We start from the raw sequence: 72,089 nt of genomic DNA, 5'->3' as shown, positions 1-72,089 counted from the left end.
CTGAGTTCTCTTTATCTACTTTTAGGACTTGTGTGAAAATCTGATGACGTTTTAGGTCATATTTATGCAGAAACATAGACAATTCTAAAGGGTTCACAAACTTTCAAGCACTATTGTAAATGGTACTGGTTTGAGTATTGCAGAATCTACTGATCTCCTGTGATTTTCATATGTAACAGTTTCTAAAGTTTACACAGACAGGTGAGAAGAACCAGAACCACTCTTTACAACTGTGGTGATCAGAAAAAGCATTGTAGAATGCACAACACACCAAACCCTGATGTGAAAGGGCTACAACAGCAAAACAGGACAGCAAAAGATTTAAAAAAAAAAAAAAGGCCAGGTTATGTTTTCAACTGTCTAGCTTTAGTAATGCAATATTGCCTCTGATTCCTATTTTAACCCAATGTGATCTTATGCTTTTGTAGCCCATCTGCCTCAGGATTCGACTTGTGCATTCTGAGAAGCCTTTTTACTGGCCACAGATGGCCATTCTCTGACTGCTCCAATCAACAAGGTGTTGCTGCCTGCAAAACTACTGTTCACTGTTTTTGTTTGTTTGTTGCACCATTCTTTATAAAGTCTTGAGACTGCTGAATGTGAAAACCAGCCCTACCAGCAACATCCTCATCATGGTCAAAGTCACTGAGAACATATTTTTCCCCCCATTCTGATGTTTGATGTTAAAATTACCACAAGCTCTTGACCTGCATCTGCATGATTTTAAGCATTGCACTGCTGCCACATGTTTGACTGTTTAAATAATAGCATTAGTTCTGTAGGTGAATGAGCAGGTGTACAGTTTTTCATATTAAAGTGGCTGTTTAATATACAGTCCTGTATATAGTCCAGGGAATTCTGCATATATAGGTAGATGTGCTCAGAAATGTACATACATTAACATGTATGTCATGGCAATATTGGGCTTTCAGTGATTTCTTTGAACTGTTCTTCTGTGACACTTTCAATGATTGATCACGTGTACAAATTTGGGCAGTGGCTAGACTTTGCTTAGAGCCAGTCTAGAATGGAGAAGTAACGCAACTCCTTCCCTCCACCATTCTGGGTGCACACCTTTGGCAAGTGTCAGTACGCCCTAAGCCTCCCTGAACCAGGGAAATAGTTATAAACACGACGTTGGCAGCAGGACGTTGTTAATGTCTGTGGCAGATGAACTTTTAAAAGTCAATGGTACAGGCATTAGATGGCATACAAGCTAACTACACAGTTAGTTAATGCATGGCATCACCCGGCAAGTTAGTTGTCACTGCAAGGCAACCTCTTTTATCCACTGAGTCTGTTACACATTCTGTGTACCACTCAGGCAATGGATTCTGAGGTCCAGAGAGACAGACAGTGGGGGCACGACGCTGTCTGGTCTTTGTTATCGTGCATGGCGTGTTGTTGTGAAAACAGTCATCATTGTAACAATGGACTGCCGAATAGAATATATATATACACATACATTATCGAGTCAGTACAAAAACCTTCTAGAGTTACAAATGTTTGTTTTCCAGCACAAAATTAAATGTTGCAGAAAAAAAGTTTGTATCTGAGCAGCATATTACATTAGAGACCACTTTTCAGATTAAAAAAGAAAACATGAAGGCTGCTGGGTTTTGTTGCAAAATTAAGAAGCGAGTGTGACAGTCAAAGTGTCTCAAAGAACTGTGGCTGGTTCTGCAAGATACTCAGTAAAATCTACAGCTCATTTCCTTATAAAACTGCACTCATTGTACCTGAGACTACGATTGTTTTTTTAAGGCAAAGGGTCGTCTTACACCAAATACTGACTTTGTTTCATTTATTACAGCTTACTGTTTTTTTGTAGTATTTTTTTTAATGTTGAAACATTTCATTATTTTTTTAAGCCATGTTTGGTCTACAGCATTTGCACAGTACTGTGCATATACCGTATATATAAAAGGCCCATAACCATGAGATAGCAGAATGTCTTAAATGTATATTATGTGTTGATGGAAACAGATGACATGCACTGAATAATATATGATTGACAAGCCGGAACCAAACTGATTTCTTTTCTACTCTTTTAAATGAATGCTGCAATCGCTATGTCTTTGTTCACATCCAGGAACATTTTGGATTAGTGAAGGAGCACTGATGATTGCTGTAATGAATATTTGATATAGACTATGTTAAAAAGGAAAAAGTGTGAGGAAGATGAGTCATCAGGAAAGAGTGCCAGCTAATTAGAAACAGTTTGTATACATTTTGGCAGCGTAAAAGGTGTCAAACTCACATCACTACAGCCCACAGGCTTATATGGCCCATTAAGCCATTCAAAATTTATTAGGCTCCCTTGAAAAATGATCTTCTGATCGTGTTGAATGCCTCTGGTCTGATTACTGAAATTTGTTTGTGTCCACCAAAATATTTTAAGGCATCGCTATTGGATATACACTTGCACACATGATCAATCAGTGAAAACATCTAGTTGTACTTTGTATCTAGTAGGACATTTACAGGCTGTTCCATAATGTTCACTAACAGTTAAGATTTTAAGCAAAGAAAAAAATACTGAATAAAGTGGAGAAACATGCTGATTAGATATCTGTTAAACATGTGAAGACGTCTTTTTTCCCCCCAGGATCAGAATGTACCAGTGGACTTTCTCATTTGTGTTACTCAGTGAGGTCAACACTTTGCTTCCATAAATAATACACTTTTTTTTTTTGTAAATGTCTGACATGTCATACTATCCCTAAGCTGTGTGTATCTGCTGACCTGTCAGTCACTCATGTGGGAGCGCCGTCTCAGGTTGCCTGAGCTATGATTAGTCATTTCATGACTATTTGTTCTGCTTCTGCAATATTCATGCCCTCTGTAATAGATATATCATAACAGTGTGTTTTGTTCCGTGTGAATGTGTGAGGGAATCCCATTCTGGTCATCCTGAGAGAATGTCTATTACCTCAGTAAGAAAGCCCTTGAAATTTTAATTATTCAACCACTGGTTCATGTATATTTCAGCAGAATCAGTAGTAATAGATGGAACTCTTCTCTTGAATAGACCAGCAAATGAAATGGTATAGAAAGTCCAAGACCATGCGCTTTGTACATCTTTGCTAAATACTGCCTTCTCTTAAACAGTGCTCTCCTGCACATGACTGAGAACATTTTTGTGCTAAATTATTTAGAGAACTTTTATGTCAAAGGAGGGAACTGTAACATTTTAGTAGATTTAGTCATATTTTTGCATTTCTACTTAAACACTAAACATGCAAGTTCAGTTCAGGAGATTACTTGAAAGTTTCACAAACACATAATCGCCCTTACTTTCTTGGTACTATCTTATCTTTAGTGGCTGTGGTAAAATATCATGTTCATACTGTATCACTGACAAGGAGAACTGTGTCATCCTTGCCTTCAACCTGCCAGTGGTAGCTCTTAAGCAGACTTGTTTTCAAGGCCAAATCCCTCCCTAATTAGTTTACAAATAGACATATTAGCATTCCTGGGGGATTGATAATTGCAGTACAAGAAGCGTAATCCTTTTTTAATCCTGCCAAAGCAAACGTCTGTGTGTAAGTCAGAAAGTTTCCTTGACACATTCGGAAAACAAACCTGGCCAGAGCCATTTCCCAGTGTTTCAGGCTTTGATATGTCGTTTATTGAAACATTAGTTAACAAGGAAATACACTGGCAGGGTTTCAGGGGAAATCTCCTAAAAGCAAAAACAATTCTTCTAATTCTTTCACAGGGAATTGCCTATTTGAAATGTTTCCCGTTCTGCTACAACAATACACCAGTCAACTGCAGAGATTTTCCTAACGTGAACTGTGTTTTTGACCTTCAGGATTTACACCCACAGAAACACACAAATATCTGTATTTTCCCTCCATCATCAATAACTATCAGAAGAAAAAAACACGTCTGTTCTTATTAGTGAGACAAGTGAGCCATAAGAGTCTGCACTCGGACTGGCCCAAGAGCCAAAACATTTCAGCACATTCACTATTTATAGTGCCTCAGGTTAGACAGGATCAACCCAAACAAGGATCTCTTCTGCCTCTATGTAAATGACATCCAGTTCTTTCCAATTCTGAACCTGAACTATCTGCATTTTAGTTTAGATTGATGAGGAGTCAGAGTCAGAGGTGTGTGCAAGTTTCTCTAAAGTGAATTAGGTCAGAATGAGTTTCTACACAGTCAGCAGAGATATTGATTTCATCGTGATCAATCACAATTCACTGATAGCCAGCTTTTACAGCAAGACTATTGTTATCTTATTATCAAGATTCATCTTTATAAACACAAATAAAAAATATAAATACAAATACAAAGCTTGTACATATTATGTGTATACAATGTTATTGAATAAGATTTTGTCCAATTCTTAGAAAATATCTGTAATAATGACAGAAACATACAGGGATATCAAGTAGAACTTAATCTTGATTTATGATAAAGATTTCATAACCATATTTTTGCAGAAGCATTCTCATAACCAAATCCACTCACAGAACACTATGACATTTAGCGAGAGTTTTATGGAAACAAATATCTTACATGGCATCCTAGCTCTCTTCCTAGTGAAGAGTGTAGGTTTCTCTGTTCACCACCCCCACATACACATACACACTTACACCTTGAATATAGGTGTCCACTTTTCAGGGCATGATTGATAGCAGCACTTCAAGTGAATAGTAGCCAGTTTGAACTTTCATTCTTAATGCCAGGGCCAACAGTGCATCTCTACTTCCCGACCTGTCACTTTAGCCCTGAGGAGACACCTAACCAGATTCCAGTCCCACTGCTTATAAACAGTGTAATCTCTCAGCTTCTGACACAGCAAATAAACACAGCACACAGGTAAAACCCAGCAACTCAATATCCTACTTCCTTCCTTTGTGTGTAGCTGACAGGTTTTAGTACGGCTCAGCCGAAAAAGAAATAAAAGAGAGCCTACTTTATAGGTAACAGGACAAAAGTGTCTGCTTTGTGGAGACATCACACAGGTTAAGTGCACAGAGTCGTGTCTCTGACAAAGAAATTGAAGAAAAATGCCAAAATCTACATGAAGTATTTCATTTGACATTTGATTTTCAGTATGATTTTCACACTACCAGAGTCTTCCTAATATTTACTCTCATATCAACATCTAACAGTCATATATATCGTTTATATACAGGTATCACTACAAGGAATGTAGGTAGGTAGGTAAATAAATAAATAAATAAATGCAACATTATAATTATACATATTATTTATATTTATTTAGGTATATGTAAAATATAAACATAAATACATACAATGCAACATATATAACTATAAAATTATACAATTGAAAGTCTATATATAAAGGTCTTAATCAGAAGATATGATAATGTTTGTAAACCGAGGGACATAAAAATATCGAGGGATATCTTCAATAATTTTAACACATACCTTAACACATTTACAATATTAAGCATATGTATAACATGCTATATTTCTATTTAATAGCATTTATTATGTTTTTATAATTGTCACATTTCAGTCATTAATGCTGGTTTTATAGATGAAGATTTAACAAGGCAACCTCCTGATGGCAGTGTTTGCTGGAAAATTAAAACACGAATCCTTTTAAACAACTTTTGAATTCAATGACTAAAAACTCTCGTCCTCCACAACATTTCAAACAAAATGAGAAAAATGTTAATGAATTAACAACTTATTAACATTCACCACATTTTTTACCTCTGCCAACTTTGTTGCAGGAGGTTATGTTTTCGCCTCCGTTAATTTGTCTCTTCTCAATGTAACTCAAAAAGTAGTGAACAGACTTTGATAAAAATTTCAGGGAAAGGTGGGCCATGGGCCAAGGAACAACTGATTAGATTTTGATGCAAATCTGGATATGTATGTGGATCCAGGTTATTCTAATATGTGGCTTGGCAGAGGTTTGCACTCTATTGAGTGCTGTTCTAATTTCATTATTGTACCTATAAAATTTGCTTTTTTTTTTAAATCTTGTCACTGGCTGGTTTGTGTTGAATAAATATTGATCAGTTCATCCCAAAAACAGTTCCCAGGATGCTGTGTGTTGAAGCTTTTTGTTGAGTGGAAAAGTGTGTGGGTCAGGGGACGTGCACTCTGACTCTTCTCCACACCCCTGTGGGGCAGCAGAAGACTGTGCAATGAGGTCTGTGCTTTCCACCCTGCACTTCTCCTCAACCATTCCCATTCAAGTCATGGTGTACTGATCATTCACCTGGTTTCTCTCCAGATTACAGTAACAGTAGAGAGTTATACTCGTGGTTGGTGTTTTGGGCTTGGTTAATGCCACATGCTTGAGGGTAGATGTTGAAGATTTTATTTTATTACATTGAATATGCAAACTGGGTGTAATATTGCATACATCTCATAGTGTGTATATGCCATGAAAACAACGCTACAAACTATTCGCAAAATTCTGTGACTTTGCCCTTGTATTTGATTATTACTGTAAACTTTAACCTGTAAAGATTGTCTGATTATGCAGAAGTATTTTTATTTATCTGATTTGTGTCATATCCTGTGATTATGTTTGAAGTCACAAGTCTATGATGAAAGAAAGAAAGAAAGAAAGAAAGAAAGAAAGAAAGAAAGAAAGAAAGAAAGAAAGAAAGAAAGAAAGACTGTAGATTTTTTTTTAATTGTACAGACATAATTAGTCCAATTCAGGCAGTTTACACCATGACAAAAGTTGAAGTCTTAATAATAATAATAATAATAATAATATACTTGCACACACATACATACGCATGAATGTACACTTAGAAACTACTACATATCAACAGCAGAGACTTTCCCATTCTTTCAGCAAACTCGATTAAGTGAAAGAGGACAGATATGGGTTAGTGTGTGTGTGGGCTCTATACAAAGGCACAAAGACATGCTCTAGTTCAAGGCTATCATGTGAATTGTTGTTCATATAAAAAAAATGGAAAGAGTCAGAAGTTTTGTGATAAGTGACAAAGCGGGCACTGCCTCGAATTCCACTGTGGGATGCAACACAATTTAATAAAGAGAGGAGGTCTTGAGAGAAAAAGTGTGACGTGAAGGTTAGCTGGAGGTCTCCCTCTAGATGAAAGTGGGAACTCTCTCTCCCATTGCTGTCAGCACTTTTTAATGTGAACTTTGCGATTGATTGGCGGCTCTGGCCAGGTTTTCCCTAAACTTTCCCAGCCTGCATGTCAGCTACACCCTTCCACCCATCCAGCACTCTCACTATGCTAATACTCCCCTTCCAAATGGAGGCTTTCACACCAAATTTTACCACCACACACTGAAAGGGCAATATGAAATTAGACTGAGTGACATATGTATCAAGAATTATTACAACCTAATGCAATCAATTTAAAATATAAAACAAAAATAAAGTAAAAATACATATAAAATAATAATAATAATACAATACAAGGGAACAAAATTAAACACTTAATTCCAGAACAAATGATGCTGAATTCAGAAACTAACTAACTAACTAACTAACTAACTAACTAACTAACTAACTAACTAACTAACTAACTAAATAAATAAATAAATAAATAAATAATTTCTTATTCTGTATACCTTTTAGAATTGATTGCTCTCTAGACCTCATTTCCTCAAGTAATTATTAAAACTCCTAGAGAATTTGTGCAGTCCACCCTTAGCCTTCACATTGTGTATGGAGTTTAAGTTGCGACCTTTGTCTACACAGCAATATAAAAAATGTCAGAACAAAAATTGAAAGACGCACATGCTCATTTCACATAAAGGTCAAAAATTCAATCACACTGCTCTAAAGTATTTCACTAATAAAGTATGTACAAGCAACTCAGTTTCTGACTTTATAATGATTCGCTGAATTCCTCTGCAAACTAGTTTTGTTATTGATTAAACCAGATACTTGTAAGTGTGAGAAACGGTTTATTTATTATTTTTTTATTAAACTTTATAAATATTTTATGAATGTATTTATTTATTTATTTATTTGGCTAAAAACATTAAATGATATGCTAAGATAAAATATTAACTTTATTGGCATTAAAGCTTTATGTAACTTAACTCCAGATGCTATAACTCACACACTATTTGACAGAAAGCCTAAAAGGCAACAGTTTAGTTTTCACAAAGATGGGCATTGAAACTTTACTGATAGCTGTGCACAGATCTTTAAGGAAGTACTAACCATAACCTGTAGTATATTTTGTTCAATGTGTTTGAAGGTGCTCCACAATATAAAACCTAAAATCTAGTAAACTATAAAGCTTTACAGTATATCCTGCTCGCCTAGACTCTTAAATGTACAGCAGTTTCCAGTTGTTACTGTTTTAGTTGACTGATATCGACTGCTTGTAAATTAAATGCTGCATAAATGGAGTTTTAAATAGCACCAGGGAAGTGAAGAGGAAGAAAAATAATATGCAAACACAGAGTTGGCTGAGGCAAGAGTAAAAAGAGGAAAAGAAAAAAAAGAACCAAACTTGAGCTGAAACAAACGGCCTCGTTAATGCACTGTCACAGATTTCATTAGCCAGTCTGACCATGGTGGCGGAGCTATAAATCAGAGAATGAGAGAGAGAGTGAGACAGAGAGAGAGAGAGAGAGAGAGAGAGAGATGCTCTTTGTGGACTCTTGTAAAAAGTGAATAATATGTGTGAAAATATAAATACAAATGCAATACCAAAATAAAGAATGCAGTAAGTTAGTATGCTAATTCTTAAGGCTAAGGGTTCCAGGAGGTTCACCCTATTTCAGAGACAGCAAGAGTCCTACCTGCCTGTATGTGTGCTGGAGGCAGGAGTCGGTAAGTGGATCAGAAGATTTAAGAAGAAGGCTTACACTACACACACACACAGACACATACAGACACACACACACACACGCATCACAATCCAGCGGTCAGGAGCAGTAGGCAGCCTGGTAGAACTCCCGGGGCTTGTGAATCCAAGCTGAACTTTGGAGCAGCCTCTTAACAGATGGCATGAGTGGCTAAACTCGCTGACTGGTCCTGCACAAGCATTCTGCTGTATAGAGACTGCAGCTTCATAGTCAGATTAAATCTTTTCATTGTTATGGTCAGTATCTCCTCGAAAATCGAACTCCTGGGTACCCTGGTGCACTTCACTGTGTCTCAGCTTATTACTACATATAAATGAAAGTCATTTACCCCTGTTAATGCTGCCAATTTTACTGATAAATGTAATTAGAGACAACCAAATTTGTTGTGCTGTTAACTTCACGGAGAGCCTCTTGTTTTGTGAGTAGGTATTGTTTAAACTCTAGTATTTGTGGCTAAAAGAGGCACTCCATATTCACATGCCCTGGAGACATTATTTCTGCCCTGAACTCTAATTGATCTGAGATGTAGTCCTGAGGGACTGGGTTAAATCTCTGAGCCTCAGGGATAAAGCCTATTAAAACTACATGTCTATCACTATGTCAAGCCAACTGCATGACCACAAACACTCTCATAAGTGCTTTCACGACCAAAAAGAAAAAAAAAATGAAATGGTCATAAACTGACAACAAATATTTGCGTGCCAAGTGCCAAAGCCTCTTCTGTATTTCCCAAATGGATGTGGCTCATCACAAAACTGGTATTTATAATGCTCTGTAAGATTCAATGTGCAATTTAAACTTCTGACACGAAATCTAGAGGAACAATGAAAAACAGCCAGGTTTCTACTGGATAGGACCCATTACTGTGGCTTGATGTTAGCAACTCAAAGTCTGAGAAATTCATACTTCAGAAAGCACAGAGCAGTTTGTTTCTAAATGAGGAAACGTCACTCTTGCTGGTTTGTTAGTATGCTCAAAACTAATGCAATAGGGAATTTTAAACTTTTTGCATCCGTTACCCTCTCCTATATAAATACTGTACCTAGTGCTGGAAACATTTGTCAACTTATGTGCTTGGGTGAACAAAATTTAATATAAGAACCTGAATGAGACACATTGCACTCACAAATAGTACAATGTAAGCTGGGAATCTCCACAGACATAACATTTTTACAAAAGGAAAAGCTTAATGGTTCAAACACTGAAAAAGTACATGCTTGCTATGAATAGATGTAACTTTCACTGAAAGCCAAATGTAGCAATCAGTTGCTGAAGACCTTCATGCTCAATATAAAAATAATAAAAAATTTGAAAAATAAGCTGGGTACAGTACTTAGAACATAATAATACACACATTATACCTTTGGCAGTCTAGCTAATGTAAAACCAAAAGGAAATTGACTCAAGTTATCAAGAAACTCTAGACAACTATACTTGCAATTACTTACATGGACATAATTAATTCTGTGAACATTAATCCCAACTATGACCACTGCAAAACAATACATGGCCTGACTCACATTTGCTAAAGGACTGTATTATGGCTTCATGTTACAGGTCAGCAAACAGAACTGTGGACAGTTAAGTCTGCAAGGATACATACTCACACTGCTTTAATGCCTGATTAAAGAAAACAATAAAAATAGCATTTATTCATTTCCTGACGTTGACATGCTGACACATTTAAGATGTTATCATTACGTCGGGAAGGTTCACACAAATGTTCAACACTGTTAACTACATATAATCTAACTGGATAGATACTAAGTCATACTAACACATTGTCTGTTTAGAAGGAGTTTTACGTATTGGGTAAAAGGAAATTTCATTATATGATCCCCATATTATGTGCTAACACGTACAAGTGACAAATTAAAGGACAAACCTGGTGTCTTTGTGATGCTGTTGGGGAATTTTTGTGGAGTAGTTTGGGTCCACTTGTCTCTTTAGAGAAAAATGTCATTGTAAAATTATTTAAATCACATGCTATGGCTTTCAAGTCATTTGAACACCTATGAGAGATTTTGGAACAATGCACTCTCCACCATCACCAAAACAACCCATATAGTTTCAAAGTCTTATAGTATTGATACCAAGCTGTTCTGGTGGCTTGTGGTGTCCCAACACCTTACTAAAACATTTTATGTTTTTTTTTTAATTTCCCTTAATTTGTCACCCGTCTGTATATTACCATATTCCTAATTATTTTCTTCACTTCATCATTATTCAGCAACAATTAACATTCATCATGACTTGGGGCTGAATTAATCTAAACTTTGACACTGTTTTGTACTTTGTATTGTGTGTGGAGCAACTATCAAATGCACAAAATCATTTTGAATGTTTTAAGGCTATAATTACGAACGTCAATTATAAAACATTGAAAGCAATTTAATTCGAGCACTGATTGTTTGTGAAGCTTGATGGAAAAAATATTAAAAAATTCAGACTAATTAAACAAAACTGTGAAATACAAGGATGGAAAATGATGTTAGGAATGGGGTCTTGAGGCATAGAGAAACAGTCAACAGTCTACACTTTAGTTTATTCATTGGACTCTTGAAATTACACAAAATATTTTTACACAAAAACTTTATGTTTAGGTTTAAACAAAAGGAGGAGAGGTAATTATATATACATACTCTTTGAAACTATGGCACCATATGTTAGATGGCATATCTGACACAGTACACTTAGTCATTTCACAATACCATGTGGCTAATTTGTTGGATATGTGTGGCACAAATATGGACATTCTTCAATTCTATATCTGCTAAAACCCTGATCAAGACAAATATCAAGGTTAACTTACATTACAGTGTGATTTGAGAGAAATCTAATTTCTTATTTGCCTTGAGCAGGGTTGGAGCAAAGAGAACACTAAAGATCACCAGACAGCCTATACAAGAGTGAAACATTAATTAATCACTCTACTTCTGCAATATCTAAGCCACTGGCCAGCAGAGTGTATAAAAAATGGTGGGGTTGAGGGTAAGGAAAGCAATCACTACATGCAGTTGTGCTGTGATGGTCCTTTCTTGGCCCCTGTGGAAAGCACTGTGCAAACAGCAGAAAGTTGCTGCTTGTGAAGGGTAATGGGACATTGAATGCCAGAGGACACAGGAGGAAGTGGGTGCACAGAGAAAGATGAAGTAATCTCGGAAGCAACTAGACACACTCCACTTGGAATTTTGCCCCAAACAAGATTTAAGTGAAGTTATTCTACATGAGTATGGCAGGGATATCAATCTTCTGCTCAGAAACGGAGGCGGAAAAAACACAAGCACACAACAAAAGTCACTTGGCAGGTCTTTGTGCTTGTATCTGTAGTTGTACTGTGGTGTTCTTCATGCTCCCTTTGGAATAATATGCCCTCTGTCAAACATTAAATTCTGTTAAAATATCAATCTCAAGGCAAATAAGCGAAAACAAAAATACCTCTATATGAAAATAATTATACATTTTCAGGGTGATTCCATGTTTGTGGGGCCATTGAGCCCTCTTAAAAATTTAACTTTATTTAAAATAATTTTTCAACAGTGATTCTAAAAAAACATACATTTAACCGTTCAAAATGTATTAGGGGTGGCATGGTGGTGTAGTGGTTAGCGCTGTCGCCTCACAGCAAGAAGGTCCGGGTTCGAGCCCTGTGGCCAGCGGGGGCCTTTCTGTGCGGAGTTTGCATGTTCTCCCTGTGTCCGCGTGGGTTTCCTCCAGGTGCTCCAGTTTCCCCCACAGTCCAAAAACATGCAGGTTAGGTTAACTGGTGACTCTAAAGTGAGTGTGAATGGTTGTCTGTGTCTATGTGTCAGCCCTGTGATGACCTGGCAACTTGTCCAGGGTGTACCCCGCCTTTTGCCTGTAGTCAGCTGGGATAGGCTCCAGCTTGCCTGCGACCCAGTAGAACAGGATAAAGCAGCTAGAGATGATGAGATGAGATGCTCGTTTTTAATTTAATACCAACAACACATTTCAAAAAATTGGGACAGGGCAACGAAATACTTGAAATGTTGTGCAACGCAAAAAAACAACCCTCTAATTAGGTTCATTGGCAACAGGTCAGTAACATGATTGTGTAAAATAATAATTTTTTAAAAAAAGCATCCCAGAATGGCTGAGTATCTTAGAAGTAAAGATGGGGAGGGATTCACTACTCTGTAAAAGACTGTGTGGGCAAACAGTGCAACAATTTAAGAACAACATGCCTTAATGTAAAATTGTATAGAATTTGGAGATCACATCATCTATGGTACATAATATCATTAAATGATTTGGAGAATCCGGAGAAATCTCAAAGGACAAGGCTGTAAACCAGTAATGGATGCTGTTGATCTTTGGGCCCTCAGGAGACACTGCATTAAAAACAGACACAATTCTGTAGTGGAAATGACTGTTCGGGCTCAGAAACACTTCCAAAAACCATTGTCTGTGGACACAGTTCATCACTGTATCCACAAATACAAGTGAAAATCATATATAAACAATATCAAGAAACACCACCACCTTCTCTGGGCCTGAGCTCATTTATGATGGACTGAGGCAAAGTGGAAAATTGTCCTGTAGTCTGACGAACTGAAATTTGAAATTATTTTGGAAATCATCTGACACTGTGTCCTCCAGGCAAAGAAGGAGAGGGACCAACCTGCTTGTTATCAGTGCACAGTTCAAAAGCCAGCATCTGTGATGGTATGAGAGTGCATTAGTGCATATGGCATGAGTAGCTTGCACATCTGGGAAGGCAGCATTAATGCTGAATGATATATACAGGTTCTGGAGCAAATACTGCCATCTCGGAAAGCCTTCCTTCTTTCAGCAAGATAATGCCAAACTGCTTTCTGCACATATTAAAATTACATGGCTCTGTAGTAAAAGAGTCTGGGTGCTAAACTGGCCTGCCTGGAGTATAGACCTGTCTCCCATTGAAATCATTTGATTTCATATTAAATGAAAAATGTGACAAAAGAGGCCCCAAACTGTTGAGCAGCTGAAATCCTATATCAGACAAGAATGGGAAAAAAATTCACTTGCAGAACTACAGCAATTGGACTCCTCAGTTCCCAAACATTTACAGAGTGTTGTTAAAAGTAGAGGTGATGCAACACAGTGGTAAACATGCCCCTGTCCCAACTTTTTTTGAAACGTGTTGCTGACATCCAATTCAAAATGAGCATATATGCTTCAAATAACAATACAATTTCTGTGATTCAACATTTGACATGTTGTCTTTGTACTATTTTCAGTAAAATATAGGGCTTCCATAATTTGTAAATCATCACATTCTGTTTTTATTTACATTTTGCACAGCATCCCAACTTTTTTGGAAATGGGTTTGTACTTTTAAACAGTTTTACAGAGTTTTCCTTTCAAAGTGACGTAATCAGTCACAACATCACTGAAAAAAAAATAATAACGAGAGAACTTGCTTTACTTTTTCCCATGATCTTCAGAAAATTTGGATGATGCACCTTCCTGTTGAGCATGTGACTTGTGGAATATCCCAAATATTGAATGGAGGTGAATATGCTCCAGTAACAGGGTTGAGTGAATGTTGTGAGACAATTAAACTGTAAATATTTTTGCAATGGATAATGGATGACTCATGGAAAAAGATGGTTTAAGCATTAGATGTTAAATAAAATTGATTTTTGAAGTTTTCTAATAATTATAGTTCAAAATATAGTTATAGTGTGCTGAAACAGTCATATAGCCAATGCTGTTTTCTATAAATGCCTTAGCTATTAGTGACTTCAGCTTGGGTAATGGACGAGTCCACCTCTGAGTCATTAGCCTCCGCTTTCTCAATGGAAGATGTGACGGTGGGATTGAGGAGATCCTCGAAGTATTCCTTCCACTGCCCAACAATATCCCCAGTCGAGGTCAACAGCTCCCTACGCGCACTGTAAACAGTGTTGGCAGAGTACTGCTTCCGCCTCCTGAGGCGCCGGACAGTTTGCCAGAATTTCTTTGAGGCCGACCGATAGTCCTCCTCCATGGCCCCACCGAACTCCTCCCAGTTCCGAGTTTTTGCCTCCGCAAACTGCCTGAGCTGCGGCACGCCTGGCCTGCCGATACCCGTCAACTGCCTCAGGAGTCCCGGAGGCCAACATGGCCCGATAGGACTCCTTCTTCAGCCAATATTATTTAATTATTATACATACAGGCCACTTTTTTCCATGGAATAAAAACATGTATTCTATTCCCTTCTAGTGGGTTTATTGATAGCATGCAATATTGTTGTCATATTGCTTATCCTCCATGTATTACACCACTCTCCCCAATGAAGAATGAGCGTGCCTATTATTACAATGTTGCATGTTTTCAAGACATCACATCAGAGCTCATGAGAATATTCAATGACAAAACTTTTCTGCTGTGCGTGTGTAGAATCATTTCTTTGTCAGCCAGGAAAGACAGAACATGAGGCTAATCCAGTGCTACTGCTAGGATTAGCTATGCTATAATTAATCACTAAATAAATAAACTAAAAACTGAAACCAAAGACACACTGAACACGCGAAAGGCTACCAAAACTTCATTATATATTCTTCACGCATATTTACAAGAGAAAAACATACCAATGGACATTGGAAAACTAGAAAAGAGACACAGCAGAGATGTAAAACTTCTGCACTAGTGAGTGACTGTGACAATTTGTAAACAAATATGGCTGCAAAGTTTGCTTCATTAAAAGGGGAAGATTTTGAGAGAATTTTGGATGCCAGGTTGCTCCATTGTGTGTAGTTGTGGATGTTGATTTTAAAAGTAACCAAGTAAATTACACAGAGGAAAAAAATGATAATATTCGGCTTGACTCCACTAGCACTGGCCTTCGCTAACACTACACTGGCAAGAAGGTAACTGGACTGCTGCACTAACAGCACCGAGTCGCAGGTAAGCTTGTGTTGGCCTTCACTAAACCTAATGATGAATGCTACACTGGCTAGAAGGTAACCGGACTGCTGCACTGACAGCACCGAGTCACGGGTAAGCTCGTGTTGGCCTTCGAGAATGCTGATATGAAGTGTGTGCATGTATGTATAATAATAATAATAATAATAATAATAATGGCTTTTTTCATGGTCTATCAGATATATTCCATTCAGCTAGCATGATATTGAACTCGTCTTCGACTTGCTCAATATCATGGTACCTGAATGGAATATATATGATATACCACTCAATGCCAGCCAATATTATTTAAATATGTCACTCAGGTCTGCTGTGCATTTTGTATGAAAAATACAAGTTTTTCAACATGAGAAAATAGATTTCATATCTTCAAGCCAATGGTTGATTTTATTTTTATTATATAAACACATTCACAAACAGAAAGTACACAAATGTATCAAAACAATTCATCAATTTCCTCATGAATGACATAGAGATTTACGTCATGGTTTTGGTTCTCCATGTCCTGGATGTAGTTCATATGTTAAATACGAGTGGCATATTTCCCAGTAAAACACTCATGTCCATACATAGAGGGTGTTTCAAAAAATTTGATATCATTTCACAATCTAATAACTTTGCCAATTCTTAATCAACTGACCTCAAATTTTAACAGCATGTGTGGAAAAAGGTCAAAATTTAATGTTTTTAGTTTTTATCTTTTTAGGTACAGAAATGCCATTTACTGGAAAAGAAAAGATGATTTTTTTTTGTGTTACAGTACGCTCAAACACAGTTCAACAAGACTGTACAGCGTGCATTTATGAGAGAATTCTCTAAAAATGCACCAACTGCAATGCAGATTTGGAAATGGCACAAAAAGTTCAAAGAGGAAAGCTGTCTGTGTGTCTCAGGCAGCGCGCATATTGAAAATTTGTGAAATCGTTCATGGAATCCACATACCTTTGAATTTGACATTTAAATTTTGAGGAATAAATCTTATATTGCTCAAAATTAAGCCTGTTCAGGTCCAATTGCCTAGACTATATAGTTTCTGGGACATTTACATCTCAAATAATATCAAATGTTTTGAAACACTATATATATATATATATATATATATATAAAACAAAGCTATCTCTCTACATATACTCCATTTAAGTCTAAACACTTCTGCAAGTGACATATATCACTTGCAGAAGTGTTTAGACTTAAATGGCGTATATGTAGAGAAATAGCTTTGTATATATATATATATATATATATATATATATATATATATATATATATATATATATATATATATATATACACACACACAACCCCGATTCCAAAAAAGTTGGGACAAAGTACAAATTGTAAATAAAAACGGAATGCAATGATGTGAAAGTTTCAAAATTCCATATTTTATTCAGAATAGAACATAGATGACATATCAAATGTTTAAACTGAGAAAATGTATCATTTAAAGAGAAAAATTAGGTGATTTTAAATTTCATGACAACAACACATATCTCAAAAAAGTTGGGACAAGGCCATGTTTACCACTGTGAGACATCCCCTTTTCTCTTTACAACAGTCTGTAAATGTCTGGGGACTGAGGAGACAAGTTGCTCAAGTTTAGGGATAGGAATGTTAACCCATTCTTGTCTAATGTAGGATTCTAGTTGCTCAACTGTCTTAGGTCTTTTTTGTCGTATCTTCCATTTTATGATGCGCCAAATGTTTTCTATGGGTGAAAGATCTGGACTGCAGGCTGGCCAGTTCAGTACCCGGACCCTTCTTCTACGCAGCCATGATGCTGTAATTGATGCAGTATGTGGTTTGGCATTGTCATGTTGGAAAATGCAAGGTCTTCCCTGAAAGAGACGTCATCTGGATGGGAGCATATGTTGCTCTAGAACCTGGATATACCTTTCAGCATTGATGATGTCTTTCCAGATGTGTAAGTTGCCCATGCCACACGCACTAATGCAACCCCATACCATCAGAGATGCAGGCTTCTGAACTGAGCGCTGATAACAACTTGGGTCGTCCTTCTCCTCTTTAGTCCGAATGGCACGGCGTCCCTGATTTCCATAAAGAACTTCAAATTTTGATTCGTCTGACCACAGAACAGTTTTCCACTTTGCCACAGTCCATTTTAAATGTGCCTTGGCCCAGAGAAGACGTCTGCGCTTCTGGATCATGTTTAGATATGGCTTCTTCTTTGAACTATAGAGTTTTAGCTGGCAATGGTGGATGGCACGGTGAATTGTGTTCACAGATAATGTTCTCTGGAAATATTCCTGAGCCCATTTTGTGATTTCCAATATGGAAGCACGCCTGTATGTGATGCAGTGCCGTCTAAGGGCCCGAAGATCACAGGCACCCAGTATGGTTTTCCGGCCTTGACCCTTACGCACAGAGATTCTTCCAGATTCTCTGAATCTTTTGATGATATTATGCACTGTAGATGATAATATGTTCAAACTCTTTGCAATTTTACACTGTCGAACTCCTTTCTGATATTGCTCCACTATTTGTCGGCGCAGAAGTAGGGGGATTGGTGATCCTCTTCCCATCTTTACTTCTGAGAGCCATTGCCACTCCAAGATGCTCTTTTTATACCCAGTCATGTTAATGACCTATTGCCAATTGACCTAATGAGTTGCAATTTGGTCCTCCAGCTGTTCCTTTTTTGTACCTTTAACTTTTCCAGCCACTTATTGCACCTGTCCCAAGTTTTTTGAGATGTGTTGCTGTCATGAAATTTCAAATGAGCCAATATTTGGCATGAAATTTCAAAATGTCTCACTTTCGACATTTGATATGTTGTCTTTGTTCTATTGTGAATACAATATCAGTTTTTGAGATTTGTAAATTACTGCATTCCGTTTTTATTTACAATTTGTACTTTGTCCCAACTTTTTTGGAATCGGGGTTTTGTGTGTGTGTGTGTATATATATATATATATATATATATATATATATATATAAACTGTGCAGGGAGACACGGTGATGTAATGGTTAGCACTGTCGCCTCGCAGCAAGAAGGTCCGGGTTCGAGCCCCGTGGCTGGCGAGGGCCTTTCTGTGCGGAGTTTGCATGTTGTCCTTGTGGGTTTCCTCCGGGTGCTCCGGTTTCCCCCACAGTCCAAAGACATGCAAGTTAGGTTAACTGGTGACACTAAATTGACCGTAGGTGTGAATGTGAGTGTGAATGGTTGTCTGTGTCTATGCCCATGTTTAAATTAGACCGTATCAGCGGATCATCAGATTAACGTTTTTAAAACGATTAGTGTGCACACAGCAACACCAATACACGATTCGCATGCACACAACAATACCAATACGCGGATACGCTCGGCTCCGCAGGCATCCTGCGCTCCAAATCACTCCGCCCTGAACAGCGAGTGCCCTCTGGAGGGTGCGCACTCTGGCCCTGCGCAGCTCACAGAGTGCGCGAGTGAAGCACACTAGCAGTGTTTTCGGGACTGAGCCGCTGTGTGTGTGATCCCAGCGCATATCACTTAACACTTGCAAGTGGAAGGATGGCAAGCCTAAAGACAATCATAACTACACAATGGGCAGTATTTGCATCAGTATTTGCAGTATTTTCATACTTTTATACTCTTTAATGAAAGGTGATACAAGGCGGAAGTCCGTGCCGTTTAGCAGTCGCGTCACATGACCAACGCCAGCGAATCAGGAAGGTGGATGTCACAGTGACGTTGTCCAATGAGGACGCTAGCTAGAGCTCAGCACAGCGTATTCGCGTATCTCAATGTTTACACAGCACCGGACCAGATACGATCTAGATTGAATACGTGGACGCTGTCGGATTCCCGTTTCCCAGCGTTTCCAGGTGGTTTAATGTAAACGGACAGTGTATCCGCGAAGGAAACGAGACAGATACGGTCTAATGTAAACGTAGCCTATGTGTCAGCCCTGTGATGACCTGGCGACTTATCCAGGGTGTACCCCCGCCTTTCGCCCGTAGTCAGCTGGGATAGGCTCCAGCTTGCCTGCAACCCTGTAGAACAGGATAAAGCGGCTAGATGAGATGAGATAAACTGTGCAAAAGTCACCCTATTTTTCTTCATACAAACTTTGTTTATGACTTCTACATTACTGAGTCAGTACAAAAACATTTTAGAGTTCCAAATGTTCGTTTTCCAGCACAAAATAAATGTTACAGACAAAAAAAGTTTGTATCTGAGCAGACCACATAAGAGAGCACTTTTCACATTAAAAAAGAAAACGTAATGAAAGCTGCTGGGTTTTGCTGCAAAATTAAGAAGCAAGTGTGACAGTCAAAGTGTCCAGAAGAACTGTGGCTGGTTCTGTAAGATGCTCAGTAAAACTTACAGCTCATTTCCTTATAAAACTGCGCTCATTGTACCTGAGACTACTATTTCTTTCTTTTTTTCCCTTTTTTTTTTAAAGCAAAGGGTCGTCTCACACCAAATACTGACATAGTTTCATTTATTATGGCTTACTGCTGTTTAGAGTTTGTTTTTTTAAGGTTGAAACACTTCATTTCATTATTTTTAAGGCATTTTTGGTCTTGTATTATATGAGGGTAAGTCAAAAAGTTCTAAGACAGATGTTATAATTTCAAATGGAATTCAAATGAATTAAAAAAAAGGAATACAAAGAAGGAATTCTCCAATGGAAACATCGCTTGCAGAAGTGTTTAGAATTAAATGGAGTATATGTAGAGAAATAGCTTTGTTATTTTCATCAATAAAGATTTTTTCAGGGCGGCACGGTGGTGTAGTGGTTAGCGCTGTCGCCTCACAGCAAGAAGGTCCTGGGTTCGAGCCCCGGGGTCGGCGAGGGCCTTTCTGTGTGGAGTTTGCATGTTCTCCCCGTGTCCGCGTGGGTTTCCTCCGGGTGCTCCGGTTTCCCCCACAGTCCAAAGACATGCAGGTTAGGTTAACTGGTGACTCTAAATTGACCGTGAATGTGAGTGTGAATGGTTGTCTGTGTCTATGTGTCAGCCCTGTGATGACCTGGCGACTTGTCCAGGGTGTACCCCGCCTTTCGCCCGTAGTCAGCTGGGATAGGCTCCAGCTTGCCTGCGACCCTGTAGAAGGATAAAGCGGCTAGAGATAATGAGATGAGATGAGAAGATTTTTTCAATTTGTCTTAGAACTTTTTGACTTACCTCGTGTGTGTGTGTGTGTATATATATATATATATATATATATATATATATATATATATATTACCTTATACCTACTTTTGCAGCCCCCTGTGTATGTATGTGTGTGTATAGATAGATAGATAGATAGATAGAGTAGATGACCATAAGCATATTATTAGTGAGTCACAAATGACACCACAGCTGTGCATTCATCCATCAGGAAAGTTATTTAGAAATGTGATGTTAACACACTGAACATTGTGTTGAATTGTAGAAGAAAATTCTGGTAGCTACTGTATTATACAATGTAGAAACTCTAATGCAATTGTATACAAAGTTATTTTAGTTCATTTTATTTATTTCAGTTACTACAATTAAAACTGTTTGGGCTGCTCAAATTATATTTCTAGTCTTACACAAATAATAACTATAAAGTTTTCCATTAACTGACCTCCCCACTGATGACTGGTGGAGAATGTGAATAGCTGAACCTTGCCAGGCCTACTGTGGTGAGTCAAGCCCGGGAACTCAAAAGACATCTGCCCTAGCTATTTAAAAATTCAACACCATTAAACCCATTAAATGAGGATAACACAGAGTTTTTGTTTCAGACCTGTTGCATAAAGGATCCCCTCCCTGCTCCCTAAAGCCCTACTGAGTGAGACAGCCTTTTAACGAGGGGGGGATAATCCGGCAAAACTCCCCCACTAATGAGCTATCATCATGCAAAAATGCCAGCTTGATACACATTAATTGGATTCCCACTTTTTTTAACCAATTAATTGACCTGCATTGTCATGTTGCCTGGCTGCAGTGGGTTTCTAAGAGAGATCCCTTGTTTAGATTCAGAGACTCCAGTGGCCAGAGGAGTGGTGAATAGAAGTGGGGTTTAGTGAGATCAGCTCTCTCATTAAAGGCTTATGACATTTGTTAGAGTCAATCCCTTTGTTGAGAAAACATTTTGTGCTGCTCAGTTGAAGCCTTCATAGTGGGCTGCTTGCTTGTGCTGACGTTCAGCTTTTACCTGATCTGAAACTTGTGCACTTCAAGGCATTTCTGGTAGCTAAGATAAAGTACTACCAAGAGCTTGTTTAACAAGCCTAAATAGCAGTGACATTCTTTAGACCTGTTGTTTTTCATACAACCTGTTATTTTTGTATAGTATCATAGAAGAGTACATTTTATTACGTGTATGGGCACAGAAACCAATGCACATTTCATCTTTCAAAGAAATGTAGTATAAAGCATTATTTTTACTTACTATAGAAAAAATACCATAAAAAATAAATGCCACAAAAACATTCATCAGTAAAATAAATAACTGACAGTTGCTTCAAACAGGAAAATCATACAAACAGGTAAAACTGTTTAGCTTTGGGAGGCCATAACCTCAGAAAATGATTTACATACAGTGAATGGAATGCAGTCTGTTCCCTTTAGTCAATGATCCCCTAAAAGAAACAATATTTTGAAGACAGCTCCTACTTGCCAATGTAAATTAAAGCACATAGATTAAACATTAACCATGAAAACAAGTTCACAAAGAACAGAATACTGGTCATTTAAATGAAATTCCCAAGATGATAGTGAAAGCCATAAAAATAATACCTGACGTAAATTTTCATTAGGCACTTTGTGATCTAGTTTTGGATCTTCCAGACCACAATAAGTGAACCGAGAACAACTGGACACAGTACGCGCTATCTGGACAGGCAGTTTATAAATGTGGATGTTGTGTCTCCATTAATTGGGCCAGAAGAAGTTGATGATGGTTAACTCTGAGCCATTGATTTAGGGAGTATTGAACAGGTTGGGATGAACAGCAGCATAGATCTGCATGTAAGAAACTGATCTATAATCTACCAAGAGTCACACAGAACCAAACCAATGGCAGGAAGAGGGTAGAGGCTAATTATTTTTTGATTTATTAAACAGTTTAAACCAAATAAAACAGAGCCACTGGATGGGTTTTTTTATTTATTTATTTCAAGTATACATCAGCTATCACTGAAACTATTATTTGTTTCAGGAATAATAAAATAAGGAGGAACCTGAACAGAGAAAAGACAATATAGTATATGACCTCATATACATTAATGCCAATGCATTGGAAAACCAAGACCTATGTACGATTCAAATCTACTTCAATCCATCACTGTGAGTGTAGTGGTAATAGCAGACATTAGTAGAAGATCATTACCTCTCGTGGTGTATTCACTTAACTATAGATAGTGGTTAGCATGGAAGGTGTGCAAATGGAACAGCAGATGTTGTTTACTGGACTGTTGAATGAGAAAGTAAGGGCTTAAGAAGTCAATGCTATAGAAGTCAGAGGATTTATATGTTTACCACTATAATTTACATCTGCCATGTCTTGTCATGCCATGTTTTAAATTTGTCATGCCATGCCTTTTCCTTTGATATGTTACAATGATTAAATTGTATGTTAATCTATTTTGTATATTTCATATTGCTTAACAAATAGCACATAACGAATAAGCATTTCTTGGATTGCTAAGTGCTTGAACACTTCTTCAAACACAGTTTCTGTTCAGACTGTGTGAACCTAGCTAATCGTTATGAACCTGAAATTAAACAAAGTAACCTTATAAACTCGTACCATAAAGCGGTCACACTGCCTATTAAATCAATCTCTGAATGATTGCCTTTGCTTTAAGTGAGTGTCAGAGGGGAAAAGGTCAAACCATGAGATCTCTTATAGTTTAATTATCACAGGTGGAAACATTGCGTTTAATTACTGCACAGATTAGTAGAGTAGGAGAGTATAAATAAAACTAAACCATGATTAGTTCACTTAATTGTGGACATTTCAATTATTTACGTATTAGTGCCACTGAGGTATATGAAGTAAAAAAAAAAAAAGAAAAAGCTGTTTGATGTTATCTATGTGTAATCAAGCATACTTTCATTAATACACATAATTAATTGAGCACAAATTGTTGTCATCATAATGCTACCTTTACTTTTCAGCTCTGACAGATGTGCTTGGCGATAATTCCTGTCTGATCTTTTTTGGGGTCAGAAATTAATCTACATGCCCTCATGGCTGTCACAAACTAATAAACATACAACTAATTGACTTTGCATGCCCCCCCCCCCCCTTTACACACACACACACACACACACACACACACACACACACAGAGAGTTGAGCAGGTGTTTTCTGTGTTTTTTTTTAACACACACACACACACACACCACACTTTTATTTTATAGCTTTTAAAAAAAAACCTTTACTTTATTGGGACTATCTTGCTGTCCTTTCTTAACCCCATTCTTTCTGGTTTTGCTACATAGTCAGGACTCTCTCTCTCTCTCTCTCTCTCTCTGTCTCTCTCTCTCTCACTACCTCCAAACCCTATCCTCATGCCATGGCTGATCAAAGGAACATTTTACACTAAATCGTACTTTCCATATAAGTCTCAACAGTAACTGAAATACAAAAATCTGACTAAACTAAATACATACAAAATGAATACAATAAAACATATACTATGTAAGTCTACAGACATAAATGCATACATTAAAAACAAAAAAATGCACGAAAAAAATGGAAAAAAAATTGAACACCTCAGGTTTAACACACAGTAATGCTAACTTTCTGGATCATGAAAGAAGAAATGTGAGAGATTTATGTATTTATGAAAAAACCAGATCTTATCATTGAACTTCACACACTGGGGTCCTTTGTTAAGTAGAGAGAATGAAAGCCTTCTCTCAGCCTGAGGACGGTCACAATACAGTCACGTTCAAGAGTAATGTCAATCATATGGTTAGAAAATCACATGAGAAACCTGACAACAAAATTGAAATCTCAACTAGGCTCCTTGTTCTTCAGACAACAAAGCATAATGAAGACTGCTGGGTTTTGCTGCAAAAATAAAAAGCAAATGTGACAGTCAAAGTCTCCAGAAGAACTGTGGCTGGTTCTGCAAGATGCTTTGTAAAACTTAGCAGGTAATTTCCTCAAAAAACTGTACTAATTGTGCCTGAGACTACTAATTTTTTTAAAGCAAATATTCATCACACCAAATATTGACTTTGTTTCATTTATTACTGTATACTGCTCTTTATAGTTTTTTTAAAGATAGAAAAATTTAATTTGACTAAATTGCCCACAGGTTTGAATGTGAGTGAAACTGGTTGTTCGTCTCTACGTTAGACCCATGATAGATTGGTGACCTGCCCAGGGTGTACCCTGCTTCTCGCCTGCAGCCAGTTGGGATTGGCTCCACTTTCCCCCACGACCCTGATGGATAAGTGGTATAGATAATGGATGGATGGATGGATACATATTTAGGCCGATATTGTGCATGCACACACACACACTTTCAAATAATCTAATTCCAACCTTCACCTCAGTATCTAAAATGAAAAGAAAAATATATTTTAAATATGAAGCTGCAGTTTATGTAAAAAGCAGCTTTTCTTGTGGGGATCAGGTCAAAACTCACATACACCCTTTCCACCAACATGAACCAGGTGCTAGTTCTGGACTGGTGCTAGTGCTGGTTTGGAGCTGGTTCAACTTGCAAACCATTAGTTATGGCATATAGGCACTGCTATCCCACCATGCTTGTACTGCTTGTGCCAAGAACAACAACAACAATGGCAGACTACTTTGTCTCTTCTACTTCTTTGAATTTGTCAAACTGGATACAACACTAGGGATTTTTTATTTGTTTGTTTGTTTGTTTGTTTGTTGTTGTTTTTTTAAATGGTGGTCTGAAGTTTTACATTTTTAGCAGGGCTAGTTAGTCATAATGATCCTACTCCTAGCCCCTGACATAAGTGGTTCTTGGTTCTAGACCAGCAAAGAGTTGGCGCTGATATGGAACCAGTTTTCTTTGTTAAGAGCCTGTTCTTTGGCTGTCCTGAAGAACTAGTTCATGAAGAAACACAAAGAACTAGTTTGAGACTCGGAACTGGCCCTGAACTGCCTTGGTGGAAAAGGTATACCAGATGTTTCTATCATCATTGGACCATTTGGTGCCCCAGCAAGATATAAATACAAGTCTATACACACATATTTTTAAAGATAGGATTATATATGTATATATGCTGCATGTAATGTGTATATTGTATAAATAACTATGTACAGTACCAGTCAAAAGTTTGGACACCCCTACTCATTTATAGGTTTTTCTGTATTTTGACTATTTTCTGCATTGTAGAACAATACTTAAGGCATCAAAACTATGAAATAACATCTGGAACATATGGAACTATGTGGTAAACAAAAAAAGTTAAAAAATAAAATATATTTCATATTTTAGATTCTTCAAAATAGCCAGCGTTTACCTTGATGACGCTTTGCACACTATTGGCATTATCTTAACCAGCTTCATGAAGAAGTCACCTGGAACGCTTTTCAATTAACAGTTGTGCCTTGTCAAAAGTTAATTAGTGCAATTTCTTGCCTCAAACAATAAACAGTAAATAATAAAAATACAGTAAATAACCCTATTCCACAACCGTAGTAATCCATATTATGCCAAGAACCGCTCAACTAAGTAGAGAAACAGCATCCATCATTACTTTAAGACACGAAGGGTCTTTTAATTCATAAAAATAAAGAAAAAATATTGAATTAGAAGGTGTTTCCAAACTTTTGACTGGTATTGTATGTGAGAAGAATTCTCTACATTGAAACCTAAACCTAACCCTATCCTTAACCTCGGTAATGACAAAAAAAAAAAAAAAAAGATTTCTAAAAAACAAAACTTATAGCTTTTATTAAAAAAAGACAAAAAAAAAACATTTTACTTTTTGGGACTATCTTGCTGCCCTTTCTTAACCCTATTCTTTCTGGTTTTGCTACATAGTCAGGACACACACACACACACACCACAACACCACATAACACCTTGCCGAACCCCTTCAAAGCTCTTGGCCTTATTTGCTGGTAGTTAATGAACAGATTAGCGGCAAGGGTTCAGCTCAGAGGAGAGTTCAGCACTAAATCCCTTAACAGGACCGACAGTCAGTGTCAGGTGGGTCCACACTTCTCCCATCATGCCTCTGAAATACGCCAAGACTTGACTTGTGTCTGCATGATTGCCCCTACCCCCACCTTCTTCCCCATGACCCTCAACCTCTTCTCAGCCACCTGAGTAAGGAGAAGGAGGCTTGAAGAGTTAGCATGTTTTAAGGGCTAAATTGGATACTTGTTGGCAATGTGCCTTCTCTTTGTTCATATTGTCCACAGCCATATTTACAAAACGGCATGGCAGGATCTTCTGAAGCACATCGTGCTGAATGGGACTCCCTCAGAAGAGTGGAGGAGACTTTCTAGTGCAGGTATACAATGAGAACTGAGGAGCTGAATGTCTGAGGGGGAGGCCGAGGGTCTGCAGTTTGCGCCTGTTTTCATTCATTTCTTTAATATTCCACAGAAGGTTCTGCTTCAGAGAGATGCCCATTGTGCAATGCTGAATGGGAGACTGAATGGGTGTCTCTGCTTTCATTAATTAGGGCTCACTGCTGTTTCCGCTTCCCAAGAGAGCACCTCATTATGATTTCCTCACATTCTTTAACACAACTTAACCCCATTCCTCAGCTCTAGCACCAAAGAAGTACACAATATGCAACACGCCTCAGACTGGCCTGGTTTTAAATGGTTTGCTGCTGTCACCTAATATGAGCCAAGATGTCTTTTCTGGAAAAAAAAAATCTGAAAATAAAATAATTAACTCTGCAAATCTTTCTAGGACACATTCCAGAAGGCCATCCCTCTCAGATCCAGGATGGCAAGAAAAATCTGATTTGAACATTTAATATCATGACAGAAGGACATAGTGGGTAACTCATACCAAGTGACAATAAAGTTGTATGTTAAGGTCTGACACACTGTTGACATGAGGAGCATTTGTTGATCAGATACTGAAAATAAACCAAGACATCATCACAAAACAAGACTTTTTCTATCGTGTTGACTGCAGCTTAATGTAGGTTTATGCAAAGATGGACCTAAAGAATCAATGAACGCATTCAAGAGATAAATTCTGATTACGAACTGATCACACAGTAATGTATGACACAACCGAAATGACCTAGAAATAAAGAACCCACTCTATCAATTTCATCTTGCATGCACACAAATGCACACAGTCCCATTCCTGATTGCTGAAAAATAATGACAATTCGTGACCTTGGGATCACATAATGACACTCTGTCGAAATAGTTATTAATGTGATGTTCCAAGTGTCACTTCCCTTGCAAAGCCCAGTGATACAAGGCTAATACTGTTTACAAAAGGCTAAGTGTTACATTACATCCAATGGGAAAAATCAATAACTGCCCTTTCTTTGTTATAGCATCTTTTTGAAAATCGATGACGCACACTACAAAGACATTTTTGAGATGCTAGTGGGATACACTTCATTGGAAATTGAATATACAATACATAGAGAAAGATTTTTTTTTCAAAGGGATGCAATAGCATGAACACGTGACATGCTGGAAAAAATTGGAAAGAGTACGACTGAGACATGTTGGAGGAAAGCTGATACAGCAAGCTTAATTTCACTCATTTAAAGAAAGCAGATAGGAAAAAAAACAAATAGACAAAATCACAGGAGTTTCCTGGAGCAGCTTATTTCTGAAGCTATAATAGCCTTTTTCATCATGGTACATTCTTTCACATGAGGATAAAGGATTTTTTTTCTCAGATAAGATTGCTTGTATGAAATGATGGTTCTGAACGAATGAGACTATTTTGCTTAAATTTGATTAAAAACAGAAAGAAATCACTCAAGCCTAATGTACATAGCACATAATGAAGTTCTTTGTCACCATAGGAGAATCTTTTTTTATTTTGTAGAAATTGCCTCATATACTCCACTTGAGGCTTTAAGTTGAATATGCAGTGCAGGAAACATGAGGTAGGTCAGGTACAATATGAAGCCAGGAATCATTAGATTCTCGTGCAGATTCTTCTTACTGCAGACGCATTAAATTCCTTTTCTTGCAGTTTAGGGAAATGCTGAGCATAGAGCCAGCTTTACTTTTATCAGCGATAACGTCACATGTTAATAAACTTAGGATGTATTCCATAACATCACCCAAGCTTCCATATGCTGTGGATTTTTGCTTTGCCCAATTAAATATACACTTTCTGAATTTTAACAATGCATTGCTTGAGTCCTGCCAACAGGAACCTTCCCTCTGTTGATCCTATGCCTAGCCACAAGCATGGTTTGAGAGAAACAGGGCTTTTCTTCTCCCCCCTTTACTCCTCTACTAACTGGTTTAAGACTTGTAATTATCTCTTGCTGGGGGTGGCTGTAAATTGGATTAAAGTGGTGAGTTACAGCTGAGTGAATTACCTCCATCTCCCCACTTGGTGGGCCAGGCTTGATAAACGTGCAGAGGAAATGGATTTGGATTCATGTCTTCCACATGGAAAGAAATGAAAATTTCCAACAGAAGGAGATGATGTGCTAGTGGTATCTGTACGCGCCATGTTTCATCTGCTCCTGCTCTTCCAGAAATGCAATTACCTCTGTTATCGGCAGCTAAATGGTCAGAACCCGGCAAAGAAACCCACCTACCTGCCCAGGCCACCTGAGTGCGCTATTTTACATGGCACAGTGGCATGCTCGGTAAGACATACTATCAGCTTACTCCAGCAGCAGAGGCCTGAATTTTTCCTTTTCAGTGCAATACTTTTCCACTTTTTATGTAAACTAAATTGCATGTCACCTGGTTAGTTTCACTAGTTTTGTTTTTACCTTAGAAACCCGTCTTTGGATTAACTCATCTGGTATACAAGACTAAGGATAAGACCAGAACTGAACTGAAAGACCAAATTCTGATACTAAAAGCAACTATTGTGCAGATTTAATACTTCAAAATCCATATTTTATAGCATAACAAAGTACTCCTCTATTCCACAGATTTATTTTTATTTTATTATTTATTTTATTTTATTGTATTTTAATGTAATTATTAATTTTTAATTTGTAATTATTTTTATTTTATTTATATTTTTATTTATATTTATTTATATATTTTTTTCCTATTCCACAGATTAATTTTTTTTATAACCCCAACAGATATTTTACAGTCTAGATGGTCATACAGTTAGAAAGGAAAACAAGCAGAAGAGTGTGACTTTTTAATTTATCATTTTCTTGGACATAGTAACAATTGAGATGCAGAAAATTGGTGATATCTTTAGAACAGTTACAATAAATGTATTAAAATCAACACAAAATACATAATCTTGAGGGATTTCATTTAAAAGAAAGAACAGAGTGATTTAACGAGAGCACCAGGGAACTGTGAGTGACTGATAGGTCACTCCGAATGTAAAATTGTAATCCTGGAGTGAAATACTTTTCAGTCTTTAAGGACAGCATGGACTCTGGAGCGTGAAATAGTAAATCTATGTTTCTAAGTGCTGAGAACCACCTCTGCCATGACCGCAAAAGTCACATTCATCTACAAGCGCCTTCATTTACATGGAATAGCTTCTCCTGGTCAAATGGTACAAAATGAAACAATATATGATATATACTTCTTTAGATTGATTACTTTTTTCATTTATTTTATTATACTATATAACAGCACACTACTTTCAAGATGAACTTATATATTGTTATTGCTTTAGTCGGGAAGTTTCCATGTAGACCAATTTAATGTATTCATATAATATATAGTGCAAATAAAATGATTTTACTTAGTTATGTCTGAATGTAAACTACACATATAATATGAATTACTTTTAGACTGTATATGAATGTAATTGCACCCATTGACCTATAAATTCTGAACACTCACATAGATGTCATTCATATTTTTTTTCCATTGTGGACCATATTTAAATGCTATTTGAAAAGTAACATTTGTATAATTGAATAAATTGCAACAAATCCATAACATGCATATTGTGTGTGTGTGTGTGTGTGTGTGTGTGTGTGTGTGTGTGTGTGTGTGTGTGTGTGTGTGTTTAGATTTTGCCAAAAAAGCCCAAGTGTTTCAGGTTGGTTTTTCATGGTAGACTGGAAGATAAGCGTTGCTCCAGGGTATACACCTGTATCTTCAGTTTGCACTTACAGCCTTGCAAGGTCAAGAGACTCATATACACACCAAACTGAATGAAATGAAATTTACCCATTCCACATACAAAGCATAATAATAATAATAATAATAATAATAATAATAATGGTGTGAATGTGAGTGTGAATGGTTGTCTGTGTCTATGTGTCAGCCCTGTGATGACCTGGCGACTTGTCCAGGGTGTACCCCGCCTTTCGCCCGTAGTCAGCTGGGATAGGCTCCAGCTTGCCTGCGACCCTGTAGAACAGGATAAAGAGGCTACAGATAATGAGATGAGATAATAATAATAATACATAGGGCCAAATTACTCAGTTCTGATTGGTCAATCAAGGAGGGCTTTTTTCCTGAACACAGGGCCGTATTTCTGAAATGCTATTGGCTAGTTCATTGCTTGGTTACGGTTATATAAATTAGCAAATTTTGTCAACAAAATGTCTTTTGTAAAGAAGTTCCAATAAAATTTTGTGAACCACTTTCAAAATCCTCGTGTTGTGTCGCTGTGTCATGATGAAAGACGCTTTAGAAACTGATTCAAACGTGCAAGATAGTCTTGCGCCCTGATTGGTTCAGAAAACGTGAATGACAAATGTTGTGAACTTGAATGGCTTCCGAAGTATGAATTTGGCCCTATATATTATAAACAAGTAATCATATGGTTCCTTGTAAAATTAAGGATCAATTTCACTCGTGATTTCAAAGTTTTGAAATTGCCCTCGTCGCTTTGTGACTCGGGCAATTTTCAAAACTTCGAAATCACTCATGAAATTAATCCTTAATTTTACAAGGAACCATATGATTACCTATACTAATAATGCAAATTAGAAAAGTTGGGATGGTATGGAAAATGCAAATAAAAAAAGCAGTGATTTCTAAATTTACTTTGACTTGTATTTCATTACAGACAGAATGAACCCAAGATATTTCATGTTTTTCTGGTCAGCTTCATTTAATTTGTTAATATACATCCATTCCTGCATTTCAGGGCTCCAACACGTTCCAAAAAAGTTGGGACAGGGGCAATTTAAGGCTAGTAATGATGTAAAACAGTTAAATAATGATGTGATTAGAAATAGGTGATGTCACCAGGTGACTGTAATCATGATGTGGTACAAATCAGTATCCAGGAAAGGCCTAGTCTTTGAGGAGCAAAGATGGGCTGAGGATCTCAAGTTTGTGAACAAATGCATGAGAAAATAATTGAGATCTTTAAAAACAGTGTTCCTCAAAAAAAAAAAAAATAGGACGGGATTTGGATATTTCACCCGCTGCGGTGCATAATATCACTAAACAATTCAAGGAATCTGTTGGAATTTCAGTGTATCAAGGGCAAGGGTGCTAGCCAAAACTGAACACCTCTGATCTCAGATCCCTCAGACAGCACTGCATCAAGAACCATAATTCCTCTATAGCTGATGTAACCACATGGGCTCAGGATTACTTTGGCAAACCTTTGTCAAGCACTACAATACGGAGTTATATCCACAAATGCCAGTTAAAACTTTACTGCACTGTTGACTTCTCTGGGCTTGGAGGCAACTGGGATGGACCATCACACAGTGGAAACATGTATTGTGGTCAGGTGAATCAGTATTGCAGATATTTATTTTGTAAGAAATGGACACAGTGTGCTCTGGACCAAAGACAAATAGGACCATCCAGACTGTTACCAGCAACGAGTCCAAAAGCCAGGGTCTGTCATGGTATGGGGTAGTGTCAGTGCCCCCGGTAAAGTAACTTACACTTGTGTGATGGCAGCATTAATGCAAAAAAGTACAGTGATTTGGAGCAACATATGCTGCCTTCAGGATGACATCTTTTCCAGGGATATTTCAACAAGACAATGCAAAACCACATTCTGTACGCATTACAAAGGCATGGCTGTGGAAGAAGAGGGTGCCTGTTCCCTCTGTCCCCAACAGAGAATGTGTGGCGACTTTGGAAACAAAAAAATATGATGTACTGTTGCACACCTTAAGACATGTTTGCAGGAAGAATGGGACAAAATAACACTTGAAACGCTTCATGACTTGGTGTCTTCAGTGAGAAGGAATGGCAACATAACAGAGTGGTAAATACTTTACCATGTTGCAAGAATCAACATTCAAATTAAGTGTTTATTTTTAATAAACAATCACATTAATGAGGTAAAATATCAAATAATGTGCTGTTGTGTTGTTCTGAGGACCATACAGGTCAAAGATTATTTACAAATCATTTCTTTTTTTATTTCTACATACTGTCCCCAACGTCTTCTGATTTGGGGTTGTAAAATTAGATGCCATAGTATATTATATTAAACGTTTAGATAAAATGCCATTTGGAAGGATGTAGTCTATGGAACATATGTAATTGACATAACTTTAAATTGCTAATCAGAGACACAGTCTCACATTATTACCATTTAAACAAACAAACAAACAATGGTTGTCCTCAATTTACTGATGTATTGCAGTTAACTGTTTATATCTTTTAAAGTAACAGTTGGTCACCTCACCTATTCACAAGTTTGCTTTTTCTGGTGAGATTAATTAAAGGCATTGGATGACCTAGAGGTTGAGGAGGTTGGGCTGCTCTTCTTTTGATGTAGGCCGGCAGTCTGGTTGCTCTCTTTTCGCTCTCAAACACAAAATATGGTAGGGAGTGTTAATTGAGGGAGATTCTTTGCCACAGTGGGGGTTGTGCTCTGTCATTCAACGTGTTTATATAAGATACCAACTATTTGGAGACCTCCTCAACACTAATTCATTTAATATTACCCTCAAGAAATATGACCAAGGAAAAATGTGAGGGTTTCTCTGAACACCATGCCAGAGATTATTCATTTGTTTAGAGCAATGAGCAGAATAAATCAGGCAGATCCACAATGAAGAAGCGAATTTTAATCAAACAATATGGCAATGTATATCTTTATAATTCACGTTTGAAACTGTTGATCAACCTTCATGTTCAGAGATTTATTTTTAATTTAAACTGAGATATCCTCTCATCACTATCATCTCATCAAGTAAGAATTTATTATTGAACATCCATGCTATTATGCATTATTGTATTTAGCATAAAACAGACTAACAGCTTTATAGTTGTTTAACAAATCGTTCAGTTAAAACTTTCACTTAATGTATGTAAGCATGGCCAGAGGCATTTCATTACTTTGAAATAAAGTGGATATAGAGCAGGCTAAAATCCCTATAGGAGTCGTACACAGCCTGAAAATGAGTCTGTGTGCTCCTGCTGTTTATTAGACAGTAGTCGCAGAGCTCTTTCATCTTTAATTTCCTGCTGTGTCATCTAGAGAGACAGATCAAACAGGGGACAAAGTGGCCCTCCATGCTCCCCCATTACAGATAATGACCCCCCTCCCCCTACTCTTATCTCCTCACTTCCTCTCCCTTTACCCCCCGCCTCAGGACCCTCCCGCAAGGTGAAAGGAAAAAAAAGTTGATGAAAGATAATTAAATTTCCCCTCCTGCACACAAACATTTAGGAAGGTCTGTCAATAGCAAACAGTTGGGGTTTATTTCCAGCACAAGAAAGCCAATTTGCACCCCACCTCACTTCACCTCCCAGTCTCCAAAAACAACATGAAAATCTACTGACAGGCTACGAAAAGATACATGTTAGGATACAGACTGGTGTGGAAAGTACAGGTAACCAGGCGTGCCGTTAGGGGGGAAAAGTTAAGATAATTCTAAGGGCCCAGCATTGACAGAGGGCCCTCAGAGGACAATATTAACATTATTACCATCCATCCATCTGTCCATCCAGCCATTATCTGTAGCCACTTATTCTGTTCTACAGGGTCGCGGGCAAGCTGGAGCCTATCCCAGCTGACTATGGGCGAAAGGCAGGGTACACCCTGGACAAGTCGCCAGGTCATCGCAGGGCTGACGCATAGACACAAACAACCATTTACACTCACATTCACACCTACGGTCAATTTAGAGCCACAAATTAGCCTAACCTGCATGCCTTTGGACGGTGGGGGAAACCGGAGCACCCGGAAGAAACCCATGCAGACATGGGGAGAACATGCAAACTCCACACAGAAAGGCTTGGCTTGCTGTGAGGCAACAGTGCTAACCACTACACCACCGTGCCGCCCATTATTACCATGTGTAAGTTAAATTAATGTAAAGAAAAAAATAATTTTGTCTCTTAAAATGAGCAAATACAACAACCTTCTGGTTTGGTTTTCCATTTTCCACAAAATTATTAGAATAGATAGTCTTTATATTTCACCCCTCTCCTTATTCATTACATGGTACAGTCTTGCGTAGGCAGAGACAGAGCACGACACTGCATTAAGTTTGTTGCTTTCCAATCCAGCACTAATGTTAGCTGCGTACGGTAGAAGCAGAATTGATGGTGAACCATCAGTAGATTGACACCGTCATGAAGAAGTTGGGTTACCAGAAACGTAAGGGGGGGCAATGTTGTATTCTTTCATAGGGCCCAAAATTTCTAGCGGCACCCCTGCAGGTAACATACAGAAGAAATGGCTCTGCTGGATAGAAAAGTGCTTAATGAAAACCTAGAATGAAGTGATGATTAATAAAGTGTGTAGAATGAATAATATCGCTCTATACTCTCTCTCAGTCACTCTAAACCACTTTGTCCCAGACTGTCACATGGCTGTCCTCCCTCTCTAGTTGATTTTGATCTTGAAATGCTTGTAAATGTAATGACAACAAATTAAGGATGAAGGTGAGTGATCACAATCTGTCCAGCCCTCCCCAGCTGGCCCTTGCACACACCTAATATGATATGTCTTCCTGACTTATTTCATAGGTCCTAATGAACTACAGTGGAGAAGAGGATGCACTGACGGACAGTGCTGGAGGTCACAAGTCATACAGGTTACAGAAATGTCTTCTCACCTGTATTTAATTAGTATAGTAATTGGTTGTTCTTTTTAGGTTAAAAAAATACTTCAAATATTTCATATTAAAAAATGATCGTCAAGTTATCTTATATCATGTCACAAGTAATTTTGAAAAACATTCAAAGAAAAAAAATGGACAGTATTATGTTTCATTAATACAGATGAAAAGATTTGATGAAATGCTCACAACGATAGTGTAAAACTGAATTCAATGTTAAATTGACACACTGTGGTCTCTCAGAACATCCTCACATAATGCCTAAATAGACAGAAATGCTAAGACAGCAGAAAAAAGTGTTAAAAATAGAGTTGATTAGCAGACCCTTCCCAGCATGCCGTGCAATGACAGGTGATTGACTTGGAACAATATATAAGGCGATCAGGATAAAGCACCGGCCATTTCAAGGCTCAGCAAAATTCAAATTCTAATTAGACTTTGCACCACATTCCAAATAAAAATTGTTCCCTTGGTATTTTACCCTATCAGGTATCTCTCCCTGAGCACTGAAACAAAACGAATAAAGAAAATGATTAAAGTGATAACAAAGGCATAAAATTTAAATGATTGCGGCGTCACATCTGGGATCTGTATGTGACTGCACTGCCATTTTAGCCCCCCTCACCCAAATCTCTGTTCTTTCTGCATGAGGGCAACTGGCGAACGGAGCAAAGGAAAGAAGAGAGGGAGCAGAAAGAGGGAAAAAAGAGTATGAAATTAAAAGGTAGAAAGCGAGAACGCAAATAGGCTTTCAGCTTTAGCGTTATTAATGACTCTTCAAAAATCTCCGGCTTTTCCAATCTTTGTGAGAAGCGCTTGAAGGAGCTTGCAGATGAAGCTGACCTTCAAAATGTTCTTTGGTCTTTAGTTAAGAAATTCACTCACCATTATGGTGTCATTAGGGAAACAAGGATAAAATTACTCCATGGTTAATGACCTATAGGATCCCCCACCAAAATTTGTTTCAGATCTAATAAAACTGCACTTAACACAGTCGAATGAATTATGAAGACTGTTACGTGGGGTATTAAAATGTGGAAAATAGATTTTCTGAAGCTAGGAGGACTGGACTTTTCAAATCAGATAGTAGAATGGAATTTTCTGGGCAATAAATTCTACCATGTCTCAATTTCATTTTTTCCACCCAGAATTTCTGAGGCAGTGATTGAATCTGTGAATGGTGTGGTCTCTAAAATTCATTGGCAACTGCAATCCATTCCTATGAGGGGATGAGTGATAAATGCACCACTAAACAAGTATTGTATGTGTGTTTGTAGCTAGTGATAACTAATGGTGTGCAATATATAATTATGAATGAGTATACATATAAAAAGCAATTGTGGTGAATGAACATTGCAGGTGCCTTTAATGAATTTAGCAATCCAGCTGGGATGTGGGATCTTTTAGTGAAAAATAACTATTTTATATATATATGGAAAAAACGTGCACAGTTTAATTAAGAGAATATGGGTTATTGAGCTTGATAATTTACCATGAAGTCCTTTTATTAAATTGAATTTGTATGTGCATTTACTCAGCATGCTGGCCAGATTAACGAATGCCAAGATACTAATTAGCAAAACCTGTCCTCGAAGTGAAAAAGCATGCAAAAAGCTGTTAGGAAGAAAAAAATCAGCTGCAGGCTATTGGACGTGGACACACACTCACAGATAGGAGGTATTCTTTTATTCTCTGCAGTCTTAATGTCAACTGATTTTGAGGAAAGGGAGGAGAAGCAGCAGGTTTGGTTTACTGAGAGCTGGTTATAGCCATGGAGAGGTGGTTTGTGTGGTAATGGCATTTGCTCTCTTTAAACTTTAATCTTTCCTATTAATTCCCTGCAACTGGAGAATGTGCAAGAGTTAATGTTCCATGAACGTGTTGCTCACTCTGCAATCTCTTCAAGCTAATTACCTTCAGGTGCTAAATGGAGGAAAATTGCAATCCATTTGGATGAGAGAAATTTCACCTCCCTGTCCCCTGTGCAGGATTTTTGGGTGCTTTATTGAAAGCAAATAAAGATAGGGGGTTGGAAAGAAATTAAGTTTAAGTAGTCTGGCCTTCTCGATGATCTATTTTCATAAGTAAACAGTTTAGGACTGTCCGTCTTGGGAGCCTTGAGAAGACACGCTGTTTCACCATGCTCACCTATGGAGGTCACACAAAGGTCAACAGGTGCTGATGGTAACACGTGGATAGCTTCACAGATGTTTGATTGACATGAATCATTTTGATGGCCCATTAAAATTTTGCGATGGGAGAGGATTGATTCCATGATCGTTTGGAAGGGTAAACAGTAGAAGGACTGCAAAGGTGAAGAGATTCTCTGGTAGTGTCTGATTGACCCATAAACTTCACATTATTCAAAAATTTTTGAGTCTTGTTTTCGCTTGCTTTTAGGCAAGGCAAGGCAAGTTTATTTATATAGCGCATTTCATACACACTGGCAGTTCAATGTGCTTTACAGAGGTAAAGGCAAAACAGTAAACAATAGAAAATAAAATTACATAAAATAAAGGGGGAAGAAGAGAGAAAAATAATATAAGAATTAAACAATAGTAGAAATAAAGTAATAAAATGAAGTAAAAGTTCAGTAAAAAAACAGCAGAATAAAATGGAATAAAAGTTAAGTAAAGTTTAAAACATGTAAAGATTATATTTATCAGTTAGCAGAAAGCATCTGAGAACAGCTTGGTCTTTAGTCTAGATTTGAAGCTGCCAACAGCAGGAGCATTTTTGATGTCCTCTGGCAGTTGGTTCCATAGCTGTACTGCATAGTAGCTAAAAGCTGCTTTACCACACTTTGTTTTAACAACAGGTTTTACCAGTAAATTTTGCTGCTGCGATCTGGTAGATCTGATTGGGTTAGGCCGCATTTTACTGTTTGTAAGTAAAAAAAAAAGGCACCCTTCATTCATATATTTATGAACTACTATTGGTCTCAAAACTATTTTAGTATAATAATGAAGATATTGGCACTATGAAATAACATGACCTTGAACAAGAAATGTATTTAAAAAACTCAAATTCTTGTAAACTTCTCAACCGACTTCATGAGGAAACCAGTGTTAGGTTTCGGATAAGCACAGTTGGTTCTTTTAAGTTGTAAATGTAAACTAATTGTTGAAGAAAACAATTTAATTTTCAGTAAAAACTTACTTTTTGATTCACACAAGGGCTTTGTCTTCAGTATTTACTTTTTGTCTTCAAAACAGAAACCATAAATGACCATCAAAGTGCCTTTAAGACAACAAAAAATATATACTCGGTCTAGCTTGTCCAAACTTTTGATTGGTAGCGTAAATCAAATGTCAACATCTATTTACAATCCCAAATTATGCATCTCAAATATTACAGAATATAAAATCTATACAGTAATGGACACAAATGAAAAATGACTTGATTATGAAGAAGGATCCTCTTCATCAGCCCATATGTACATATGAATTCTAAAATAATCTTGTCTCATATTTATAAGTATATTTTTAAACTATGTTATTTCACTTTGCTAGTCTTACATAAAAATATTATACAAGTAAGCCACTTTGCCAGCTACCAACACGACACAGATGTATTGATCTCTAATCAATAGGTACTGCATCTAGAATCCACCAAAAAAGTCTCACCAGCATATCTATCTATCTATCTATCTATCTATCTATCTATCTATCTATCTATCTATCTATCTTACAGTGCCTTGAAAAAAAAGTATTCATACCCCTTGAACTTTTTCACATTTTTCCACCTTATAACCACAAACTTAAAAGTTTTTTTATTGAGATTTTATGTGATAGACCAACACAGAGTAGCACATCATTTTGAAGTGAAATGAAAATGATAAATGGTCTTCAAAATTTTAAACAAATAAAAATCTGAAAAATGTGGTGTGCATTAGTATTCAGCCCCCCTGCGTCAATACTTTGGAGAGCCACCTTTTGCTGCAATTACAGCTGCAAGTCTTTTGTGGTATGTCTCTACTAGCTTTGCACATCTAGACACTGAAATTTTTGCCCATTCTTCTTTGCAAAATAGCTCAAGCTCAGCCAGATTGGATGGAGAGTGTCTGTGAACAGCAATTTTCAAGTCTTGCCACATGATGCTCAATGGGATTTAGGTCTGGACTTTGACTGGGCCATTCTAACACATGAATATTCTTTGATCTAAACTATTCCATTGTAGCTCTGGCTGTATGTTTAGGGTCATTGTCTTGCTGGAAGATGAATCTCCTTCCCAGTCTCAAGTCTTTTGCAGCCTCCAACAGGTTTTCTTCCAGGATTGCCCTGTATTTAGTTCCATCCATCTTCCCATCAACTCTGACCAGCTTCCCTGTCCCTGCTGAAGAAAAGCATCCCCATAGCATGATGCTGCCACCACCATGTTTCACAGTGGGGATGGTGTGTGCAGGGTGATGAGCAGTGTTAGTTTTCCGCCACACATAGCGCTTTGCATTTAGGCCAGAAAGTTCAACTTTGGTCTCATCTGACCAAAGCACCTTCTTCCACATGTTTGCTGTGTCCACTACATGGCTTCTGGCAAACTGCAAACGGGACTTCTTATGCCTGTCTTTCAACAATGGCTTTCTTCTTGCCACTCTTCCAAAAAGGCCAGATTTGTGGAGTGTACGACTTATAGTTGTCCTGTGCACAGATTCTCCCACCTGAGCTGTGGATTTCTGCAGCTCCTCCAGAGTGATCATGAGCCTCTTGGCTGCTTCTCTGGCCAGTGCTCTCCTTGCTCGCTCGGTCAGTTTAGGTGGATGGCCATGTCTTGGTAGGTTTGCAGTTGTGCCATACTTTTTCCATTTTTGAATGATGGATTGAACAGTGCTTCTTGAGATGTTCAGAGCTTGGGATTTTTTTTATAACCTAACCCTGCTTTAAACTTCTCCAGAACTTTATCCCTGACCTGTCTGGTGAGTTCTTTGGTCTTCATGATGCTATTTGTTCTTCAGTGTTCTCTAAGAAACCACTGAGGCCTTCACAGAACAAGTGTATTTATGCTGAGAGTAAATTACACACAATAGGACTCTATTAACTAATTAGATGACTTCTGAAGGCAATTGATTGCACTGGATTGTATTTAGAGGTATCAGAGTACGGGGGCTGAATACTAATGCAAACCACATTTTTCAGATTTTTATTTGTTTAAAATTTTGAAGACCATTTATCATTTTCGTTTCACTTCAAAATGATGTGCTACTCTGTGTTGGTCTATCACATAAAATCTCAATAAAAAACTTTTAAGTTCGTGGTTGTAAGGTGGAAAAATGTGAAAAAGTTCAAGGGGTATGAATACTTTTTCAAGGCACTCTATCTATCTATCTATCTATCTATCTATCTATCTATCTATCTATCTATCTATCTATCTATCTATCTATCTATCTATCTATAAAACAAATTCAAAGACGCATTGAATATTATACCATCAATATACCTTCTAAAAACTAAGAAAGTTATTCTAGAACTTGCTTCTAAAAGGAATTTTAATACAACCCCGATTCCAAAAAAGTTGGGACAAAGTACAAATTGTAAATAAAAACGGAATGCAGTAATTTACAAATCTCAAAAACTGATATTGTATTCACAATAGAACATAGACAACATATCAAATGTCGAAAGTGAGACATTTTGAAATTTCATGCCAAATATTGGCTCATTTGAAATTTCATGACAGCAACACATCTCAAAAAAGTTGGGACAGGGGCAATAAGCCCATGTTTACATTAGACCGTATCAGTGGATCATCAGATTAACGTTTTTAAAACGATTAGTGTGCACACAGCAACACCAATACACGATTTGCGTGCACACAGCAATACCAATACACGGATACGCTCAGCTCCGCAGGCATCCTGCGCTCCAAATCACTCCGCCCTGAACAGCGAGTGCCCTCTGGAGGGTGCGCACTCTGGCCTTGCGCAGCTCACAGAGCACGCGAGTGAAGTGAACAAGCTGTGATTCGGGACTGAGCCGCTGTGTGTGTGTGATCCCAGCGCATATCACTTACCATTTGCAAGTGGAAGGATGGCAAGCCTAAAGACAATCATAACTACACAATGGGCAGTATTTGCATCAGTATTTGCAGTATTTTCGTACTTTTATACTCTTTAATGAAAGGTGATACAAGGCAGAAGTCCGCGCCGTTTTTCAGCAGTCGCGTCACATGACCAACGCCAGCGAATCAGGAAGGTGGATGTCACAGTGACATTGTCCAATGAGATGCCAGCTAGAGCTCAGCACAGCGTATCCGCGTATTCTGAATGTTTACACAGCACCGGACCTGACACGATCTGGATTGAATACGTGGACCCTGGCGGATTCCCGTTTCCTGGCGTTTCCAGGCGGTTTAATGTAAACGGACAGTGCATCCGCAAAGAAAACGAGACAGATACTGTAAACGTAGCCTAAGAGGCTGGAAAAGTTAAAGGTACAAAAAAGGAACAGCTGGAGGACCAAATTGCAACTCATTAGGTCAATTGGCAATAGGTCATTAACATGACTGGGTATAAAAAGAGCATCTTGGAGTGGCAGCGGCTCTCAGAAGTAAAAATGGGAAGAGGATCACAAATCCCCCTAATTCTGCGCCGACAAATAGTGGAGCAATATCAGAAAGGAGTTCGACAGTGTAAAATTGCAAAGAGTTTGAACATATCATCATCTACAGTGCATAATATCATCAAAAGATTCAGAGAATCTGGAAGAATCTCTGTGTGTAAGGGTCAAGGGTCATACTGGGTGCCTGTGATCTTCGGGCCCTTAGACAGCACTGCATCACATACAGGCATGCTTCTGTATTGGAAATCACAAAATGGGCTCAGGAATATTTCCAGAGAACATTATCTGTGAACACAATTCACCGTGCCATCCACCGTTGCCAGCTAAAACTCTATAGTTCAAAGAAGAAGCCGTATCTAAACATGATCCAGAAGCGCAGACGTCTTCTCTGGGCCAAGGCTCATTTAAAATGGACTGTGGCAAAGTGGAAAACTGTTCTGTGGTCAGACGAATCAAAATTTGAAGTTCTTTATGGAAATCAGGGACACCGTGTCATTCGGACTAAAGAGGAGAAGGACGACCCAAGTTGTTATCAGTGCTCAGTTCAGAAGCCTGCATCTCTGATGGTATGGGGTTGCATTAGTGCGTGTGGCATGGGCAGCTTACACATCTGGAAAGACACCATTAATGCTGAAAGGTATATCCAGGTTCTAGAGCAACATATGCTCCCATCCAGACGACGTCTCTTTCAGGGAAGACCTTGCATTTTCCAACATGACAATGCCAAACCACATACTGCATCAATTACAGCATCATGGCTGCATAGAAGAAGGGTCCGGGTACTGAACTGGCCAGCCTGCAGTCCAGATCTTTCACCGATAGAAAACATTTGGCGCATCATAAAACGGAAGCTACGACAAAAAAGACCTAAGACAGTTGAGCAACTAGAATCCTACATTAGACAAGAATGGGTTAACATTCCTATCCCTAAACTTGAGCAACTTGTCTCCTCAGTCCCCAGACGTTTACAGACTGTTGTAAAGAGAAAAGGGGATGTCTCACAGTGGTAAACATGGCCTTGTCCCAACTTTTTTGAGACGTGTTGTTGTCATGAAATTTAAAATCACCTAATTTTTCTCTTTAAATGATACATTTTCTCAGTTTAAACATTTGATATGTCATCTGTGTTCTATTCTGAATAAAATATGGAATTTTGAAACTTCCACATAATTGCATTCCGTTTTTATTTACAATTTGTACTTTGTCCCAACTTTTTTGGAATCGGGGTTGTAAGTCTAGAGCTGAATAAAATTATATATAATTTTATAACAACAAAGTTATATATAAACTTTGTTGTTTCATTTCTAAAACCTACAATCAATGTCTTTTCAAGGTTTATTAATTTATTAGTATAAATATGGAGGTGATTATTTAAAATTGTGTGCTCTGATTGGTCAAGAAATTCAGACTATTTCTCAATAATCACCTCAAGTGACTCGGCAAAATGGCTGCCAATCACTTCATCATCGTAAGTGAGGAAGAATTACAAATTATGAAAGAAAATGCTGTTCCTAAAAGCCACGGGCGCAGATAGAGGGGGGGATGGGGGGATTCGTCCCACCCAGATTTAAATTCACCTCGTTCGGTCCCCCCCACTTATAGGGAGGAAAAAACGTCTATGCTGTCTTTCTTTGCATAAGGCAAACCTCACGGAAAAATCAAAAGACTAATTACTATTCGGTTTATTGAGGTGCACAGCAGTACAGACATAGTTGCAACTGCGCAGACTGCACAGGTTGCGAGCTCGAGCTTGGTTGCTATGGTTACCCACAACAAGTTTGACAGGCATATCGGGGACAGCTCCTCCTAGTTCAGGACCCCAACACGGCATGATGAAGGGTGCCAAAAGGCAGAAAACGATTGCATCGTTTTTTCAAAAAAAAAAAACGACTGTAAGTAAACTGTGCCTTACTTTATCATATCACCTTGCAATTTTTTGATAGTCTGTTCAAAGTAATGTCGTAGTGAAAGTAAAATCGTACGGAGTAGAGATGCCTTTCTGGTAGCCTCCTTCTTTCGGTGGCAGCCTGTAGATACAGTGCTCAGAAGGCAGTTTTAATGTTTAATCTGGCGTTCCCTGCCATAATTTCAGCGAGCATATTGTTTCATAAGGAAACTTTGCGAAGAGTTGTTGACTGACTGCCGCTCACGCAACACACAGGCATAGTTAGAAAGTCAGGATGCACTGGTTTACACTTTACACACACACACGTAGCCCAGCCTCTCGATATGTTTAACAGTTGGAACTTAGTGGTTTTAAAACTAGTTTTGCAGTTTTGCAATTTCTGTGCGTGATGATAATGTGTAAACTTTGGATTTCCATAGGCTATGTTAAAATGTTATCATTGTCCTGGCCTGCAGGTAGTTCCTGGTGATGGCAGTGAGGGAGGTGAAATAACATGTATACACACTACCGTTCAAAAGTTTGGGGTCACCCAGACAATTTTGTGTTTTCCATGAAAAGTCACACTTTTATTTACCACCATAAGTTGTAAAATGCATAGAAAATATAGTCAAGACATTTTTCTGGCCATTTTGAGCATTTAATCGACCCCACAAATGTGATGCTCCAGAAACTCAATCTGCTCAAAGGAAGGTCAGTTTTATAGCTTCTCTAAAGAGCTCAACTGTTTTCAGCTGTGCTAACATGATTGTACAAGGGTTTTCTAATCATCCATTAGCCTTCTGAGGCAATGAGCAAACACATTGTACCATTAGAACACTGGAGTGAGAGTTGCTGGAAATGGGCCTCTATACACCTACGGAGATATTGCACCAAAAACCAGACATTTGCAGCTAGAATAGTCATTTACCACATTAGCAATGTATAGAGTGGATTTCTGATTAGTTTAAAGTGATCTTCATTGAAAAGAACAGTGCTTTTCTTTCAAAAATAAGGACATTTCAAAGTGACCCCAAACTTTTGAACGGTAGTGTGTGTGTGTGTGTGTGTATATATATATATATATATATATATATATATATATATATATATATATATATATATATATATATACACACATATATACACAAAATGGAATAATTTGCTGACAGCTCAGTCCCCCCCAGTTCAAAAATCCTATCTGCGCCCCTGCTAAAAGCACTAAAGATGCTACAAAGTTTGGTCTAAAACTATTCAAAGGTAATTTATTCAATCGATTTATTTTATCGATTTCAAAACAAAGTATTTTATGTGATTCGGCGTAGATAAATGGCACAAGTCCGTGCCGTGCCTTTATTACATTTGCATACCACTTCTGAAGTTTGAAATAAATTATTTTTATAGATTTTTTAAATAATCACCTGTGTATTTCTACTAAAACAATTATTCACCTCCGGCTCAGTGAATATCGGTGAATAATAACCTCGACTTCGTCTCGCTTATTATTCACCTCACCTTCAGCGAATAATTGTTAAATAAAAGACATAAACTGAACTGATATAAGTATAAAAAATATAGCCAATAGGTCACTTGTTGAAAAAATACAGTAACAACAGCAAAGCAAGCATACGTATGCTGTATATAGAATCACATACATCCATACTGACCTCTAATCTCACGCCTCTTTTCTATTGATTAACTAAAGAAATAAATGGCTTCCATGGAGAGGGTGTAAGTTGTGCTATCAGGATGTGTGTTTGTCGTCATTGCTTGTCAGGTCTAATGGGTGCCTTGGGAGGTAGGAAGCCTCAGTGAGAAGCCATGGGCATTTTATCCCCCAAGTACAAAAGGGTCTGCGAATGAAATTGGAGCTGACAAGCGTTAACATTTAGAAATGTACCAATAAATGGCTTTTATGTGGAAATATACTGGACATTGTTGGTGCACCTTGTATGTGTCTTTGTCACAGAAGTGTAAGCCGGATTGGAAACACAGAAGCAATAACAGCCTAATTCATCCTTTGCTGCCTTCTGCTACTGAGTGAAAAATATCACATCAATTATATTCAGCCTGTAAAAGAACATAGAGCTGTACATAATAACATGCACTCAACAGAACATTTGTCAAGGTTTTTTTTTTTTTTAATGAGTATTCACTAATGCTAACATAGAATTACACAGCAGAACCTACACCGAGACGTCACAGTTTTGTCGAGTACTGACTGATAAATGGTATAAATTATATCAGTGCATTTATATTCTAATGCACCTTCCAATTTTCAGTATTTGCTCCTAATAGCAAAAGACATTTTTCCCATTTCACCTCCAAGTTTAATTGGAAAGTAGTAGGGGTTGCTTTGAAGGAGAGGGAAAAAAATACAATCTATGTGACAAGATGATCGATTACCTGTAAGTCTACCTGACACAGAAATTAGGGTTTTTTAATGATGAGCTGCCTCTTCTTGCACATGAAATTCAAATTCTCGGCAAAGTCTCCCTAGCAGCCATCACCTGTCTTCAGCCTGTGCGTTGCCCAAACACAGCTACTTTGTCTCTGTCACCACAGAGAGGACATTGTTTTCACCAAAAAGTGTTTGTATTAACCAATTTCACACAGCATCCAAGACACATCTCATTGAGTCCTGCGTCAATGATGGGTTGAAGAGAAAAAAAAATCCCACAAACAAAGTAGCATGGTTTCCGTAGGGGGCTTTTTATTCTAAGGAAATACAAAATACTTTTTTTGTTTGCTAAGACCTCCTCTAAAACTTTACAGAATATTTTAATCGACAAAAAGAGCTCTTTAAAGGAGATAATAGAATATTATAAGCGCAAGGCTAATAATCTAAATAATACTGAATAGCGACATCACCATTATTCATTAGCCAGTGGCTATGTATGTACAGAATATGTTTGCATGACCTTGATGGAAAGTATACGTAGTGGAAACTTCCACTGAGAAGTCGTTATTGTCAAAAGGTCTAGAGATTTATAAATGCAAACTCTTGGAGCAAAAGGGCCATCTTTCTAATGACAAACTTATCTAAATTAAAGCCCAACTTTAAGTTCTGTCACAGGAACGGCTTTAGCGCCTTGTTATGTGGGAGATGTTCATTCAAATATTTAATGCATTTAATTACTGGTCGCCAGCTGTGTTCAGTGATTTAAGTTTATGGGTTTGAAACCTGTTAATTATGAAGTCAAATGCATAAAGCAATCTCTGGTGGTCTATATTGGATGCAGACAGTTAAATTTACTTTAGTGAATTTTCTGTAGAGGCACAGTGTACTGCTCCACTCTTCATGCGCAGTGAAATAAAGGTATTCAGTCACAGCACATATGCCATAATGCTAATGTTAATTAAAACAGCTAATCACAGAGATTCTTTAGAGAAGAGTGCTCTGAATATCTTGTACATTAAAGGAAGATGCACATTCACATATGCATGAAAGTTACATATGTATTGCATCTACTTTGTAACAGCATAATCAATTAAATGACTAAATAAACTACTGGAGCAAACAGTGGACATGAGGACAGTAGTTCACCATGGACTGTTTGTGAATATTGAAATACTGAGCTATTATCTAAAATCAAGGATGTTGTATGAATGATTTCTTATTCTCATCAGTGGTAGATTTGCAAAGCCACTGCGCATAATTTCTAAAGTCTGAGCTCCAAACTCCTACGCTCTCAGATAAAAGTGTATTATACGGTATACTGAACCTTGTAGCTACACTCAAATGCACATCCTTTGTAACTTTAATATACAATTTACATAGAAAGGTACAGGTAGCATACCTTTAAATCTTACTCCAACTGATTACAATGCATTTATGTACCTCAGCTCTTAAAAAATACACTATATCCACATTTCCAGGTGAAAGATTCATATTAAAGGTACATAAAACAAGTTTACCACCCCAGCAACAAGGATAGTATCTTTTTTCCATCAAGTGTGTAAGTACTGCTCAAAAATGACCTCTCCAAATCTTTTCTCACTTTACCCTTATCAAACCACTGACAAAGTCTGACCAGTAACAAGCAGCTCGAGGTAGAATGTGTGTGCTTCACTCTAAGGGCTTATTCTCATTAAGAGGGACAACAGTGAAGAGTGACGGGCAACCGAGCATCCAAAACCCTGGGTATCTGTGCCAGTCTTGCCTCCTGCCCTCAAATGTGCCAAGTTGCACCCAGTGCCTTCCAATAATAATCCCTGTGTGCATGTTACTTTAGTACAGGACAACTCAAACCCTCTCAGAGATACTGATAAGTGAACAATGAACTCTACTCATCTATACAGTGATGTGTTGGATGATGGCTATGTTAAGCACGTTCTAATGTGGCCTGTTTTCTCTGGTTCTGCTTGCATTATTTGCCAAATTGACTCATGAATGCTGGTTGGTAACAGGCTTCTATAAATATAATGTGTCCAATTTTTCTTCTTTTTCCTCTTCTTCTTCTTCTTCTTCTCCTCCTCTCTCTCTCTCTCTCTCTCTCTGCCACACTTTACTCTTTCCCTGCTTCTTTCCAGCTGAATAGCTGGCGACTGGACTAGGACTGATGATTCCAAAAAGTAATTCCATTAAATGTTTTTTAAAAGCCGCAGGAGCTATGGTATCATGGCCATTATTGATGATATCATTATTATGTATAGGATCTCGCCATGAATAATAACCCATTATCTTTCATTTTTCCTGTTTTTGTCACTGCAAGTTGGAAAGGTTAGGTAATTTATTTTAATGTGCAAAGTGTCAGCCAGCACCAGTTCCATGCACTAGTCTCCGACAAATTCTACACTTACAGGCATGATAGTTTTTTCTAAATCAACCCACATTTCTTGGAAAAAATGCTCACCATAAATTACCTTCACATCCTAATTTAGTGCTTCTCATTGTTTAACTGTATGTGTTTGCAACTGGGGGTTTAAAAACATGCTAGGCTTTCTTGAACTAAAGCTCTCAATACTGTATGCACTGTGCAAGTGTCATTTCACAATACTTTCTACTTCAATATGCCAAATGAATGCTGCTTTACATATTGGGGAAATTTTAAACATTCCTTCACTTAATATAGATTTTTTTTTTTTTGCTTTACCAAGGACTTTATCATATTTGTACACTTCTGAAAACTAAATTATATACTTATACAATGGTTATGCAGAAATATACAGCTAAACACCAAATACATAGAAAGTTGCTTATGTACATGGGGAAAATGGTTTTATACAGCCCTAAAATGGTAAAGCTGCATTTTTGGCCTAATGCTGTGGAACAAGAGGAAAGATGGGAAAAGGTCTTTCTGAGCATATATAGAGGGGGAAAAAATCATCTCGCTTGACTGCATTTAAATTTATACAAACTCCCTGCCATTGACAGTGATAAATGTTACACTCTATTCTACAATATGTTTAATGCATAGGTCTGTGGAGTTAAGCTTTCTGGGCTTGTACAATGCTGCTGCCTCCGTACCACTCTGTGTTACATCAGATTCACTTCCATTAAAATGCCAAGTGGCACAGTGAAGACAACAACACAATATGACAAGGAATTTGTTTACCTGTCCTGCTCTTCACGTCCACCATTCTTTGTGTGTGTGTGTCCTTCTCTTTGTCAGCTATACAGGATCTAATCCTACTATAGTGTATACTATATTTAAACAAAAAAAAAGATCCAATGTAATTAAGTGCTTAGGGCAACAAACACTTTATTTAGGTGTTCTTCTGCTTAATTTTAAGACTCGGGATAAAAAACAAACAAACATATATATAATATTTCCATTCCTCTTGAATTGCCTGTATTGGAATCAATAAGTTTGTGAGAAAGGCCCATGCCTTAAATCTAGGACCAGTGCCACATCACTGTGCTCTCAAGAAGCACTATCTCAACCATCAAACATGAACATCTCAGCTTATCAGTCAGCACAGAGCACAAGAGCAATGCACACAGTTGCTGAGTGGAACGGTAAAGCCTTTAGTCTCTTCTGTAACTGGTCCAAAACATAAGTTCTGGGGGGGGGGGGGGGGGGGGGGTTTCTCCGTCATACTTTCCAGTGCTTAGCTGTGCATTAAGGAAATCCTCTTTTTGTCACCTGGGTTAGAGGGAACATCAAGGTGCAGATAGAGAGACACATTAAACTCCACACACTTCACCAGTACCTTCTATTCTGGCCAGTCCTGCTTAATCAGCAACAAATATGACCTAAAGTTATAACTTCCAAAAATAAACATGTTACATAGACATAAATAAAGGCTGACTAGAAAAAACTGACCCCTGGTGTCTATTTTCTACTTCACTACAAACTCGCACACAAACCGTATCCTGTCACAAAGATATATAGCAGCCATGGACTGAATGGAGTAACCCAACACCAGTAGATGTTGCACTATATAAAACATTTCACCCACTGATGGAAAAAAAAACCAAACAAACAAAAAGCGAATCAAAGTGTTTTAGTTGTAAATAAGGTGAAAATTAATGAAAGTAAACAATCACAGAAACCAGAGATGCTTTCATATATCTTAATGCTCGGTAGAAAAAGAAGAAGATGGCAATAGGGCAAATTCCACATAATTCTATCAATTTAGTAGTGTCTCTTTTTGTTACTTGGAAGAAAATTATTGTTTCTTAAAGAGGCCCTCATGAATAGCAACCAATTCACAAAGGACTTCAGAAACCAGGCAAAATTTGTGTTAGCAATGGAAATTAGTTGGGGGGGGGGGGGGGGGGGGCAGGGTGAAGAAAAAAAAACCTTTGATGCCCTTTTTCAATAAAACTATGCAGCAAGAAAATCTAAGATAATTTGACACGTTAAAGAACATGGAGTTTTGAATGTCAACTTTTAGGGACATTGCTCTGAAAATGTCATACAATGATGCTGTGGCTTCTTTGTACCATGAACTCTATTTTCAAGACTTTGCTCGACAGACCATTATAGTCCCACAAGCAAACAAGCAGAAGAAGGGTACCTGCACAATCACTGTGTTCTTCCATTTTATGATCCATACAATAGCTCCAGGAGAGAAGGGTTTCCAACTTACTAGGACCATTGTAAAGGCTGTAATATGTAAACAAACAGGCTGGAACTTGATATGATTTACAACACTCCTGGGTCTGGCCTGTCATTCCCTAACCACTGAACAGACCAGGGTGGCCAGATATTTCTGCACCGACAGTTTGAGCACTTTCGATTTTATACCTCAGCAATTTTTATAGCGTCTTTAGGTGCACAGCACATGCCAGCTATATCCTTGGGAGGGAGAGTAGAGAATGGAGGGTGGGAAAAAATTGCAAATAACAATAATGCAACAAAAGATTATCAGAGAGGACTAGACTACTGGGTCATGTGCCTGGTTGGCTCTGTGTGGCTCTGTAATTGGAGGAGAGTCGAGTGGCGGCTAATATCCCGAGTCGTCTCTCGCCTCCCCTCCAGATTAAGTAAGGTAGAGTAACCAAGCCTCAGAGAGCCCAAGCGCCTGTGCAAGGCTGTTGTAACTGATACTGAGCTGCTCTAATTAAAGATTTTTGATTGAGGGAGTAATGTTTAATATACAGCATATCTCACTTCTCCTGCACTTTGGGGTAGTGGAGTGAATGGGTAATGGGGGTAACTTACTATTCTCTTATCTTACCAGCACCTCTGGGTGGAGTCTGCTGAACAGTGGATGCCAATCTTGTGCCACTCTTATGAAAATAATGCTGAACTCAACGGCGGTTTTTCAGAAATATATAGGTGGCTTGGGCAGTGTTGAAACAGCTTCTTTTTTTGTTGTTTTGCTGTTTGTTTTTTATTTCAATACAATTTTAAACTACTTACATTGCATTATTTTACACCACATTATTTTACACTCAAATCACATTTATACAATAATTACATTTTCACTTTGTGTGAGAAATGTAAACCATATACATGTCAAATTTGATTTCCTCAGCCACCTATTTTCATTGGTTTTAACATGCAACATATTCAAAATACCTTTCCACTTAATTCCCAGTTGACATGGTGGTAGGTTACTGATCCCATTTTTGTCTAGTGAACAAGGTTAGCTTTTTCAATTGGTCTATATTGTCCCTCATTACTCATTTTCCATGTAGCAAATCACTTGTGACAGTCAGATTTTGACAGTACAGAAAGCCTAGCCTTGGTCATTAGAGTTAATATTATATTTCTTTGGCAATCCCTCATCATTTTGGGCCTCATTGACTATTTTTCTTTATAAGATATTAAGTATTCAAAGCTCATTTACATCCTTATTTTTCAATTTGCTGCTGCAGTAGTTTAATTTATTCCATATAATTTCTTTCTCTGAGAGGGACATTAATCATTGCCTGTGTGTTTTAGCGCCCCTGGGTTTTTTTTAATCAATAAAATAAAGGAATAAAATCTTCTCTTTGACTGTATCCAGAGATGTCTTGCTCATTTGTTATTGTCATTCTTTTCACTGTCATCTATCTATCTATCTATCTATCTATCTATCTATCTATCTATCTATCTATCTATCTATCTATCTATCTATCTTTCTTTCTTATGCTCGGATCAGATACTGTATCCTGAGGTCTGAGTACATATTGGGTAAATTGTGTTTAACAGTAGAGTTATTTTGGCATAGCCTAATTTTTTCCTTTTTTTCTGCCGAAGAACTGAAGTTATGGCTTCATACTTCATAGTGCACAATGGGCTCAGTAACTAATTTACTGTGAAGTGACAGGGCTAATTTCCTCTTTAATAATATCACTTCCTTGGTGTTTTTCAATGAAGGAAAGCTGGATTCATATGTGATATACATACATTCCACCACGTAATTTAAAATTTGCCATATTTTTTTTAAAACAACAATACACTAATGTAACCATGGTGAAGGTTTAACTGTGAAACACTTCAAAGTGTAAAATACAAAAACTGTGCAACTGTTTAATGGTTCAAACATTTCAAAGAAGAATGAATATGAGCTTCATGCCATTCATTTAAAAAGTGAGTTATTTAAAGCTCTATATATTTTCATACCAAGGAAAGGCTTCCTGTAATGCTTTTGGTAGTTCTGTATTACTGGTCTGTTGGCCTAAATACTTTCATCTTCTTTCTTCCTTTCCTTTCTTGTTGTTTCTTCATCCTTTTACATTCATTTTATGCTTGGCTATTCCTTTGGCTATCAGTGTATTAATGCTGGGGCTTAAGGGAAACAGCTTCTGGAAGATAAGCTTTGCAGTTGACATGCGGTTGCTTGCAGTTCATACATCACTCCCCCCTGCTGCCACCACCAACACCAGCACTGTTACCACCATTTCCAAATGCAATTAGGTCTTTATAGCACAAAATTGTATTTTCCTATATTATTTAACTCAAAAGAAACAGGGTTTATTTGGCTTCAAGTGGAACATCATGTTACATGTCTTAATTTGCTTTTGTGTATTCTGAGAACCTTGACCTTTGAGTGTGTAAGGGTTGCAAGGGATGACAAAGGGGGAAGGAGGGGTGGGTTTGTGTGTACTTCGATACATAATGCAGAAGGACCATAATACTTTGTGCATGGCCAGTCACAGGCTGTCTAATCACGAGGAGAAGACCCTCTGTCTCACTCCATAAACCCCAGAGAGTAAGAGGACGGGTGTGGGGGCACAATGTCACTTGTAAATCCCAAATTAAACTCAACTGCCCAAAGCTTCAGTGCATAAAAACAGCCGGCCCCCTCCGTACCTTCTTTCCTCTGCATATACATTTGTGACAAAGACAGGACAGTTGCTCAGGAGTCAACTATGTCAAGGTTACATGATGGGCTGTTTGATTGGACCTTGATTTTGGTTAATCTTTTGCATATATTTCATATGATATACAGTGCATTGTAGTCCCATTTGCGCAATATATGTGTTATGTATAGACAATGGTAAAAAAAAAAATCATATGGATGCTTTAGAATGTAGAATTGTAATGGTAGTGTACACTTAGGGAGGGCTTTATTCAGCAGCCTATAACTCGAGCCAGAGAGGACATGGGCTAAAAAAGAAATCCATCAAATTGCATGGAAGCTAGTTTGAGCTTGCTAAGGGAAATAACCTCCTTGAAGGCAATCTGTTCATTAAGATAATGTGTTAATTCCAATTAAACTAACATTAAAATGGTCTTCATAAAGAGTTTAAGTCAGCATTTTTCCTAGCTTGCTCTTTTAATTACACAGTTCCTCTGCTGTCATTAAGGATATTAAAAATTCATTAACAAGAATAGTACAGCAGGCCGGCAACAAATCAGCCAAACTTTCAACTAATGTTGTCAAAAGATTATGGTGATCTGTGATTTTACTGGAGTGACAATTTATTACTACAGACGGTTGGAGCATCAACCTAGGCATCAACAGGTTCATGCCTTACTTCAATAAATGCTCTACATTAAATAGAAGAGAAACTTAAAGAAATTTAAATGATCTATGTGCATTGATGATTCAGGAGTTTATATGAAACAAGTCCTCATTTGTTACATTTACATTTATTTGCAACATCAAATTCTTTCCCTAATGCTTTTCCACTGCAGCCTATAATGTCTCCGTCAGTTATTTTTCCCTGTCCTAATTTGTTTTCATCAAATGTGTTTATGGCTATCTGAAAGTGCTTTACAGCTTTCCTATTGAACCGTGCTGATGGAAACAACCAAGTCCACAAATAACACAAGACTGTGTAATGTTATTTTTGCCAGATGATTCAGACATGAGTCTAAGTTTCACCATTAAACTTTTATATATCCTCTCTCAGAAGTGCACAAATTCTACATTGTACTGTAAACAATGTGAAATGTGAAGTTGCTTCATATTCTATAACAAACAAACAAAGCACAAGTATCCATACACATGATTGTGGTGAAATTGGGTCATATGCACAATATTATGTTTGCAATTCAATAATTATTGATGGTGCTCACTGAAGATTAATCTTGCAGATTTACTATGTCAAGTGAAACTCTGATATGCCAGAATAAATAATTGCTCTACTGTCATTTGTATAATACATAGTTAGATGCTGTAGCAGGTGTAGAATTTTTGGCACTGACACCAGAGTGATCACTGATTTGGCAAGAATGTTTTGATTAATTGCATAAATACATATTAAACAGTAGCTATCTAAGCAGTGAGTGAAATCAACCACAATAAATCATTAAATTCAATCTGCACAAGTGAATTTCAAGTAGAGACAAGATGAGATCGCGAATATTGTTCCTGTGCCTACAGACAGAGCTTACGGGAATTGGATATTTGTCCTTAAATATATTCTGACAATGACATAATGGAGAATTTTATGATTGGACAGTTAATAAATGCATAATAAATATGTTTGATGAGGTCAAATGTAAATTCCAGGTATTAATCTGACTGGTGAGTTGCAGCCTTTAAAATTCGATGTAAAATTTCACCTCCATTTCTGAAGCATACTCATATAGTAGAGATTAACCTGGAAAATATATCATCTGTGTTTCTTAAAACACAGAGGACAACAGAAACCATCAGACCCACCAAATCAGAGGTCCTGTGATTCCGGCACTACTTTCCCTAATGTCTGCATTTAGTCATCTAATCCCAATCAAAATAACAATAATGGTGATTAATGATGGAAGTCTTTTTCAGGGGTAGCAAGCAGAATGGGACACACAGCACTGATGCTACTGATGGGCTCTTAACATGCTGATTTGACTCTGATGTGAATTAGAGTAGAAAGAGAGGGCTCCCTGCCGGGTCTGTGGTTAGAACAATTTCTGCCACTTACACACATGCACATTGTTAATGGCCTTTTCACAAGGGTGCCAAAAAAATGCTAATAATTATGATAATAGGCTTCTTTTTATCACTAACCAATGCACCAATGCGTATCCTAATGTTTGTGTCAAAGAAGCTGTACAGTGGCTGAGCAGAGTGGCGGCATGAATTAGCCTTAATAATCTCAACAAAGCCTGATTAATTTATAGAACTAGAAACAATCCTAGACCACAATCACAGATTTGTGAAACACAAAGCTAGTTACAGTGTTAATGTACTTCTGAATGGTCCTGTTAATTGCATATAATAGATTAATTACAACACAGTATTTCGAGTACAGAAAACAAAGTATCACACTAAATACAAGGCAAAAATTAACCATGGTTGATTACTCACAAAATATAAAAGACAATGTCGACTGTGAACAAGTCGTGGCTACTACAGTATGAGAAGAATGCCAACAGAAATATAAATAGAGCATATACTGTATCATTCCTTCACTAAAGAAGAACCTGTGAATGCTCCATCCTGCTGTCAATGCTGAGGAAAAATATAATGTTGCTACATTATTAATACAGCCTGCTCTGTTGTTAATCCTATCTGTGTGGAGTCGCCTTTGTATCTACACCCATTAAAATATTTATAGCGATCTAATTAATTGGCATCAGAGGGATGTTTTTGTGGCAACAATGTAAATTAAGCTCTAGATTAGATTAAAATATTCAGCATACTAAGAGCATGTGTACGTGGTTTCGAATAGATTTATGGAGTCCAGAGATGCATTATCCAAACTCTATCCTAACCTATTTATTAATACATGACTAATCCTGCATGAAATGGCAATGCTTGGAGCAGACCTTGATGAGAGATGCTTTTTGGCTGTTGGTAATTGGTCAGGTATGGCAGTTTATTTATTTATTTATTTATTTATTTATTTATTTATTATTTTTAGTGTGCGCATTTGACTTGTTATTGAATCTCATTATCTTGTCCAGTGGGGTCTCATTACTCACTGAGAGTAATCTGTAATGATAGGCTATCATCAATGAGCTGAGGTGCATTGTGTCATTGATTACATTCCACCAAACTGCTCTGGAAAAACACGCTCCCCACAAGGACCCCTCATGAGCTACTGATTCAGGCACTCACTAGCCATTATACATTTTGCCTCACTGCTTACTGAGGGATGAATGTCTTATTGATCTAGAATCTGACTGGGCTGTGAATGGAAAGAGAGCTCCTGTTTACATACAAGCTGGGTTTGATTATCTTGGGTTTAGAGTGCCATACCCCAGCTCTGCTGCAAATCCATCAGGCCTGACAGGTCCATTATACAGCCACTTTTTACAAATTTTGGCACCTCATACACTCCCTGATATCACTTTCAACTAAAAATACTTTCATAAGAGTCCACAGAGCTGCAGCAGTAGAAACAGAAAGCCTGGCTGCATTTATCAGAGAGATTTTCATAAATACAATTTGTTTTCAACTGTCAATCTGTTTACAGGGTTGTTTTTTTTAAAATAACATGACACCATGCAAAGTCAACACTAAGTTTAGACATATATTTTTAATTCAGTGTATTAAAAAAGGTTTAGGTGTCTGCCATTTGTCAGTGTCATGATATTTCCCAAAAAGCAGAGAGAAGTGTTGCTTCAAAAGGAAAAAAAAAAAAGAAAACTTCTTCAATGAACAAACACCATACTGAAAGAGATGAAATGTGAAAAAATGTAGATTACTATTAACAGTATGTTTGTACTACCATTGTCATTTCTGTTATTCTACAAAATTCCAACACTCAGCATCTAATTTTTGGGCGTCCTCCACTATATCCACTGGGCACCCTAATGTTCATGCTTCCCATAAACAAGTCCACTGCCTGGCTTATCCACTCCATGTGAGACAGGCCACTGTGCCTGTAAATGAAATAGCCATTTAAATGATTTGAGTGGTGACAGCCACTGAGAGCTGAAGAGGGATGAGCAAACAGACCCCTGAGCCCAGCACGGTCCCTGGAGGCTGCCTCTAAGCCTCAGGCAACACTTGACAACCAACTTGTTTCAGTATGGCTTTACACTTCAAAACATATTGGCTTTGTAACGCTAGACAAAATGCTAATTCATAGAATTGTTAATGTGCTATTTTGTGTAAATGTGTACGTATGGAGCCAGGACAGATGGGGTTAAAGTGAGGCAGAGCTTGATTATTCATTTTACTTAGAGCACTGAATATTGTGCATATTCACTTTAGCTTATGCGCCATAACTGATCATCTCTGTTAATCCTTTACATCAAGACATTCTCAAATCAAAATCCAGTTAATCAATGCAAAAAAAAAAAACCCTAGCATGCCTCTCTACTAAAGAAAGTGTGATGCAAATATATTTGGTTACTTATTGAATTTTGTTTCTTAAACATATCCACACAGAGGATAGCCAGACATGGCAGCTCACAGTGACATGACTTGGTGTTGCACTGGGAAGTATTCAAGCCATGAAACACCACAGCATGCTGTTTGATGGTGTCACAAGGTTAGATAGGCAACACAGTGGGCACAGCTTTAAGCAGAATTCCAACGCCTGTTTAAAAAGCGACCCCCAACTCTTTTGACATAACCTTTTTTGGGAGGCACTGGACAAAAGCCATCGTTTCCTCTGAGATATCCTGTTAAAGCCATTCTGAAGTCGGCCGACCGTGGCCCTCCCTCAAAGAATGGGGCAACATTATTCAGCTTCCTCCTTCTGATCCTCAGCCTACAACAAACCATGTAATCCACAGCTCAGTGGCCATAGAGAAAGAGCAGGCACAGAATGTCCCTGTCACATGCTGCAGATGGGACCGGCTAAGACACAGAGACCAGGAGGAAATGTGGAAGGAGCCTCAAAGACATGCATTACATTTGTTAAATTCAGTAGTGCTCTGCAGAATTACTCTTTTGGAATAGGGAGTTATTTAATGATTCAACAATTCTGTAAGCATAACAGATATGTCATGGATATGTCATATATGTTTATATATGTATTTATGCACTTATTTCATTTTATGAAAATTATGAAGTTGTAAATTTATGGATCTTTAGCAGTTAAACTCTTCCTGAGAAAGGTTTTTGTCTGTGCTGATCCACAGGGCAGAAACTCCACAGACATCACACAGGGCCTCTATTTGCAGCAGACAGACTGGCCTGAGCCGTGTGTATAATTAACACCCCCAACAGTGATATTAAATAGAATCTCCCTCAATGGTGATAGTGATGAACCCAAAGAAAGTGGGGGAAATATCCAAAATGCATATCTCAGGGGCAAACGTGATAGGATTACAAAATGAGCAGCTTGAAAACTGTCTTGGCTTTGATGAAGAAACATTTAATTATCCCCCTGTGGAAGAGATCCCCTATTGTTTAGAGCTAATTTGTCCCTTTTGGCTATTTCCCTGGCCTAAAGGCCTGTCAGTCTCATGTTTCTATTCTGCTTCTGTTGTCTGCACCTCTCACTGCTACCTTGCAATAACACCGTTATAACTAAAGACCTGATTGAATAAGTCCATTATGACACTACAGAAAGACATTTGGCACGAAGCAGACACTGGGCCAGTAACCAACGATTTCTCAGTAATTGGCAAAGCTTGATAACGTACCATGTCACAATATGGAACTTAGCTAGAGTCTTTTTTGAAAGTGTCTATTAACAAGGACATAATTTTGTTTATTTAAGTGCTATAGCAAGGGCACGGATCTCAGAAGGAGATGAAAGAGAGCCAGGCAGTCCCACCAGAAGGGATCAAGCAGGTCAATTTCCCCTCACTTTGTCCTGGCCAAGGGTTTGAGTTCCCTCTTCCACAAAGGCCACTATTGCGCTGGACCATGGACTCAGCCTCTCAAAATAAGCCTGCTTCTCTATCACTTGATATCTTAGGATAATAGAAGGCAATAAGTGTCTTCAAAGCATGCCTCCCTTTTCCTACTGAAATAAGAGGAAACACTCCCTTCCCTGGAAAATAGCATCCAAACAGAAATGGATACAGCATAATTCTTTTAAGCAACACAAATCAACTCTCGACATTATAAAAACAACTCATATGTATTGAAAAGATTTACTTAGGTAGTGATAGAATTAGATTCAAAACGTCATGCAAAAAAAAAAAAAAAACAGAATGACATATCATGGTTAAAAATAAACACCAGAAATATGCTGAGTGTCAATGAACATGTCATAAAGTCTTTCTTTAACAATCGTTAAAAATCTGCAGCTCTAAATATTAACAGATTACTGAGCCCCAAATGCATTGTCCAAGAAAACAATCTGCACTCTACATCCCATCATATGGTCTTTCTTTCTGTATCATTTCTCATCAGGTTTTAACAATGCATTCACATTAGCCCTGACAGTGGGTTCAGTTCACATTTAAATGCAATTTAAAAAGAGGCATATATTTGCATAGGGAATTAAAATTAAGAGCTAATTATGCAAATAAATTATGGAATGGAGGGCCTGAGATGCTTTGATTTTCAGTTATTATCTCATTTTGTGAAACAGTAGTCACTTGATAGTGCAAAAAGCATTGAATGCATTTTGATAGAAACCCACACAAAGGTGTTAAATATTCAAGTAGTATTTAATTACAAAAAATTAGCAGCTTATAAATTACATGTGCTGCTTCTTAAGTACAGCTAAATAAATTCCCTCCCAGAGGACTAAGGTTTCGCTCATACATACCCCTTAATTCATTTTGCATGAAGTTTGAAAGGAAATCCTGTTGTAAGGGGATAACTGCAAAAATACCTCAGCGCACCGGGCCACAGTAACTTTCTGTATTATTGAATGTTTTTGGTCAGTATTAAGTATCATATTTCTGAGAAACAGGCTGGAATGTTCCAATTTAAATTGTATAATAATAATAATAATAATAATAATAATAATAATAATAATAATAATGCATGGGCATGTTTAATATTGTGATTACATATAATGCAACATATTATCTCATAAACATTGTCTGTCATTGTGTTACTTCCTGTCTTGCATGACATTTCACCTTAGATTAGATTAGATTAGATTAGATTAGATTAGATTAGATTAGATTAGATTAGATTAGATTAGATTAGATTAGATAAAACTTTATTGATCCCTTTGGGAGGGTTCCCTCAGGGAAATTAAGATTCCAGCAGCATCATTACAGATAAAGAGAGAAAAGAAATAGAGAAAAACTTCTAGATAAATTAAAATAAATTAAGTATTTACATATACAAATATAAAAGAATAAGATATGGGGAAGAGAGGAAGGGGGAGGGGAGAAAGGGGAGGAAGTGGGGTTAGGGTAAGTGTGTGTGTGTGGGGGGGGGGGAAGCAGGAAAGATATTGCACTTTATATTGCACATTATAAATACATATACATTACATACCTTAAGTATAGCATCGTGATTGTGGAGGAATTATATTTCGTTCCTAACATTGTATCTTATCTGTGATGAGAGGAATGACAATAAAGCCTACTTTGCTTGACTTGAACATTTAAAACCCACATAATAAAAAGAAGTGTTCCTGTGTGTATTAATGTTGCATTCATATTTACAGCTGTTCCCGTTTCACTGATTGCAGTCCAAGACAATGAACTTGCCAGTAGATTTAAAGTCACAAAGGGCTACTGACACTCAAAAGCAAAGTACCAGCTCTTAGAATGAGCAAACTGCAGCAGACTAGTTACACGCTGGCCTCCTCCAGTAGGTGTCCTCACTATAACAGTGAGCAGTCTGTCTCAAAACAACCCACATGTCTGTGTGTTTGCACCACATATGACTTTATATTGTATATATCCTTTGTTTAATAGGTAGCAATTTAACACCATGCTATTAGAAGACAGGAGCCATTGATTCTGAGTTGGTAGATGATTTTTATGTCTGAAAGGTCTGCTGGCATAGAGTTGTAAACGAAAACCATATAGTGGTAAGTACATACTCTGACAGAGAGAGAGAGAGAGAGAGAGAGAGAGAGAGAGAGAGAGAGCAACCTACAGTGTGTATGCAGTGATGCTGAAAACTGCTGCCTATGCTTCAATATTTGACTTGGGTGATGAGAACACGTCTCAAGAAATGATTTAATTTGTGCTGATCTGCAAGATTAAGAATGAAGCTTAAATGAAGCAACTCTTTGGTAAAATGAGGATTTAACAGAGATTATAATGTATACTGCGCCACACAGTACATATTAAAACAGTACCAGGGAAGATCTGAATATCACATCCCTACTGTAACACTGAAAAGGTTTTATATGTGAACTAAAATGATTTTGTTTGAATATTTCACTCAGCTGCATTCTTAACATTCCAAGTACACTTCAGTCAGTGTAATTGACTGTGATCTGAAGAAAAGCCCCACACAGTTGCTGTGATAAATGAATTCTATTTGATCATTTTGTGGAGCTGTGATTCTTCCGTCTCTTACTTTCTTTCCACCTATACGGTGATCTATGTGCTGTCAAACAGCTCTGATTATAAATAACTTTGCTGTGTGCCATTGTTAACGTCGCTCGTTCCTTGGCTAATTTCATAGGTTTACTTACAGGAATGAATCTTCTTAATCAAATCCATTCACCACAACTCTATCCAAGGAAAATGTTTCTGTTTGCAAAACAAATTGGCTGATTATGTGCATAATCATGCAAATAAAAAAAAAGAGGAAAAGGGAAACATGCCTATGCGACTATGCCATGAGTCTCAAGATCATTTAAAACATTCATATTAGGAAATGAGCATCTCCATCAAACAGCCATGCCCATTTACATTTTTGCCAACAAGTCAATTTGTGACTCATCCATATCATAAATCAGTGACAGCTGATTGTAGTGTCGGTACCAACCGATGAGGTACAGAGAACCAACATTAAATAATTACTAAATACAGCAATATAATTATATGTGCAAATATAATTATAAAATTTAATAAATAATGCATTCATAAAACAACAAGTAGTAAAGGGCTGAGGTGAAAATAACTTTTTTTTTCATAGGAACAGAAACAGTTATTCTGTTTCTGAGAGGCAACAAATATCTGAATGCCCCAAGTTGTTGGAATGGAGATCAGTAACAAACATCCTCTGGATTTAAGCGCAAAGCAAACAGAGCAGGTGCAATGTGAGCTGCGATCAGCACAAACAGCACTTCAGCCAAGGCTGTGTAAAGTCATTCTCAGTCGTAGTCATCACTGAGAAAGGGCTGCAGGCTTCCTCTGTCAATTCCCACTCCTTTGGGTCAAACAAACAGCTCTCCCAGAGCCAGCTCAAAGGCTAGTGTCTGAGCAGCCAAGCTGAAAATGTCTCTTGTCCTCTGCTGTTGTGTATGTGTTTCATCTAGCAGCTGCTTGGGCTTTGTCGGTGACAAAGAGCTGTAGTATGAAGAAGCATCATATTTATTGAGCAGATAACCCCAGTGTTCTCACAAACCTTTCATCCTTCCTCAACAGAGTGGCTTTGTTACTTTTTTAAACAACCCACATTCACAAGTTGCATTGTGGAAATAATCCCAAAGGGAGAGGAGTGGAACAGGAGAAAAGAAAAAAAAGGACTCTTCTCCTGTGCACTATGGACCAATGCTACTTTTTTTTAAGCAATCATGATATTTTTTGCATAAACGCTGATTCATAATTCTATCTGAAGTGTGTTACTTGCGTTACAGTTTTTTAAACAAATGTGTCATCACTCAGCAGCTTTGAGTGATTAGTTAGGCAAAGGTCTCTCTAACCCCTTTGAGGCATTTCGCACACACACATTCAAATGGACCCAGTGTGTAGGATTAAGAAACTGGCTCAGAAACAGAGGCGGGAACAGAAAGACAGCACACCACATGTGGGACAAATGAGATAGAGGTATTCTTCCAAAACAGTGATTCTAATAAATAGGAATTTTTTAAATAAAATGATTCTCGCTAACCAAAAATGTATTAATAATCTAAACACTATTTTGTTTTATGAAAAGCAGCATTGTACTAAATATTATGATATTGCCATATATGGAAAGAAGTGTATAACACACTTCAAAACAACCAAGAATATCCTTTGGGTCAGAAATATGCTACGTTAAAAATTTCCCTTGAGAAAAAAATCAGATATTGTTAAAATTTGTGATAATGAGCCCAAAGGAAAATTCAACATAAAAATCAAATCATAATCATGCGGCACTGAATTTAAATTTTATTCTAGAGGTTTTTTTTCTTGCATGAGTTATCAGAATTGTTTAGGCCATACAGCTTAATAAAGAAAGATTTAATTTAAAGGCTTATTTGCATGTAAAGAATGAGTCCTAGATGTACATAAATTGCATCTAATGTTCTTGAACTGAGTAATAACATGCATGAAAGGTGGAACTAGGTCCTGCCATTTACTTCACATTATCAAATTGACTCCTACGTTTCCAGAGCTGACAAGTTTGATGTTGTCTAACAATTAATTTCTTCATTAATGTTGGCCTATGTGGCGGCTATGCAAACAGATCGTATTAGAGGACAATGCAACTTTAACAAATAAAGAAAGGAAACAGCACCATCCATTTAATGACAGATTATAAATCATATAATCTCTCAGGCAGGACAATGAAGGTAATTAAAAGCAGCCACAGAGATATCATGTGCATATTTGCAAGCGCAGCACATTTCTTTCTGACTATACATTTACATAAAGTAATGGACTTCTTTACGAATCCCTTCTAATTATTTTAGCAAGTCCCATTAGTCAGAAAGCAGACGTCTTCTCTTCTCTATGATCACGCCCCAAGGTTGCGAATTTCAGATTTCAACCAATAATGAATACATTTGAAAATCTGTATTGATCGTCCGAATTTCAATGAAAACACATTATACCATTCTCATGTGCCACTAATTATGAATCAAATCAACTGAGATTATGTGATGATAAAGTTAGGAAACCTAAAGACTGGTTTGTCTTTGTTGATGTGAATTTCACTCCAACTACATGCAGACATCTTCAGAGAAAAGTTCTGATAATCAGAATGCAGAGTAATTGTGCAAGTACATTCTGTCTCACAGGCCGGTATATTGCAGTCTCAGCACTGGGTACTCAGACATAGTGGCTTTCCTTTTCAACACCCCTTGGGGCTTTGCATTATTTCTTTGCATCTTTTCTTTTCCTCTCTTTTTTCATGTCAGCTCTGAGCCCTTTGAGTCAGTGGCTGTGGGGTTTTTGGGGAGGGTGGATGCCACGCGCTGAGAGCCCCCCAGCTCGGAGTGCAGCATGTCCCTCAGGCTGTAGGCCTGCCTCCAGGGGCTCTCACAGAAAAAAAAGTGAAACCAATAGTTTATCCTCTAGCAGCAGGGCCTGCGGCACGCTCTGAGGGGGGGCATTGTAGCACATTACCAAGACAATGCTGCCATATGGGGAACAGAAGGAACTCCAACTTGCAGCCCACCAAAAGCAAGGCAAACAAGCCAGCCTCATATGCAGAGCAGTGGTCACTTAGGGTTAGCTGTTTTTAGCATAACAACAGGATAGAAAAAAGGAGTCATTTTGTTGCTATTAAGTCTTATTATTCCAGGGAGTCACAAATTCATAGGGCTCCACCATATGAGTGAGGATAGGGTTAGGGGCCCAGGCTGTGTAAATGACAATAGTGCTTTGGTTACTTGGGCTTTAAATCCTACCTTAAATCCTATCTGACATAGACACTTCTCTCCTTTTTATCCTCTGTGAAAATAAGCTTAAAGGTACAAAGAGGAGGAAATGAATATATAAGATGCTGTCTGATTCATTCAACAGGACACTGTTTATCTTCCTGGTCTCACTCAGTGACGTGAAAGATGTAAAAATGTAAAGTGTAAACAGAGAGTGTACTATCTATTCAATCACTGGAATTCAGTGAGCTTAACATCGCAGCTTAAAACTATCGCCAGGTAGTGTACCTTTGCTGTGTGTAAGAGCAAAAATCAAACACTTCTGGTCAAACTAATAATGTGACCACGAAAATAAAAATCATTAATCGGCAGCCTTGATTTCTTTGCATTATACACACTTCATCTTCAAAGAGAACAGTAATAAAAATTATTTTTCTTTTTTCTTTTGGTAAACAGATACTGTAAATAAGCATTGTTCAATTTAGCTCATCAGAAAATTACAATCCTTTTCTTACACATAGGTAAGAGTGCACACACAGTGGAACTAAGACACGTGTCCTTATTTTCACACTGAACCTCAAACAGGTGTCAGGAATACCAAATAAAGTCAGGTTTAATAGCACAAAATCATGCAGGAAGGGTCTGTAGCTGGGAAACACGGAATTTAATCATCAGTTTCAATGTTGTCAATAATTATTGTGCCATCTGTCAACAAATGAAAATGAACTAGACTCATAATCTACCTCATGATTGCTTGAAGACACTGCGGGGCCTAGTAAAGAACAACCAAGCATACTGATCCCCAGACCCCAAGCTCTTTAAAACATTCATGCATTTGAATTTGATTGAACAATGTTCATTATTCTTATTTGTCAACTCACATTCAGAGAAGGAAAATTGCAATCTATTGGATTTAGAAAGTTAAAATATCAAGATTCTAGCTATCGCTTGTTCAAACAATATACAGATTGCATTACACAATACACAATACACAGCCACTGCCTTACAGAAAAATCACATACATTTCACATGTGATTGCGTGAACAAACTTGTGAAGGTGCATTTCACCATCTTGTACCCTGAAATTGCACCTGTGAATTCAAATAACTTCATGTGACATCATTTTAATAATAAGTGTAAACACATGAAAAGTAAAACCTTATTTATGAAAAATCAATATGTGAAAATACACTAATAATGTCATCAAATCATAAACATTAACCACCAAAAATAAACATTTCACATGTGAAAAAAAACAACACATGCAGAATACATGAAGCATTCATGTGTCAAAAATGTGTTGAACATAAGAAGTCAAAATGTCTAAAATGTGTCTGAATCATGCGATTATTCTCAAGTTAAGTTTTCTGTAAGAGTTAGTCTGACATTTTACTTGTTTGGACCTTCTCTAAAGGTCTTTGGCTATGGTAGCATACACAAAGTAAAATAAAAGAGCATACTCACTGTAGAGGAGAGGATCTGTGGCACTCAGAATAATAATACTAATAAAAAAAGTATCACAAAATATATGCATCTGTTCCCCTGTTTTGTATTCCTTCCATCAACATACTAACAACGGCTGTTGACAAACAGCTGAACAGCGACATAAGTCTGGGTTCCTTTTCCTGGCAATTCTTACTTTTATCATTGGACGCAATGAGCCAGTCTACAATTTATGCCAGCCTGAGTGCTATGAGTGTATTCAGAACCTGGTCACACAGCCAATCTCCTACTAAGGAGCAGCGATAATGTAATAATGCCTTTCTGATGTGCAGCCAGTAATGGAGCTGAACACCTCGCATTCATCTAACACTACCTGATCATTACTTGAACAAAATAATACATTACCACAACTAAACACCTCAAAGTCTGCAACTCAATCTCTTAAATATACATCTTTAATGCAAGGTAAGAGATGTGTGTGTGTGTGTTCTCATTACGTACAGATAAATAACATGTAAGATGTTTTCCTCAAAATATCCATATTTTGCATTATGTTTTTAAAATTATTATTAAATACAGTATATGTTTATTAAAAATACCTCAGACCACACATTAATTCCATTTGAGTTTTTTGGCTTTCCTAAGGCAACAATATCCATGGTGGCACTTTGTTCCCATCAAGGTACAAATATCAGTAATGAACATGGTGGCATCGTGGTTAGCACTGTCGCCTCACAGCAAGAAGGTTCTGGGTTCGAGCCCAGTGGCAAACGGGGGCCTTTCTGTGTGGAGTTTGCATGTTCTTCCCATGTCTGTGTGGGTTTCCTCCGGGTGCTCCGGTTTTCCCCACAGTCCAAAGATATGCGGTTAGGTTAACATGGGGCGAGCTTGGGCTAAAGTGCCCTTGAGCAAGGCACCAAACCCCCAACTGCTCCCTGGGTGCTGTAGCATGGCTGCCCACTACTCTGGGTATGTGTGTGTGTGCTAATTACTCACTTGTGTGTATGTGTGCATGCGTGTGTTCACTACTTCAGATGGGTTAAATGCAGAGGATGAATTTCACTGTGCTTGAGTGTGCATGTGGCAAATAAAGGCTTCTTCTTGTTTTGTTTTGTTTTTGGAAATTACAGTAAGTTGTATTACCTGGTTACATGACATAGCTATGCATACTAATATAATAATTGATCCATTTAGCACCAATTTGCAGAGATATTACACCAGATTTGTGCATGTGCTGAGCAGTACAAATAAGAAATGAATATATATATAAAATGTCTATAAACATTTTGCAAACTAAGCAATGTTGGCAAAATGGAAGCCCAGGAAAGTCAAAGTACTTGCCAAGTTTTATTTTATATTTTGTATTTTGACTGGATTCCTAGTGCAGGCCACTGAAACAGAAGAAAGCTTCAAGTGATTCATTCCTGAGATTATGACCTGACAGAAGGCTTTATTTAGTCTGTCTATTGCTCTGCATTTAACCCACATCATGCAGAACTGCAAAGACCAAACAGTTTTTAATAACCAGAGGGTGTCAGACTGCTTTGCAAGCCAGTTGACTGCTGCAGCATAACTAAATACCAAGGAAAACAGCATGTCACTGAGACATTTGACATGGTGAAATGAGATTAGATGGAATTCATTTCTAAGTGGAGAAAATTACAGGCATACTCCTACCCCCTGCACCCTGGCCCAGCAACGAAGCTAGTCAGGCATGAAAGCTGACATGCTCATGGAATGACCTAACCACTACTGCCACAACCATGTCTGTGAAGCAAACAGCATAGTTTCCAGATTCTGTGGTGGTCTATCACATAATGCTATTGGCTGTGCTCATATATGCTACATGAATCTTCTGTACATTTATAAGAGAGAGAGGTTCAGAACTACAGCAAGATAATGTAACAGCATAACAAAATAATTGAGCATTGAAAATGTGCATTATATTTTACATCATGCTTCTTTATGCCACAGTGTTACCATCCATCCATCCATTATCTGTAGCTGCTTATCCTGTACAGGGTCGCAGGCAAGCTGGAGCCTATCCCAGCTGACTATGGGCGAGAGGCAGGGTACACCCTGGACAAGTCGCCAGGTCATCACAGGGCTGACACATAGACACAAACAACCATTCACACTTACATTCACGCCTACGGTCAATTTAGAGCCACCAATTAACCTAACCTGCATGTCTTTGGACTGTAGGGGAAACCGGAGCACCCGGAGGAAACTCACACAGACACAGGGAGAACATGAAAACTCCACACAGAAAGGCCCCCATTGGCCACTGGGCTCGAACCCAGAACCTTCTTGCTGGGAGGCAACAGAGTTAACCACTACACCACCGTGCTGCCACCACAGTGTTACAAAATTCTCAAATCCGATTGGTCAGAAAGAGATTAATTTTCAATAGCAGCATGAAAATGACCGTGCTTCCATCTGTAATTCAAATCACAGGTTTATATTCATGAACTCTTCTAACACATTATCACTTCTACACTAACAGTTCATTCACATGAACTTGTATGGCAGACACTCTGCATTCACTAAGTGTAACAATAATCATAAAGAGATGATTTTCCAAAGAAAATATGTTTAATCATTAATATGGTGAAGTTTTCCATAAAGAGAGGTTTATTTATCATGTGTTTTGGCTTTGTAACAATTTGTAACAGTTAAACGTAATGTAATCATTTACAAATTGCTATAGTGTAGGAGTAATAAAACAATTCAGGATATGCTGTTATAGAAAAAGAATCAACTTTGTATGCAGTCACATTACACCACCTCATCATTGATTAGTTTCCTATAAAAGTTTCCGTGGGCCAGCATGGTGGTGTAATGGTTAGCACTGTTGCCTCATAGCAAGAAGGTTCTGGGTTCAAGCCCAGCAGCTGACAGGGGCCTTTCTGTGTGGAATTTGCATGTTCTCCCTGTGTTTGTGTGGGTTCCCTCCGGGTGCTCCGGTTTCCCCCACAGTTCAAAGACATGCGGTTAGGTTAACATGGGGCGACCTTGGGCTGAGGTTGGGCTGAAGTGCCCTTAAGCACCTAACCTACAACTGCTCCCTGGGTGCTGTAGCATAGCTGCCCACTGCTCTAGGTATGTGTGTATGCTCATTGCTCACTTGTGTGTGTGCATGTGTGTGTGGTCACTACTTCAGATGAGTTAAATGCAGATGTTCAATTTCATTGTGTGCTTGAGTGTACAGTGCCTTACAAAAGTATTCATCCCCCTTGGTGTTTGTCCTGTTTTGTTGCATTACAAGCTGGAATTAAAATGGATTTTTGGAGGGTTAGCACCATTTGATTTACACAACATGCCTACCACTTTAAAGGTGCAAATTGTTGTTTTATTGTGACACAAACAATAATTAAGATAAAAAAACAGAAATCTAGAGTGTGCATAGATATTCACCCCCTTTCGTATGAAACCCCTAAATAAGAGCTGGTCCAACAAATTCACTTCATAAGTCACATAATTAGTTGATTAAGATCCATCTATGTGCAATCAAAGTGTCACATGATCTGGCACATGATGTCTGTATCAAGCAACCTGTTCTGGAAGGACCCTGACTCTGCAACACTACTAAGCAAGCAACATGAAAACCAAGGAGCACTCCGAACAGGTCAGAGGCAAAGTTGTGGAGAAGTATAGATCAGGGTTGGGTTATAAAAAATATCCCAAACTTTGAATATCCCAGGGAGCACCATTAAATCCATTATAGCAAAATGGAAAGAATATGGCACCACTACAAACCTGACAAGAGAAGGCCGCCCACCAAAACTCACAGACCGGGCAAGGAGGGCATTAATCAGAGATGCAGCAAAGACACCAAAGATAACACTGAAGGAGCTGCAAAGATCCACAGTGGAGATGGGAGTATCTGTCCATAGGAATACTTTAAGCCATACACTCCAGAGAGTGGGGCTTTATGGAAGAGTGGACAGAAAAAAGTCATTGCTTAAAAAAAATCACATTTGGAGTTTGCCCAACAGCATGTGGCAGACTCCCCAAACACATGGAAGAAGATTCTCTGGTCAAATGAGACAAAAATTGAACTTTTTGGCCATCATGGGAAATGCCAGGTGTGGCGCAAACCCAACACCCTGAGAACACCATCCCTACAATGAAGCATGGTGGTGGCAGGATCATGCTATGGGGATGTTTTTCATCTACAGGGACAGGAAAGATGGTCAGGACTGAAGGAAAGATGGATGGCAGTAAATATAGGGCAATTCTGGAGGAAAACCTGTTTGAATCAGCCAGAGGTTTGAGACTGGGACAAAGGTTCACGATCTAGCAGGACAAGGACCTTAAACATACTACTAAAGCTACACTGGAGTGATTTAAAGGGAAACATTTAAATGTCTTGGAATGGCCAAATCAAAGCCCAGACCTTAATCCAATTGAGAATCTGTGGCATAACTTGAAGATTGCTGTACACCAACGCAACCCATCTAACTTGAAGGAGTTGGAGCAGTTTTGCCTTGAGGAATGGACAAAAATCCCAGTGGATAGATGCGCCAAGCTAATAGAGACATACCCCAAGAGCTGTAATTGTAGCAAAAGGTGGCTCTACAAAGTATTGACTTTGAGGGGGGTGAATTCCTATGCACACTCCAAATTTCTGTTTTTTCATCTTAATTATTGTTTGTGTCACAATAAAAAACAATGTGAACCTTTAAAATGGTAGGCATATTGTGTAAATCAAATGGTGCTAACCCCCAAAAAATCCATTTTAATTCCAGCTTGTAATGCAACAAAACAGGACAAACACCAAGGGGGATGAATACTTTTGCAAGGCACTGTACATGTGACAAATAAAGGCTGCTTGGCTTGGCTTCTTCTAAAAGCACACACCATCATGCTTTATTCCTTACTTATTTGACAGGTTTCTGAGATCAAATCTGAGTACGAGAAAAATTAATTCTCCTGTCCACGTCAGAAGAAAGAATCAACATCAATTCAGCCCTCAGGGACTTCCTCGAAGGTAAAGAGGTTAGCAGGTTTACTTGGCCATACAAGCAGTGGCCTTTGAGAAGCAGTACAGTAATAATAAATGCTAATTATA

This window comes from Neoarius graeffei, chromosome 7 (genome assembly GCF_027579695.1).
Source record: "Neoarius graeffei isolate fNeoGra1 chromosome 7, fNeoGra1.pri, whole genome shotgun sequence".
NCBI classification, from domain to species: Eukaryota; Metazoa; Chordata; class Actinopteri; order Siluriformes; family Ariidae; genus Neoarius; species Neoarius graeffei.
The sequence above is the reverse complement of the archived record's forward strand: the minus strand, read 5'-3'. Positions refer to the sequence as shown.